We start from the raw sequence: 72,089 nt of genomic DNA, 5'->3' as shown, positions 1-72,089 counted from the left end.
GTGAATACTTTTAGATACATAGCTGGACCCTAAACCCTTTGTTGTACCTTTAAAGTCTTGTTCATACTTACTCTGGATGCATATGTGGCATGCTGACCGCAATATAGCGCCAGACCATCCTCATTGCTGGATGTTCATATATCTTACCTCACTGTCCCTGGTGATCGCAAAATTTTACACCCGACCTGGGGTGGCATTGGGCCTGGAAATCCATTGGGGTTGTTTCATGGCATTCAGCTGCATGGCCAATGAGGGATCGATGAGTGTTTGGTCACCAGGCAGACTGGGCAGGTGATTTCATTTTTTGAGTGGTATGTACCACTGTGCCCACCCGTTTTGTCGGCAGTTACACCATTTTGGTCTTCGAGATTTTGTCCAGTGAGTGTTTTATACAAAGACACTACAGAGCACCACAGGAGGTCATTCCGACCTGTGGCCATCAAACCCTATAACTCCCTCCCTCAATGTGTGACACTATGCTTCATCCGTGCAATACTTAGTATGAAATTATACTGTTCATATGTGTAATAACAATAATAACATAATTATTTTTTTTTATTATGTGTGCAGTAATTCAGAGGTGCAAAAAATTTAACTGCTTTATACAGTATATTCCATACGTATTATCACAGCCACTGCCATTTTACTGTATGTGTAAGAATTTAAATGTGTACATATTGCAAATTTCTCTTATTTGTTTTAAATTATTATTAGATTATTATTAGGGTGTTTTTTAGCGTGCAACTCTAACTGCAATTTTCCTCTGGGATCTGTAAAATATTTCTGATTCTGTTTCTTAAGTTAAAGTTGAAATTTATTTCTGATCTCACAGATCTGCTGAAAAACAATCACTGTCTTGCCTTGTTTTTTTCCATCTTCAGTGTCTTTAGAAATGCTGTTGTAATACTGGTCCCTGCCCTTCCTTGCAACTCACTGGAATTCACAAATTAGTTCCAATAAAAGATCATTATCCTTCAAGATTTTGACCTCTCTTCTTATTCATTACTGCATCATCAGTCAACCAATTACATTTTTTTCTTAGATTTATTAAATCATGCTTTTTGCATATCAAAGTAAATGCCACAATTGCCCAGAGACATCACATTATTAAAGCAGAACTTTAATCCCTTTATGTCTAAAAAAGGTCTTTGAAGACCCTACTGCAAATGATTCAAAACTTGCAGCAAGTCTGCTTAAATACGCTTTATAAAATTACAGAGAACCTGAATGTTATTCTTGACTGTATGCACATCTGTCTGACACTGTGTTTCTGTGTGTGTCAGGAATGTGGGGCTTCCATGACAGAGACCTGGTGCTGAGGAAGAGCCTGTATGCTATGATGAAGAGTGGAACTGAGAGGGAAGCCCTGAAGAGAAGGTGGAGATGGCAGCAGACACAGCAAAACAAAGAGGCAAGTTTGAATATCCCTCAAATTTGTCTTATTTATTGTTAAGTAAAAAAAAAGGTTTTCTACAGAGAACACATTTTATGAGTTTTAATTATTTGGAAACATAAAATATATTTCAGATGTGTCGGGTCATTTTCTGCACTGATGTGACATTAATTTGTTAACAATTCTCACATAAATATTAAAGCTGTTATATTGAGGCGGAGAGTGATTTCTGCGGTTCTTACATACTGTGCCATTGCTGTAAGAGTGTGGATGTATGCAGTAATGTAATGTGAAAGGTGCAAGTGTGTGGTTTGCCTGTGTGTGTGTGTGTGTGTGTAGCTTGTGGGGCTCTGGAGTTTATGTTGCCTATTGTATATTAGCATATGTATGTTACCCCTCTCACTTATTCTCTTTCTCTCTCTCTCTCTCTCTCTCTCTCTCTCTAGTCTGGTTTGGTGTATACAGAGGAAGAGTGGGAGAGAGAGTGGAACGAGCTGTTGAAGTTGGCCTCCAGCGAGCCCCGCACACACTTAAGCAAGAACGGCAACACCAGTGGAGGGTACAGCCCAGCAGCATCCACCTCCACAACACACACACATATATCTACTAAAAAATAAAATATGTAAAAAAAACTTCCACTTATTGAACTATGTGGGATGTGACTAATGTATTACCTCAGCACAGTTATACATACAGCTATACACAGTTTATTCTAATCTCATAATTAATTTTTCCCCTTCCATTCTACCACTGTGTAGCGTGAGTAATATGGAACATCTTGCTTTTACAAAATGAGTGTTCAGCATGAGTTTACTCACTGTTGGCAATAAATGTGGTGATCTTACATATGTAGGTAAGATGCTACACATAAAACATTCATTACTGATATTAGAATCAGAAAAGAAAAAGAGGTATTGTCTACTTTTATTCCTTAGTTTTGATGTCAAAAATAGCATTCCATGTAGTAAAAAAAGTCATAATAAAACGCCTGCACTTCTATATAGTAAATTAAATGTAGCACTGAATGAAAGGTAGAATCCAGTCCTTTGACGGAATTCAGTGCTTAATTCACTGAGTGATAAGTGAGACATACAGCCTTATATTATTATTGTTTACAGCATGGGCGGTTTGTTCATTATCACAGCCCAATTAGCATTAGGTTTTGTACACTCCCACATATGAGTATCACAGTCCACTCAGCATTAGGTTTTGTACCATATAGTCCTGCCATTTCTGAGGTGATTTCAAGATGGTGGAAAATCACGTGACCCCTCTCACAGACTCTCACATTAAGGCTCTTTTTTCAAGCTGCAGAGGTTCCGCAGAGGGCTCTCCCCTATGTGCTTTTATAAATCACTGTTTATTTGTTAATGACCACATTTGATGGTTCAGGCACTGTATTAAAGAAGACCTTTATAATGAACTCCTGGACACAGCTATCCATAAACAATGTACAGTATGTAGATAAAGAGAAATTTTAATGTTTTAAGCTTTATGAATCTAGTGCTTATAATGGTATTTCTACATGAGGTGACCACAGAAATAAAACTCTTCAATGTTAGACAGTGTCAAGTTTCCTGATAAATTTGCACAGTACAACGTGCCAGTTATCTACATGGCCAACTCTTAATTTACCCAATGAACAAGTCAACGTTGCAACCATTGACAGCCCCCACCCCCACCAAGAACTTTTGGCAGGAGCAGCCACTACTTTACATTAATTACGTGGGTTACATGGTGCTCTAATACTGAGGGTGATTGATGGGATTCCCCAGTCTTAAGGGGTATGGGCGGAAAAATGAACTAATTTATTTGAGCCTGGATTCACTACACAACCTCAGTCTCATAAACTTTATTAGTACCAACAATGCATCATATATTCTGAATTATTTTGGTCAAAGGAAGAAACTCAATCAGAACTAGCAGTCTGCTGATTCAGCCATGAAAGAAATGTGCTTTTTGGTGTTAAATTGATTAGACACACTGCCACCTAGTGGCTGTGTATGACAAATACCATTACCTAATGTGTACTTGACTACAAACTATATAAGGTGCCCCTTGATTATCATTTTGTGGCATATTTTGTGAGAGTAGGAGTGTGAGTATGAGTGGGCGAATTTGTGAAGGTTATGTTTTGCGGTATGTCAGTAGAGGCTACCATTTTCCACTGATCCCAGCACATGTCTCTTTAAAACCTTCACTTTTGTCATTCTGCAAGCCACAGCAGAACTGGCCTCAGATCAGCCAAGTCAAGGCAAAGCTAAGGTTACGTGGTAGTCACGTGGTAGCACAGTGGAAAGTGTGTCATGCTTGTGTGTGCCTGTGGTTTCTCTGTTGTTGGGTTGTGAAACCTACTCGCTGAGATGGAAAATAATGATAAGCTTTCTCTTGTATTGTTTTCGTTTTAATGCACTTCACAATAACAAATGGTGAAAGTAATACCTGCCAGCTCTAGTACTGTTGCCCAAGGTACCTTTACACAGCATTGTAAACCTTAAAGCATAGGTTGAGGAAGTACATTTTTAAAAAGGAAACTTAGTTTATTTTGTTATTTGTTTAACCTGTAGTATGTCAGTTAGCAAGGACCCAAAATGTTAGTGATGCAAGGCAGAGTGGCACCCCATTGCGCAGCAATGTGTGTTATTGTGTAAGAAATTGTGCCGCTTGTGTTGCAGTTCCTAACCGTCAATGAGTCAGTAATGTGAGTGATCGACAGAGAGATAAGTCAGTTGATGCTTCGCTTCTAATAACCTAATCTTTTCTGCGTGGCAACAGGGACACCATATTTATTATAAGGGCATTATATTGCAAGTATAATGCTTATTTTCTTCCACAATGGTCACTACAACTTTACTAAAACTGAAAGCTACATCAGTATCATGTTATACAATATGTAAATAATATACTGGCACTACTCCAATCTGAATCAACATTAAAGACAACATCTGCACAAAGGACAATGTTACTGTTTTCTTAGTCTCAGCCACAGAGGGTTCACCCACATGTTGATGGAGAGTCTGACATTTTGAGTGCCTTAACTTAGCCTCACTGTCAGGATTCTGCCAGTGGCATTCTGGTTTGCTTTCTGCCTCCTTCTACATGTCCTGCAAAATTAGCAGACTTGTGATTGGTCCTTTTTGCATGTCAGTCAAATTTCCCTGCAATAGTAGGTGGTTCTTGGCCACGTTTAGTAGCAAAAGGTACCAGACTCTCTCTCTCCTAGAGAGCCTAGCACTGTGAGACTACTGCTTTCTTATCACTGATCGAAGTTCAGATTTCAATTCTGTGTTTAAAGTGACCAATTCACATACATGTTATGGGCAAGCTCTGGAGCTATGCTACAGTTACCTCTTTGAAGGCCCACACATAAATTCATAACATTCATTCATTCCTTGCCCATAACCGCTTATCCAGTTCAGACTTTGGAGGGTCCAAAATCTACCAAGAATTACTGGGCACAAGGCAGCAACACACACTTAAGCAGGTGCCAGTCCATTTCAAGGAAACACACACTCATACATTCACTCACACACTTACCTGTGGACAATTTAGAAGAGCTAATTCATCAATCAATGTGTGTTTTTAGACCATGGGAGGAAACTGGAGCACCCGGAGGAAACCCACACGGATGCTGGGAACCCTGGGAGAACACTCTAAACTCTTCACAGTCACCCAGAGCGGGGTGTGCATGGGTTTCCTCTGGGTGCTTCGGTTTCCTTCCACGGTCCAAAAACACACATTGTCCATAGGTGTGAGTGATGTGTGAGTGTGTGTCACTTTGTGAACAAACCCTCAGGGTGTGTCCCCTCCTTGCACCCAGTGATTCCGGGTAGGCTCCGTACCCACCGCAACCTTGAACTTGATAAGCGGTTACAGACAATGAATTAATTAATGTAAGTCCTAAGATTAACCATATAATCTCAGTGTATTAGATGTTAGATTCTTGCTGCTACAACCTATCATAGCCAAGGATTGATTTAGCCCACCTGAAAGACATCTCACAGCTCACACTTTTACAAAAGACAAAAATGCAACTATAAAAAGCAACACTATTCACTTGTGTATTGTGTCTTTTTTGGCCCATGGCCCAACATGAATACTACATACTACCCTCCTCCCGAGGACAAAAAATTAGGAGCCCCCATAGTCAAGAACTTTGTAAACATGGAAATCAAAAAGGCACTGTTGGTGATGAGGAGATAAACTGTGCAGTGTGATTATGATGATCAGTGCTGTGTTGTGCCACTGAGGGCGATGTGAGTCTAAATTGAATGAGAAAAGGGATTTGTTTATTAAAAGCCCCTTCATTAGAGCTTTAATGAGAGTGGGGGAGTGAGGGCTTAATTCTGCTAAATTCCCATAACAGGGCAACAGAGACCAAGTTGAAACAATCTCTCTCTCTCTCTCTCTCTCTCTCTCTCTCTCATCACTTCCATTCTCCCTCTCTCGTCACTCCCATTCTCTCTCTCTCTCTCTCTCTCTCTCTCTCTCTCTCTCTCCTGTCACTCCCATTCTCCCTCAATTTCTCTGCATGCCCCCTCTCTCTTTCTCCTTATCTAACACACAGGTTATGCAGGTGTTTGCAGCTGATAAGATATAAACTTTTTGCTTGTCATTTAAAATATTTATATACAGTGGCATTAGGTTATTAATATGCAACCTGAACTGGATAAGCAGTGACAGAAAATGAATGAATGAATGAATGACAGTGACAGAATGAATGGACAAACATGAAATAATGTTGTCTCAGAAGAAGATTGGTCTTTCCTCTTGTTGCTTTTCCTCTTGAAAGAAGTCTTTCCTCTTGTTGCTTAAGGTACAGATACCATTGCATAACTGCCTTTAATATAAGATGGTTTAAGGGTTTACAGAAGCACGTTTTTTCTTGTCTTGGTAAGATATAAGTATGAAACTAGGCTATTTATGTTTTCAGTGATTGTTGTCAAACTAATGAAACAGAGTGTGTGTGTGTGTGTGTGTGTGTGTGTGTGTGTGTGTGTGTGTGTGTGTTACGCAGTGTGGATAACTCTGAAGATCCAGTGTATGAGAGTCTGGAGGAGTTCCATGTGTTTGTGTTGGCACATGTGTTAAGACGGCCCATAGTGGTTGTTGCAGACACCATGCTTCGAGACTCTGGAGGAGAAGGTATCAGCACATATATAAACACATGCACAAGGACACATACACACACAGCACACTGACAGAGAACATACAGTATACTGTACATACTGAACATACTGTACAGAAGTCTTAGGCATCTAATGCCTTCTCAGTAAGCGTGGTGGTTGTATAAAGTTATATATAATCACAGTAAATAGATATAGAGTAAATAAGATAATTTATTTTTCTATAAAGTAGTAGGTGTGAGTGAGTTTGAAGAACAATGAAGGCCACGAGGAGAGATTTGGAAAAAGTTAAACCAACACATTCACACACAGAATATCACATTCACTGGAATAAGGTTATTTGGTTTATTCTAATGTTGGACATTATTGATTGTTTATTTTTAGCAAATAATCACTTTAGATAAATTGCTTTTTAAATCTCATAATCTTTGGTGCATATGCTCACAATCAGTGGGTAAAAATATATCTGTCCATCTGCATGCTTGTACCTGAATTCTCCTCCTTATTAATATAATCCTCAGTAAAGTACAGTACTATCAGGAATGACCCTTCATTTGATTTATTTATTTATGTATTTATTTCCAATTAAAAAGGCCTTTAGTTACTAGTCATTCATTTTTTCAGGAGATACTTCAAAGGTAATTATTCTTGTGGAAAGAGTGATGCTTCTTGTAAAGGCAAAAACCTGATGCCCTAAATACTGTAGATTCTGTGGTGCAAAATAAATAATATATTTCTGATGTGAAACATTTCTGACTTTTGCCAAATATAGCTTCAAAATGTCTCCTGAGGATTTGTGGTCCCTCACTTTATTCGGAAATATATATATATATATATATATAAACTTGAGCTTTAGATAGATATTTTCAAGTTGTTTTGTGTCCCTGGTTGAATTTCAGCTTTTGCCCCCATTCCATTTGGTGGTCTTTACCTGCCCCTGGAGGTTCCTCCTAACCGCTGCCACTGCTCACCGCTGGTGCTGGCCTACGACCAGGCTCACTTCTCTGCCCTGGTCTCCATGGAGCAGAGAGACCAACAGAGAGAGCAAGGTAAGCACCTGAGTAACATATCTTTTCTCCCACAACACTGCAAGAAGCCTATTTAGTATATCACCATAGATGTTTAATATTTTTTTTGTTTGTTTTATATTTAATATTTTAAAAAAATATTTCATTTTTTAAAGACACAAGGCCATTCACTGGAGCTTCTCTGTGTACCTTGCTTTAGTGTAGCATGCTACATTTGGTGCTATTTATTCAGCTTACTAGAGTATATAAGGTTAAACTTACTTGTATTTCACTAACTGTCACTAACTTGTATTTTCTAAATGTCTAAATTATTCTTAAGGGGTAATTTTCTCTAATTCTCGCGTTCTATTGCTTTTATACAACAGTTCGGGTAATAATACGTCAAATATACTAACAAAGCTGTGAAAGTGGTTTCAAAAATGTTTATGAAATTAGTAAATCCTTCCGCCAAATTATAGTTCCTCCCTTGTTGCTACGTCACAGTAACGAACTCAACTACATATGGCAAGCATTTAGGGCCAAAATCGTCTTAATTCTAAGACCTGGTCACGTAAAAATATTAGATGTGGGCGTGTTGATGTATTGAGACGTATTTTTTAACGTGTACAGATGGCATGTTTTGCGTCTACAGAGGGTTATTTTTTAGGTGTGCAGACGTAATTGTACAACGTCTTGGCCTTTTTACTAAAGTTGCAACATTCTGCCAGTAGATGGCGATATTTATTTACACATTAAATAAAGTTGCAAAGTAAATGAATGTTTTATTAACCTGCTGCTTTATTTCTTAATAATCTGTAGGTTAATCTGATTACTTTATATTTGATTATTATGATAAGTATAGTATGATGCAAATATAAATTTATAGTATTATAATAAAAGAAAAATACAGTTTAAAATATAAAACAAAACGAAAGCAAAATCAGTACATAGACACAGGTATTAAATGCAATGCTAATAAATCTGTGAACACTCTAAAAGTGATCCAGATCGGTAATTGTTATATTGGTCAATAAGAAGTATTTATAATAATTTAGACATGATTTCTTAGTGTCAAAAGAAGCATAAATATCTGGTTCTCACACTGCCATGGTCATGTGTGTATTACAGTGCCTCTATGTGCATATAATCTTCCACAGCTACAGCAGCAATTATTGTTTCTTTTGCAGTATTCTTCAAATTATACAGTTATATCTGCTGACAACCTGTGAAGATTTTTTATCTGCTTTACGGTGTAAACCTGTCATCACATGTCTTTGTACCTACCAGCGAGCTGTAAATATTGAGACTTTTGAAATGTCAGAAAGAAAATAATAATAATAATAACAGTAGTTATATTTTTAACATTACAACAGATCGTGTTAAGCCTAACAACTGTCAATAACTAAATGGTAAACAACCAGCATTCTGGGCAAATTTCTTAAAATCACGTAAAATGGGAGTTTATTTATTTAGGAAAATTGTTAATAATATTACACATCTGTGAGTGCAAAAAAATGTGAACCGTTAGGTTATCAAATCAAATTTATTTGTATAGCGCTTTATTGTTTTTATTATATAAAACGCAAATCCACTTTTATGGCTCTGTACTCAGATCCACATGTGCCGGAGCATGGCTGAAACTGGCCAGCCTTGTGCTGTCCGCAAATACTTTACTGCAATTAAAAAGAAATATTTGAAGAGCCATTTTGTCAAACAAGTAAACAGACTACATCATGGTCACATGAGCCTACATTTAATTAAGAGTGCATATGAAGTGTGTGCTCTCACGTGCAAAAAACATAACGCTATGATTTTATGTATGTCATGCAATTGTCATGTGTGTAACATGTATATGTGTCTCATAAATATGGGAAGCCAAATGTTGCACATTATCAGCTTTTGTCAGCGTTCAGTTTACATACTGCTACACACTGTGTGCCACGTTTGTAGTGAGGACTGACCAAACAAGATAATGTATGGCTATTGGAATGGTAGTCATAACATACAGAGCACTCAGAATAGTGTTAATAGGCATCACCAATCCCTGTGGAGGATCAAGTGCACTGTAACTAGATGATCAAGCTGTGGAGAATGATCTAGAAAGCCATAAGCAAGCACATTATAGGCCTGAGGGTACTGTACACCTGCAGGGAGGAACATGTGGCCTGAGAACAGCTCATTCATATTAGAGAGCACATCTCAGGGACAGAGAACAAGATCAAGCCCTGTGTCATACCCAGTGAATAATGGGGACCTGAGGTCTAATTACCTGCAATCAATTATTAATGACACAGTCCTTCAGACCTCAGTCAACACAGAGTAGCCATATGTGTGTGTGCGTGCGTGTGTGTGTTGGGGGGAGGTACATAGTGATAGACAAAGAAATGAGGCAGAGAGGGGGCATGGGCAGGTTAAGACATAGGGAGAAACAGAATGACATGGCATGGGAGGGGGAGAGAGAAAGACCACAAAGGAAACAGATTGGAAGCAAGAGAGATAGGGAGAGTAAGTCTGGGAGAGAAAGCAAGATTCTTCTCTTTTCCTGCAGCAGTTAAATAGCTGTAACTCTCTGAAGAAGTCCATGTTGTCTCTGAAATACATAGCCGACTGACTGGCTACATAATCTCTCAATTATTGTTAACATAGCTAAATGGGCCTAAAAAAAAAAACTAAAACACATTCTCTACCCATTATATCATGGTTTACATGATTTAGAAAACTTTCACATAAATTAGATTCTTCAGGCAATACAATTTTAAGGAAATTAAAAATGTTATTATTAAATAGATTTACACACTCATCACATGGTGAAGGAGATTATAAGGATGAAACTGCAGTGAGGGATGGTTCATTCCCATTGATTGAACCAGCCCACAAGAGTTTATCTGTACATCAGTAATGATTTGTATTACACTGTCCATTTTCTCAGGTCCACTGTCCATAGAAAAGCACTTTGTAGTTCTACAATTGTAGGCTGTTGTCCATCTGTTGCTCTGCATACATCATTTGCCCCTTTCCTGCTGTTCAATAGTACATGTGAGATTTGGTTTAGATGATTTTAAGATGGTGATTTCTGTGTTAGCACTCGTGAACTTAGCTTTTTTATACTTAATGTTTATTGTTTTTTAAATGACATTTGTCAGTTATAACACTATGTAACAGTTGCCATAAAATGACAAAAGAGCATTGCACAAAAATGTTTTATAACTTATTTGTACACCTAATATATTGTTACGTAACAGAACCTGGCAGTTCTCTCTCTCCCTCTGTGAGACTCCTCCTCTTGGCATGCTGAGAGGTTTGCTTATCACACGTGGATTCTCCGGATGAGTGTGTAGCACAGAGACAGCGCAGCTGCACAGACACAGCCAGGACATGTGCTAGACACACACCCTCACACCTCCCTGTTGGCACTGACAAATTACAAACATTGCCCAGGGCACATCAGCTTTCATGAAATATTTTCACTCACTGCACATCACAGCTCATCGACAACATTCATATATATGTATACACACACACACACACACACACACACACACACACACAAGAGCAACAAACTGTTAGTAATTAAAAACAATGCAACATTATTCAAATCATTTAAACTCTGTTTTAATGGAACTGGAACATTTTAAATGTTGAAACTAAGAATGTTATTTTGAAATTTTTTTTAGAAATGTAGACCCAGTGTAGATGCCAGTAACACAATTTGTTTTATAATTTTTGAAAAAGACAGAAAGAACAAAAGAAAATGCTACAAAATATAGTTGAGGATAACTGGCAATAGGTGACATGATTAGGTTTAAAAAGAGCATCTCAGGCAGGCTGAGCCTTTCAGAAATAAAGATGGAGGCTATTCACCACCCGGTGTGGGTAAATAGTGAAACAATTCAAGAATAATATTTCGCAACATAAAATAGACAAAATATTAAAATCTTTGGGAAATCATGGATGCCGTATTTTCCTGTCTAAAGAGGAGAGGGACCGTCTGACTTGTTACAAGTAGACAGTTCTAAAACTATGGTACAACAACGGTATAGGGGTGAATTAGTGCATATGGCATCTGTAAAGACATTGTAACAAAAGCTGTGGAAGACCATGTGCTTTTCAGAGATGTCCTTGGTTATTTCAGTAAGACACGGCCATTCCACATTCTGTTTGTATTATAACAGAATTGTCCCATAGTAAGAAGAAATGCTAAACTTGTTCAGACCCATTAAATAACATTTGGCATATTTCAAAATAAATAATATTACAATGGAGGTCTGAGCAGTGGAGGGCAATCACAAGCAAGAATGGGAAAACATTCCACTTTCTGAACTACAGCGACTGGTCTCCTCAGTTCCAAATGTGTACCAATGCTGTTATGAGGAGTGATTCAACACATTGTTAAACTTGCCCGTCCCAACCTTTTTGGAGTGTTGCTGACATGAAATTCCAAATGGGCAAAAAATTTTCACGGAAGTATAGACTTTCTCATTATCAAAGTGTGTCTGTGTGTGTGTGAAAGTTGGAATATTATGAAAAAGCTGGAATATCGTGTACAAAGCGGTTAAATATTTTCATTATAAAAGGAGCATCCATGAAAGGATCCGTTGATACATGCTTACTACTTTATTATTTGATTGACAGTTCAAAAAGATCATTTCAAAATGCAAGAATAATAAGATAAATAGGTAGGTCGTTGTTATTCTTGATTATGACACAAAATGGAACTTGAAGAAAAAGTAAATATTTGTAAATTATAAAAATTCCTTTTTCTTTTTTGCTGAGAACAAAGCTGACACTGTGCTAGTATACGGGCCTGTGTATGTCTTTAAATGCTTTAAATGCAGTGGAAATAGACATGGGCACTCTTTCATAGTGCTTTTATAAATATTTGACATGGCTAGGTCCTCTAGGTCCCAGATATCTTCTTTTTCATTAGAAAAAAAGTTGTGTTCTGCTGCTGTCCAGTAGATGGCGTTATGCCCCCTTTTTTTTTGCTTCACTGCAGCTGTTCACATGTGCCCTCCAAGACCCTGTGCCCTTGTAAGCATTAGGGTGGGTTTAGTAGTGGACTGACAGATTAGATGCCTTCACTATATTACCACTGCTCCACATGAAGAAGACGCCCTTCTCCTTCTCCAGACTTCTGGACCAGTGCCATCTCACAGCACTGTGTTATTGTTGCACCTATACAGATGTGTGCACTTCCAAGCCTATGAGAAACTAATTCATCAGAGAGCCAGGGATCAACATGGTACAGGCCAGAAAAAGTGACAAACTGAAAAGGCAGTCAGGCAAAGAATGTTTGTGTGTCAGGGTTTTTGCCTTTTTGAGGAGAGACCTCTATTCTCTGGGCAGAATGAGGTCATCTGTTGCTGTGCGACTAAAGAGACAGAGCCATGAGGCCTCTCTCTCTTATTCACCACACCCTCCAGCTCTCACACAACCTGGGCTTCACCCTCTGATTCATTTGTCCTGTATTTTTCCTGTTTTTTTATTTTTTTCTTCTCATCCTGTTCTTTACCTTTTCAGTAATTTTCCCAGAGCCTTATTTAGAATGAGTTTTTCTGATGTGTGGTAGTCAATTTTAGTACATATTGTTCACAGTGGGAAAGTAATTTCACTGGCCCAAGATTTTCAGAAATATAATTTATAATTAATATGCAAATACAATGACTTTGAATGAATAAAAGATGTTCATTAAATTGCAAATATTTAAAAAATGAAGTGTGTGCAAAACATTTGGGGGTCACAAGTGGTCATTAAAAGTGGAACGAGTATAACATTTATTTCAGGTATTCTGCAGCTCATGCCACAGAGAGCAGGTCCTTTCTAATTTAAGTATGTGCATTTCTGTTGTAGTCTTTGCTGTGTGTTAGCACGTTTTAATAGGAGATCTGAAGAGCAATGGGGAAGTAACAGAAGGTGATTAATGGGAGGAGGATTAAACTTAGTTAGCAGCTAATGCTAGTTTGCCAGCTCTTGTATGTACTGTAGCTAGCTTATTAATTCATTCTAACCTTCTAAGAATATAAGGCTTTTGCTATTGCTAAGTACAGCAGGTCACAAGATGACCAGTCAGTACAGTGGCCTGCTCTATCCTTGGCTCCTCTGCCACCAAGGTTGCCTGTGGCCTGGACTGGTTCTTTCACTCGCAGTACCACCCCTACCCCCCTCTCCGCACCAAGGTCCTCAGATTCTTCCGCTAGGGTGGGCCAGGCAGCAGCCGTACATCCACTGTGTGTGTTCAGGTGCCAGCAGCTTCCCCAGAACACTGAGACTCTCTTCATCTCTGACCATGTGTGTATGAGAGAGAGACTCTCCCACCTCCCACCCCCAGTCCCCCCACCCCCACACACATTCCATTTACCCGGCTGTGGCTGGACCATCGCAGAGGAATGTTAATCTTACAACTATAATTTTTGCATTTCAAGCCCATTTTTGGTCCCCAGGTCCCTTGAAAATGTACTTTAGGTGTGTATGTAGGAACCCTCAGGTGTATCCGGGTGTGATATAGACATCCTTCCTCCCTCATGCTCTCCCAAACTGGATCTCTGGAGCTGAATGGCTGCCCTGTCCGAGCCCATGCCAGGGTCTCCTTTAATCTCAAGCTGTGGTCAGGCACTGAGGGAGTGGAGTCCACCCACACAAAACCTCTGCTGCTATTTCGAGATGCTCCAGGCCCCTTTTAAAAGACCAGGTTTTCTTTGGCTCTGGATGATCGTCTATTAAAACAGTCCTGCTATAAAGCTGCACATTTGTTTTAATGCCTCCACAGTTTTCAGAGTTTTACAACACTTCCTTTTCAGCACGTCCAGTAATGAAAATGTAAATCACTATAATGTGCCCAATGGCATCAGGATGAGCATGGATTTGATTTACAGTGACTTTGAGAGGCAGGATAAACATTGTCATTGTACAGTGTACAACCAAGTTCAAATTATTTTACATTTTTCTCATTTGTGGCATTGGAGAGACAGAAAGAGAGATGGTTGGAGGTCAGGTACCTTGCTTGTAGGCACTTCGCCCATATGGATGTTATGAGGACACAGCACTCTTTGTTCACTATCCTCGCCCCCTATCCACTACCAGTTATGGGGATCAGCCTTTGGACCTTCCAGTCTCAAGCTTGCTCCGTTAAAGCCATGGCTTCCCCCAAGAAGGACAGGGTGAGTGAGGGTATGAGCGAGATGTAGCATGTGATCATTGGAATACACAGATCCCGGACAAAAACATGTTTATATTCACAACTGCGGATGTAAATTAGGCAGATGCATATTAACTTTTGTAATTCCTCATTTGACTTCAGATTGCAAGACAGAAAGGCCAGACTCCAGTACAGACAAGTGCAATGATTTGTATTATCCTCTAGAGGGAGTATACTCTAAAAATAAAAGGACAAAAACACAATTAGAGGCTCAGGAAATAATGGCTCTGAACATTGAATAGTTTTCAAAAGGGATTATATCACACATACATCATGTGACAGATATGCGCTCCGAAAACACTGCAAACTTTCCGCAGTCTGCGCCACACTGAGCAGTGAGACACACTCATCATGCATCATGCTGCAGCTAAGAGCCACAGGAATGAACTGACTGCATACAGTAGTGTGGCCTGCCAGAGTCCATCAGTAACTTATCTGTCATCAACTCTTGTTTATATTATCCTCCCATTTCTCACCATATGATTTGTGTTCTCATCATATCAGAAGCCCCCTGACATTGGCCTATCATCATTCAGTTAAAGATAGTTATGTATGTCCCATTTATTTTAAATATACTTTTCATTCTGATACTTTTCCTTTTGCCCCTCCCCTTCAGCACATCCTATCATCATTCAGTTAAAGCTAATCACCACATACTATACTATTTTATGCTCTCTCTTCTATATGCTTCCCTTCCAACACAAACAAAACCATCCCTACACACACACACACACACACACACACAATGTATACTTTTTTCCACCCCATTCTCATTCACATTTTGCCATAGTTAAAGAGATTTTTACTAATTTCTCAAATTCTCTCCATAATTAATTGAGTCATTGAGAGGAGAAAAGTTACTTAGACTGTTTTGTAAGCCTCTTTGAATTTATCTGTTCCAATATGAAAAAAGAATCATGCAGATGTTTTTAAAGTTGATGAAAAATTACATTTAAAGCTAACTTTCATTAACTAAATGTCTCTCTCTCTCTCTCTCTCTCTCTCTCTTTCTTTTTTTCTTTCTTTCTGGTCATTGTCTCCCTCCTCACCATGCTACTGAATCAGTAGTGCAGTCACTAATCACAATCCTTTGTCTCGGCATGTGCAGTTAAATTGATGATGTCACAGCCCATATGCGGCTGCTTTGGGTCAGCTGGGGACACTTCCCTCTGACTGCCAGCAGGGAAAGTAAATACAGCACTGGAGTCCCCCACAGCAGAATTGGCAGAAGTTGTGTTTGGTTCTGGAATTAACCCAAAGAGGAACAACGGTACGGGATGAAGAGCAGTGTGTGTATGTGTGTGTGTGTGTGCGCGGATCCAAGGAGGAGTGAGGAGAGCTTCAGGGTGGGAGTTGGGACATGACCCCGTATTGTATACCCGAGTGTCCACTCTGCCCCTTCCTGGTTGGAACTGCCTTGTGTGTGTGTGTGTGTGTGTGTGTGTGTGCTCTTTAGACAAAGTGCCTTTGAAGACAGATGTATGTGTGCCTTTGTTGGATAGCTTGTTTGAGTATTAAATCGCATGCTTGTTTTTGTCTGTACATGTGCAGATGCTTTTGGTGTGTGTGTGTGTGTGTGTGTGTGTGTGTGTGTGTGTGTGTGTGTGTGTGTGTGTATGTGTTATACTGTACAGTGTGTTCTCTGTGTTGGGAGTTCCTCCTTCACACTCTAGAACTCAGTGTCCATTCTCCTTTGGCTCGCTCTCTTGGCCTGGAATACCACCACTTGGAGTGGTCACTGCAGAGCCATGGACAGCAGACATTACCTGAATCAAACAGCCCTTGGGTCTCGGCTTATCAAAAAAAAAATAAAAACATGCCTTGTTATTGAAATATTACCTTACATAATAACAGTTAATAAAGGCCATCTGGTTTTAAAGTGGCCTTTTATTTTTCATTGGTGCTGTTCCACTAGTTAATGATTAGCCGTTATCATTGTTGCTGGAGGGTTTTATTTAATAACCTGAAGTGTTTAGATTTTAAATCTTACAGGTGAAAGCTGTACAAATCTATTATGCAGCTATCTGCAACATTCTAACACACTCCAAGCAGATATGGGTGTTAAATAGCTATGTAATGTGTTCTTAAAAGCAATGGGTACAAATCTGGAAAATGACTGGTGAGTGACTGTTGACATTTGAAATTCACCGCAGCACAAACACACCCCTCTTCCCTGTTCATTAGGAAGCTCTAACTCCCAAATCTGTCAACAAATAAGGCAGAATACAGAATTTTGTGTGAAAGAGCACAAATAAATTAATGTTACACACCTATGGAGCAGGAATGAGCACTGTGATGAGTGGAGTATGTAGATGCTTTCCCCCATGGCTCTAATAGACTATGCCTTAAATTGACTTTTCGTTTGCACAGTGATTTATTTTTCCAAGAACACAGACATGTTTTGGAACTAAACATTCTCTTTTTCATCCTGATACTGAGCATAAGGTGTACTCACAACTGAAGCTCGGAAGTATGCACTTGCTTTTTCAATGAGCTTGCACTCCAAATTTATATCTCCTTGACAATACATGTAGTTCAACTCTCCCCTGCCCCCACCCCAGTCTGTCTGTCCTGTGCACCTGCAAAGGATTCACTGTGTTGTTGATTGGCTGGACTAGCGTTTTGCTGTTCTGTCTTAAACAAGTTGTTTGTTCCCCATTCACAGAACCAGGGCAGTGTACAAATACTGAACTTTTTTCCAGGGCATAAACTAGCAAACAGTAAGGAAACATTCATTAAATTTTACAAAAATTGTTTTGAATTAAAATCATGTACTGCACCTTTAAGTACAATTTTTGCTGGACCGCCTATCAGGCTGACCTAGAAGAGGCATTTTCACGTACTGACTGACTGACTCCTAATGTTGAAACATGCATGCATGAGTAGGAACTGTTAGTTCAGCCATATTTCACAGAGAGAACTTAAGGTGCTGCCACTACACCATCTGTTGTTAGTTCAGCCATATTTCACATTCCAGCTCACATTTGGAAACTTTCAGCACGTTTCCAATGACATAAACTCTTTCAGGAACCAGAAAAATTAGTTCCCAACTGGAACCAAAGAACAGGTTCTTCAGTGTGAACCATGGCTGAACAATAGGAAACAAGACAGGAACATGCTCCGTTTGTGTGTGTTTCTGGGGCTGTGTTTGGTGCAACACCATGCTCGTTAGCCAGAGACTCAGCTCCGCATTGGTTAGTTCACAAGCTCAGCGGGACTGCTCAAAACTCTGCAACATTTACACACGTATAATATCTCACAGAGAGGACGGCTGAATTTGTCTTATGTGACATGAGTGTGCATCTTTCCCTGAAATATCATAAAGGGAAGTGGTGGGGAGACATTTTGTGGCATTAGTGTGTTTATAAAACTCCATATAGCTGCGCACAGCCTCCTTAAACTTCACATTTTATTCTTACCAGTTTCACTGAATAAATAAGAAATTGTAATTCTTAAAACCAACAAAATGTTGTTGTTTTTTTTGTTTTGTTTTTTTTGTTCTTCGGTGCTAGATTATCTAGAATTTATTTTTAAATAAAATGAACAAGAAAAACACTTATGCCAGTGTTATATATTATGAAAACAACTTTGTGCTTCTTTTTTCATTTCTGCATTTATTAGTCCGGCCCTCCATATTCTCTGTACAACACAATCACATAATAAAAACCACATGTAAACAAAGACATTGATATGAGGCACACAAGCTTCTCCAGACCTTCCAATGACAATGATATGTATTTTGGGCTTTCCTGTTTTTGAAATACCAGAGACACCTCTGTGACAATGGCTATATGGTTAATGGAACTCCAGCAAAACTAGGCTTGCCTAGTTAAAATTGTGCAATATTAATGTTATTATATGCTTAATGTGCAATTATTTGTCATTGTATAACGTACAACGAAATGTGTCTTCCACATTTAACCCATCTGTGAACACACACACTAATGCACATGAACACACACCCAGAGTGGTGGGCAGCCATCCCCAGCACCCGGGCAGCATTTGGGGGTTCAGTGCCTTGCTCAAGGGCACTTCGGCCGTGGATGTTCCTGCTGGTGCTGGGGATTGAAACGGCAACATTCCGGTACCAAGCCCTGTCCTCTGACCATTAGACCAAGGCTCCTCCACTGCTTCTTGTGGTGGTTTTGAAGATAGTTTAGTAGTATTTTAATATTTATGTATGTATTTTTGTGTTTAAATGTCTTTGCTCCAGTAACAGCCTATGTACTCTACAGAAAAAACACAGGAACAGTATTGTGGCCATGTATTAATGTTGGATGATTGGTTCTAACACTACAGCCATTCTAGTTTATTCCTAATGTAATATATATTGTTCCATCAGTTTAGAGGATGCAGTTCCACTCCCCCAAAAGCTGGCAGGCTTTTAAAAGTTTGGCATTGAGCACGATGACCTTAGGCATATCCAGATCTGATCCAAAGCATCCTTGAAGACATGCTTAACAATCATTGAAATAAACAAGCAAGAGAAAAATCTTTCCTCAATTACTCCTCAAAATCATCACTACAAATTATAATAATATGTGTGTGTGTGTGTGTGTGAGAGAGAGAGAGAGAGAGAGAGAGCGAGAGAGAGAGAGAGAGAGAGAGAGAGAAATGGAGCAAGTGATGGCCTGAAATGCAATGCTTTTTGGGTACCGTATAGCTCAGTTCATGTAAAAGGCCTCTAGTCTGAAAGCCTTTGTGAGTAGGAAACCTCTCTGCCTGTCTCTCTCTCTCTTTCTCTCTCCTGCACACTTAGTCTGTCTTTCACCCTTCCTTCACCAAGTGGAAGATTACACCCCCTGGTGTCGTTCAGATGAGTCAGAGTGAAGCAGAGCAGCGTGTACTCACTCATGATTGGTACACTTTGAAACCGGCCAAGCACTCACTTGGCAAATGTCAGAGTTACTGTAAGAAGAAGAGAGAGCACGTTCTACCAATATATGTATATGTCTGTGTTTAAAAAGACAGCAGACAGTGGAGTATTCTCTTGTACATATTGTTTTTTTTATTTTAAAAATCAACAAAATATAAAAAAAAAAATATATATATATATATATATATATATATTATTTTCTCTGTACTTACACATTTCTAGTCTAATTTTGACCTCCTTCACAAAGCAGCTGTGTATCTGCTGGGCTTGGAAGTGGAACAGAATAGCCGGGAAAGGGAGTAAATGAAGGAATGAGTGAGCAGGGTGGAGGAAGAGGGGCTAAACTCAGTCATTGCTTAAATGTAGGAAACAGTGCCCTGCCCAAACAAAGTCTGAAAACACTGCTCCAGTCTGGCTTGTGTCATCACTGATGAATGCTGAAATGCTCTTCCTGTCAGAGAGAGGTGGAGGTGGCAGGGAAAAGGCTTATTTCTGCACAAAAGCATTTTTAGGACGGCCTCCATGCATCTCCTTTCCTTTCTCCCAGAGAGGAAGAGAAAAATCCTTCAGTCATGGCTGCAAGAGTGAGAGGATCAGGGCCTTTCAGCTTGCTGAAAGGCTTTTAAGAGATGTTCAGGGATAATGTGCCCATTAATCTGAGCTAGAGATTTTAACAAACACATTCTCCTACACATGGCTTTAGTGGTGGACTTTTAAACAGTCACGCTGCCATTCTATCTGTTTTCTGTCTTTATGAATGTTGCCAGTGACTGTTGGACAGGGTGTGGCTGTGATTCATTACTGTTTTTGTTAAAACTTCTCCTCTCGATTTGTCATTCCAGCCGTCATTCCTCTGACAGACTCAGAGCACAAGCTGCTAGCGTTGCACTTTGCAGTGGATCCGGGCAGAGACTGGGAGTGGGGGAGGGATGACAACGACAACACCAAGCTGGCCAAGTAAGACCACGCCAACTCTATTGCTCTAGCCTACAACCACACAGGGGCTTATAGGCTCTGTTTGCCATCTCTTCAGTCTCCGGTACTCAGAAAGAGTGAAGAGAGGGGGGAGGTTCTAATGAGGGACTCTCTGTCCGTGTTATCCCCCATGTGAGGGATTTAGCTGGACTAAATCTGGGCACCAGAGAGCAGAGTACACACGCCACCATAGTTGAGGTTCCAGCTTTTCTGTTCAAACAGCATCCAGTCAGATGTCCCACACAGTTATATAACCCTGTGGACAAATGCTGAATTTGCCTTCTCTGTGTATAATAGATGTAATGTGGAAGGAGTCTAACTTCTGTGGAAGAAATTAAAGTAGCCACAAGACGGAAGTAGGAAGTACTCAGACATGAAGCAAATGTCACTGCTGAAAGAAAAAATGGAATGTAACTACACTGCTTTTTAGTTATTATGAAAAATACTTACAGAGGGACTGGTAAGGTTGGTATGTTATGCTAGTTTATTAAAAATCATTTTAGGCAAAATGAAGCATTTCTACTCATTGACCAATGTGTTTTTTTGCAAACGTGTGATTGTGTTTTGGAACTTGTTTATTGTTATGTTGTGTAAACCAGCCCAGCACTTGTTGCAATTTATGATCCGTGCTTTAATAGGCTCTAATTGCTGTTCCATCACATCATGATTTGATTTAAGCAGTGATTATGCTTCACTCATGTTGGAGTTTCCCTGTCCATGTTGACTCAGAAGACAAAACAGGAAACAGAGGCCCATATGTCCCAGAAATGCAGACAGTCTTACATCAACAAATTATTCATCAAATGCAACTCATCATGTGTAGAGTGCAAAAATAGTCTGATTTAGAACTGTTAGCACTGCATGTTTTTGTATGTTCATGTTCAGTTTATTACTCATATATATATTTCTTCTTTTTTAGTCTTATCCTCTCATTGGAAGCTAAGCTAAACCTTCTGCACAGTTATATGAATGTAACATGGATTCGAATACCATCAGAGACAAGGGTGAGTATGTGTTTAATCTCCATTGTATATTTTCCTTGAAGACTTGGGACTTCAGGAATATTAATGTGTCAGGGTTGTGCTCTGCTTTGTAGGCTCCTCTTGCTCAGCCGGAATCACCCACTGCTTCAGCAGGTGAAGATGTGCAGTCTCTGGCTGAATCTATGGACTCAGACCGTGAGTCTGTCTGCAGTAACTCCAATGTCAACAACGGCAAGTCCAGCAAAGAAAAAGACAAGGACAAACAGCGCAAGGACAAAGACAAAGTTCGCGCAGACTCTGTGGCCAACAAGCTGGGCAGCTTCAGCAAGACTCTTGGCATCAAGCTGAAGAAAAACATGGGTGGCCTCGGTGGACTGGTGCATGGCAAAATCAGCAAGTCTGGCTCAACAAATGGGCGCACCGTTGAGAATGGTGAACAGAAACCCAAGAAGAAGGACTCCAAAATGCGCAAATCGAGCAAAGAGGAGTCAGGCCAGTCTGCTAGCACTTCTTCCTCAGAGAAAGCAACCAGTCCCTCTCCTACAGACCAAGCTCCCAGCAACTCACCTGGGGAGAGAAATCCAGGTTCGGGCAAAAATCCCGGCGATCGGACACTAGACAACTGGAAGTACAGCACAGATGTCAAACTAAGTCTGAATATCTTGCGTGCAGCCATGCAGGGTGAGCGTAAATTCATCTTCGCTGGCCTTCTCTTGACCAGCCACCGGCACCAGTTTCACGAGGAGATGATCAGCTACTATCTGAGCAGTGCCCAAGAGCGCTTCAGTGCCGAGCAGGAGCAGAAGAGGAAGGCTGAGGCAGAGAAGAAACCCCAGACCAATGGGGTGGCCCTGAAAAAGCCTGAACAAGAGAGTGTCTTCCAGAGAGAATGCTCAGACAGTTCTCCACCTGAGAGCTGCTCACCAGTCTTACATCCCAGCCATATCCCTCAACTAAAGACCCAGGGCAGAAACAGCCCAACCCTCGCTGCCTCCCCCATTCCCATTCCATCCCCTGCCCCTGCTTCAGTGCCAGTAGCCTCCTCCATGTCACCTGTCCCCTTTTCCTCCCCAAGTAATGGTGCTAAAAGGTCTGGGCCTGTCCCAGTGTCAGCCCACTATAGCCATACCCCTCCCATCCAGAGGCACAGTGTCATCCACCTGCGGGACGTTAACGTGCAGTCATCCAGTTACCAGGATGAGCCGTACAAGCCGGCCATAGGCACGCTGAAAACTTGTGCCACGTATCCCCAACAGAACCGCTCGCTGTCCTCCCAAAGCTACAGCCCAGCCCGCATGTCTGGGGTCCGTACCGTCACCGCTGGAGATTCCCTGCCATACAATATGCCCGGCGAGCACAAGTCCCATACCTACACAAATGGCTTTGACGCTGGTGATATCCAGGACTGCCTGGAGTTTGCTGATGAAGAACCGGCCCCTCATGCCTGGTTGGGGCATGAAAAAACTAAGGGTCGGACTGGGACCTGCCCAATGTACTGCTTCCAGCAGAAACGCTGCAAAAGGGAGAATTGCTCCTTCTATGGACGCCCCGAGACCGAGAACTACTGCTCCTACTGCTACAGAGAGGAGCTGAAACGCAGGGAACGGGAGGGCAAAGTGCACCGACCTGGATAGCCCCTGCCACATAAACACACACTTTCACCACTGGTGTGTTCCCAGTGAGGAGCAACAGCGACATCATCACCTACTGCACTCTGCGACTAATACAAAAAACTGGCATAATTGTTTCCTATACTATATAAAGAATGGTCTCCATGCATTCTTGTTACCTTTCTCTCAATAGCAAAAAGACTCTGGGACTCTTACTTTATGAGAAAGGGAAGTACAACAGGAATCAGTTTACAGCTTTGGCCAGAGATTGTGCTGTTGTTTCTTTGTCAGTTTGCATTTTGTCTGGTTGAATTTGAATCTTTTACTTGTTCTAGAGTAAAAGCCCATGTCTGCGCATTTTGCTCAGTCTGTAATATATATAATTCCTTGTACTAGCTGAAAGAGATGTAAAAGCATATGTCAAACTCCTTTCAGCTAACCCAAAGCTGAAGGGAAAATCTGTTCAGTGGTCATTTGAATGCAATATTTCACAGCATAGCCCTTTGAAAGCTCAATATCAAATAACGTCTTTCTGCTGTGCATTGCAAATAATTAAATACGGGAGGGACATGCACTGCTAAGCATGGGAATTTTTTTAAAAGCAATAAGTTTGGTAATGACCGCAAGCCCTCCCTCTTTTTTATCTATGCATCCATAATGTCAGCCATAGTTTATTGTCCTTTGTGTGGAGTGTGATTTGATTTGCCCTGATGTGTGAGGATTGTGGTGAAACATCTCATTTGTGGCAGATCAAAGTGTGCTGAAAAGTATTGTGGAATCACTACTGTACTTTGATTGTGCAGCACATGCTAATAAGGCCTTGGTGTACACAGGTTTGCATTCCATTACATCTGTCTTCTATAGACTGTATCTGATGCAGTTCATTGCCATTTATTGCTAGCTGCATTTTGCAATATACCACATTCATGCTAGCAAGCAGTGAGCATATGTAAAAAAAAAGTCTTACTGTAACAAGATAATGGAATTCAAACCTTTATACACCTGAATAATGGACTAAAAGCAAAAAGCAAATAGATCCCTGTCTGCATTGTTTGTCATTATGGGTTACATATTGGTTACACATTGGTTACTCTGTGGTGTGGTGTATTTGTTAGCTGTTTCCCATCACACATTCTGTAACCCATAAGCACTGCCATATCAGTCTCTCATTGACAGATCCACCCATGTTTGCCCAAAAAAAGATCTGTGCCAAAAATGACCTCCCATATTTTGATATCCTCAGGTACTGTGTTTAACTCGTTGGTGTAAGTCTGACCATTCAAGCTAGTGTTTCTAAGCCCTATTATTTATTTATTTATTTAAAATTCAAATTGCTTAGAACTTTCAAAATGAACCAATTATGAGGGTTGTGAAATTCTGACCGACTCTGATTCTGAATTCGATTTGATTACCGTTCTTTAGGGGGGGGGGGGGAATCAGCACCATGATTTAATTGGATCATAATATTTTTGGTATGATGCTGTATAATAATAATAATAATAATACTATTAATAAAAAATACAATATACAAATATGACTGGAGGTACTATTTAAACAATAGTGGAATATGTACAATAAAAAATATACTTTTTTGGAGCTTTACATTTGAAAATAGCCAGAGTATGATATTTTATTCAAATGATGAGCACATATTATATTGAATACTATTGTTTTTCTTGATTCTAATCTAACATTCCAAAATCAGTGCAGTAGAATTGGCACCTTCAAATGCATTTCTACACCCCTGCTATAAGGATACCTTTACAAGATGTTCCAAGTGTTTGAGATCAAAATTAAAAAAATACATAGCATATAAACTTTGAGAAGACAAATGGCAGCAAAGGTGTACTGTCTGACTGCATATAACAGCCAATGTACTCTCACCACTAGATGTGCCAGTGTTTTTGTAGCTCTGAAGCTTAGCGTGTGTCCTGTGTTTGAAGGCGGGTTGTGGGCTGATCACAGTCAGGATTTGATTCCTGTGCCACTCTTAGCACCACAAGCCTTTTGGGACTGACTGTGTCTTTAGCGCTTTAAACACTGTAAGCCTGGAGGAAGCAAAGTCCTCTCCATGTGCTTCAGTCCTCCAGCAGAGTGACCACAGCCAGGGCACTATTCACTGTTGCTGTAAGTGTGTCGCTAAGACCAGATAACCCTGCACGGTCTCAAGCTGAGTTTGTGTATGTCTCTCCTGGCCAAGGATGTCCTCTGCTTTTCGTGTTTTCTTCCCAAGGTTCTACTGCAGCCACCCACCGTGTCTCCTTCCTCCCTCTGCCCCCTCCTCCTCTTCCTCCTTTCTACGTGACAAGATCATGGACTCGCACTGTCTTAGAATTGTACAATATGATTTTGTATTCATTTGACAGTTTTACACTACTTTAAATTATTAATTTGCACATTAGGTACTGACGTAAAAGTAGGAGGAGAAGAGAAAACGAACAAAACAAGATCAGTTTATTGTTAACATGTGTCTGTGTGTCCTTTCCTTTTGTGAGAGTGTGGTACAGGGAGTGATTTGTTTGAGTAGGCCAGCATGTATTAGAGCTAGTCCGGATGTGTGTTTGTGTGTGTGTTTGCGTGTTTGCATGGAACGTGTGTGTGTATTCCAATATGTGCTCTTGGCCACAGTGTCCTGTAATTTGAGCTGTGCATCAACCTATGTTTTCAATCCATATAAGAGCTCAAATTAGACTCCTTCAGTGTTTGATTTGGGTCTGCCCATATAAGTGATCCTGTGAAATCAAAATAGACTCCAGCGCATATAACAATGTTATGAATATTTCAGACCATAACCCTGCAACATTTCAACTGTCACTCCTGGTCCCCTCAAAACTGACATGCATAAGAAGAAATGCACTAAACAGCCATCTTTCACATCACCTGTCTTACATCTGCCCTGTGGCTCTGCAGCTCACAATGGCCACTATTCTCTGTGTCACCTAGCCTGTTTAAAACTATTCCTTACATATGTGGAAAATATGCCTGACCTGATTTTAAATTTTAAAGACAAAAACAAAGCTATTTAGTACAGTACTGGGTGTTTTGCTGGAGTCAAAATATAATTACTGCAGTGAAGGTGCGAAATGAATGCGAAGAGCTACATATCTCTCAGTGTCCATCTTAGATTAGTATTATAAAAACAAAATCAGGCTAACTGTTGGCTACAAGCTGTGTGTGTGTGTGTGTGTGTGTGTGTGTGTACATACATATATTAGGAATCTGGTGTAGAATGAATGCCCACCACTTTGCTAATAAAATTTTTGTGTAAGGACCAGAACCTGCAGCCCAGACAGAAAATTTGTTCTGGCCCAGGTCTGGCCCACATCCTCCATTTTCATTGGCCCACTTGTCAAATAGAGTAATGGACAACAACCTCTTGCCACAAAGGCCACATAAACACCAAAGTAGGGCCACATGTCAGTAAGATTTCACTGTTTGTGTCACCTTTGGCTCAAATTATGGCTCAGCCATGTCTTTGCCAGAAAAGGGGCAGATCTATTTTGTGACAAATGAGCATCTGAACATGGTGTCACTTAATACATGGGTCACATTTGTTCAGACAGAATTTTCCATCTGAAGAGTGGGCTAGTTATGTCACTTCCTTGTCTGAAATGGCCCATATCAGAGTTCTGTCTGGGAATTCACTGCAACACATACACACACAACATCATATTTTTGTACTTTTACTGCAGCATTCTTAAAAAAAACATTTTTGTTTTCACAGAGCTCAATTTTGGATACATAAAATGCCGACACATTTTCTACATGTAAGAATGTGTTGTGCTGGTTTATATTAGCATATGAGATGAATATGAGTTTGGCAAATACATTACAATTTATATAGACTTGTTCAGAAAATGAACATTAGCACATTTATATTCTAGGTCTGTGGTTTCAGGATAAATTCCAGATATTTAACATCATTCTTCTAAAGGTTTTAGAAGAAAAAGCAAATTACTCACTCATCATTATCATAATCAGCTTAACACTGAGCAACCTAACAATCAGGTTACAAATTAAAGGGTTTGTAAAGGGCTTTAAGTTGATGGTTTTATCTATAAAACCATACATGCGTCTGCACTGTAGTCTAGTGGACACTGTACCTATAAAACTTGTAATATAAAGCAATATTAATACTGATGTAGCCTTGAGTACAGACTGCACTTCTGATGACATCAAATTCCAGAATTGGTCTTAGCAAAGATATTTCCTTCAGACTGGTATTCATAGTTTGTGCCCATAATATAACATCTCAGATTCTGCTTTGCCATTGTTCAAAAGGCTACTGACAGGCACTGACGTGGCAGTTATCTTAATAAATGTCGGACAACAAAAATATTTAATCTGACTGACTTCAATCAAAAAATAATTTATAAGTGCTTACTGGTCCCCAGGCCCATTCATTCCTTATTTAGATTTTAGAAAGTTGGCAACTCTACACATATGGTGTATGCAGGGAGAAGGTGTAGTGAGCGTTCTGACAGTGAGTTTCATTTCAGTACAAAAATATAGGAAAAAAATGTATTCAATGTCTTTTACAGTCTTTAATTAACCAAGCTGAAAGCCACTGACTGATGCGCTAGCTGAAATAACATTATGCTAGCAGAGGAAACCTGATTATTAATGAAGGTAAAGTAAGCCTGCTGAAATGTTAAAATGTTCATGCATTAAACACTTTAGTATTTAGGGCAGACTGAATCTATGTTTATGTTCTTTCCTGACGTTGTGACTGTGTAGTTTACAGATACCTGTATATAATCTCTTAACAGTTGTTCACAACTTGTTTTTCTACCTGTAGATGGATATTCAAAAATGTATTAATATTTATCTAATTTTAATATTATTAGGGTGACCAGACGTCCTCTTTTACCTGGACATGTCCTCTTTTTTAGACTAAAATAAAATGTCAGAGCGGAATTTCACAAATGTCCGGGATTTTGTTTTTGTAGAGTTTACATAGAATTTCGAGAAGCGTTTTGTTCACAAAGTAGTCCCGCCCTCCCCTACTCCGATTATTGGTCAGTCTGCACGTCGGTAGTCCTTGTTTACGTCAGGCAAAGCTCATGTACCATACTTTCTCACAGATGTTTTTGCCTAACTATTGTGTGTTTGAACGCAATTTAACACAACTTCAGTTTGCAAACTTTGGTTAGATCTAACCTTAACAAATGACCTAATGTAAAAACATAAATACATATATACATCAGTCATGTCCAAGTGCATTAAAGTCTACTTATTACATTGAATTTCTGATATAATATGCTTCACTACCAAATAGACTTGCTTATTTTAACTAATTAAAACTAAGAAAGCTGGAAATTGCAGTGACAAATTAGCTACCATACTATCATCACCTCAGTTACATGACAAAGTTACACACAGTCAGTCTAAAAAATGTGGCCTTTCACATACATCCAGAATAAATGAAAACATTGTACTCTAGATCAGCATTCAGTGTTTGAGGATAGATGACCCTTAGCCTTTCATGGTAACAGAAACCCTCAATTCAATTCCATTTCAATTCAATTAATTAACTAAAATATATAAACATATAATAATGTTTATTCCAACAAGCATAAAACTTTGTCTGGGAAAACTGACTAAATTAGCTTTTATTACACTTGGTGAAAATGATCATATTTGTTATAAATTCCTTATGTAGATATTGTATCTACAAATTTATAAATAGTGACCTACAGTAAAGTGTTACCAAATATATTCTGAAGTACTGTTTTGAAAAAAATAAGCAATAACAAGTATTTCAGGATCTTGTCACTTTTCATACTGTGACTCACTACAAAAGCAACATAAATGAGTCTGTTTAAGAGTCATTTTTGGAGTTTACAGATTTGGATTACTGCTTATCCAGTTAAAGATCCGAAGCCTAACCGGAATCACTGGGTGCAAAGTGGGAACACACCTGGAGGGGGAGTGACACACACTTACACATTCACTCACACCTATGGACACTTTTGAGTAGCCAGTTCACCTACCAGTGTGTATTCTTGGAAGAATCCCATGTATCCCATGGAAGGAAACTGGAGCACCAGGAGGAAACCCACACGGACTACATGGAAACTACATGGCTACGTTAACCATCACAACTAAAATGTGTAATATGAATATAGAATTATAAATTATTTTTTGTAAAATTATTTAGAACATTATCTAAGTAGTCACTTTATTTAAAGGCATGGTTTCAAAGAAATACAAACAGTTAAATGGTACATTCATTATTTACAAATGAGTGGTCTTGCATGTTTTTTTTTACGTTTTTTCTTTCAGATTCTGTTTGATCAGCTGTGTTATGGCAGTACAGAAAATTTTGTTTAACATTAGTGCAGGATAAAGTCATGAAACATGAGCAGAGTTTTATAGAAAGGAAATGATTAGGATATGATGGATATATTATGTGTATGTGTGTCTCCTTGTGTACAGTAAGATATCTGAAGAAGATCTGGGATGCGTTGGTGGAGAGAGTGAGTGAGAGTCTGTGTGTGTGTGTGTGTGTGTGTGTGTGCGTGTGTGTGTGTGTGTGTGTGTGTGTGTAAGTGTGGGGGTGGCATGCTAACGTGTGGGATGGGCTGAACGTTACTGCAGGGGTCTCGTGACAAAGCTTCTTCCTTCAATGGGCTGTGCTGGTGTATGCACTGTGCAGCTTGAGCTCCATTGTCCAGCTTCTACTACAACAAAAGAGTTTTCTCTCTCTGAGAAAATGTATATGACACATTTAATTATAGGTTCAGTTTTAAGGAGTTCAGTAAACATCAAATGCACATTTTTAATCCTTGTATGTGATTTTTGAGCCAGTTTTTACATGGCCTGTTGTTTGTGTGCATGTCTCTCTCTCTCTCTCTCTCTCTCTCTCTCTCTCTCTATATATATATATATATATATATATATATATATATATATATATCATATATATATATGAGTGTGTGTGAGTGTGAACCCTATGTTGGCCACTGATATTTGTTAACATCTTGGAAATCTTAGTGTACAATCCTTTTGAGATCTGAATAGCAGTAAACTCAAACTGAAACACAGGAACACTCCAAAGGAGATGGCTCTTTCTCAAGGAGTTGTGCAAGGCATTAGTTAGGTGTCAAAGCCAGAGAGTACAATGTATCCTAAGAAACCCCACTTCTGTAGCCACCATTAGCAGAAGGAGGACACTGGTGCCACTTCAGCCTTGCTCACAGAAAAACTCTTCTACAGAACTTGGAAATAAATGTGAGATGCCATTGACATATGCCATATGTATAAAAGCACACATAAGATGTGCTGTGTGGTGCAAGAAATGCAGCACACACACAAACTCTTTGCCCTTTGTGTTTCACAGCCTGACATAAATAGACTGTGGTCAGGACTAATATGGGTGCTGTACCTGTCCAGTGGGCCTGGTGATTTTAGATGGACATACATTTCTTAAGATAGTTCCCTTTAGATTTGTGCAGATTAAAACTATTCCACTCATATGCTGATATTTTCTTTTTTAATGTTTTATTGCAAATAACAGATAACACTATTATTTAGAAATATGATATAAACTGAGGTAAACATTCATAGCATAGCATAGTGCTGTCTGTATTGCTTGAAACTAGAATAAAGTAAACATCTGGTATTTTTACATAAATTCTTGCTGTTAAATTGATTTAAAAACCCAATAATGTAGTCAACTAGACCCACAAACATTGACAAAGTTAGATTAATATTAAAAAATGTATTTAATATAGTATTAAAATTATAGGGACAGATCTATTTAAGATGATTTAACAAAAACACAGAACCTAAATCAAATATAAAAGTTGGGTTTGCCTCCACATCAGTGGAAATTTCTTGCATACTGCCCCCATAATATCAGAGATGCTGGCTTTTGCTCCTATCGCTGATAACAGTCTGGATGATCCTTTTCATCATTAACATTCATTTTGACATTATGACAATATGACATTCATTTTTATAGAAACAAGTTGAAACATGGACTCCTTTGACCACAGCAGACATTTCTATTCATTTTTTGGATCATAGGAGATGAGCTTGTGCTCAGAGAACTCATTAGCGTTGCCACATAAAACTGATGTATGACATTCTCCTTGTGTACTAGAGTTTCAATTTCAGCTGTATTTCTTGAAGCAGTGATGGACTCTGTTAAGTAACAACAGTTTTTTGAAGTTCTCCCAAGCCTTTGAAGGCTCGAAGGTCTCCCTCACTCAACACTCAAATCTAAGATTACATGAGATTTCCAGATTCATTCATTCATTCATTCATTCTCTGTAAGCGCTTATCCAGTTCAGGGTCGCGGTGGGTCCAGAGCTTACCTGGAATCATTGGGCGCAAGGCAGGAATACACCCTGGAGGGGGCGCCAGCCCTTCACAGGGCAACACAGGCACACACACACACACACACATACCTACAGAAACTTTTGAGTCACCAATCAACCTACCAACGTGTGTTTTTGGACTGTGGGAGGAAACTGGAGCACCCGGAGAAAACCCACGCTGACACAGGAAGAACACACCAACTCCTCACAGACAGTCACCTGGAGCTGTGTGACTGCGACACTACCTGCTGCGCCACCGTGCTGCCGATTTCCAGATTCATTTTACAATATTAACTATGGCATATGGCAAAATATCTCAATTCTTGCAATTTTACATTGTAGAATGTATTTGATGTATTTGAACATTTTCTGTTAAAAAATTTTGCTTTGCTCCTGTCCCACCTTCGCAGGCTTTAAACTCAACATTATTTATATTAACAAAACACAGGGGCAGCAAAAAAAAAATGGAATCTTCTCTTTGCAATTTATTATATAAATAAATGTTTTGATAGCATTTAAAAAAATGTCACATCTCAGAAAATTAGTTTTAAATGTATATACTGATGTTGTGCTGCTGAAATAGTGAGTATTTTTAGTTTAAAGACTAGGAAAAAGCCTTCCCATGATGTTTCTTGAAGGTGAGAGGACATATTAAAAACCTGCAAACACGTTGGTGTAGATCTATAGATAATTGAGGTACCTGTTTTTTATTTTTTATTTTTTGTGTTCCAGGGACCTGGAGGTTGTGGGTTCGAGTCCGGCTCCGGGTGACTGTCTGTGAGGAGTCGTTGTGTTCTCCCCGAGTCCACGTGGGTTTCCTCCGTGTGATCCGATTTCCTCCCAAAAAACACATAGGTGTCCGTAGGTGTGAGTGTGTGTGTGTGTGTGTGTGTGTGTGTGTGTGTGTTTCCCTGTGAAGGACTGGTGCCTCCTCCAGGCTGTGTTCCTGCCTTGCGCCCAATGATTCCGGGAAGGCTCTAGACCCACCACGACCCTGAACTGGGTAAGCGCTTACAGATAATGAATGAATCAGCATGCATCTTATTTATCATGGGGGTTCTCAGTGGTTTTATGACATTGTTGTGCATTTCTGGGTATTGATGTGAGACTAACAAAAGTATATATATATATATATATATAAAGAAAACATGCTTCTCCAATGTGATATGATGATTTCATATAAAAACTTTCTTAACTTTTAATTAGTCAGTTTAAAAAGTCAACTTTTACACAATGTGAAGGACAGCTGCTGTATTCGAACTATGTAGAAAAACTAATAATTGACACAATGGACATATTTTTTGAACAGTGATGATATTAGGCTGGAATGCGTCTTTATACAAAGATGACAGGATAGCCATTTCTGGCAGGTGGCCAGCCGTCTCAGTGGGGGCATCTGTTAGCTAAAGTAATAGAATTGTCGTCAGTTAGTATTCTCCTCTAAGCACACTGAGCCCTCCGGTTTTATTGTATTGTGGCAGATCCAAAATGAGCATGTGCTAGCCTTCCCCCTCCTAGCTAAGTGTAATTATGTAAATGTGGGAGAATTGTCGAAAATGGCTTTGGCTAAATTGGTAAAAATCTTGGTTGTAGAGTAAATGTTAACCTGGTGTACATAATCTTCTAATACTTGTTAGTAGCCCCAGAGTTATTTATAGTTTTTATACAGCTGTATTACAGGTGTTAATACAGATGATCAATGTATAATTGCTATTTTAGGTCTGAAAAAAAAAAAAAAAAAGACGTTCACACTTCTCATATCAGCGTTCATGATCTTTATGAGGTCAAGTGAGAGAGACTGTGAAAAAAAATGTGTGAAACTGATGACGCTGAAGGGGCCACGTGGAAGAGAGAAGAAACGGTGGAAAGGGCTAAAGAGCTTCTGATGGGAGGGTGTTCCTTTTAAAGGAGTGTGTGTGTCTGTGTGTGTGTGTGTGTGTGTCTCTGTGTGTATGTGTGTGTAAGAAAAAGATGGAGACAGAGATAGGGAGAGAGTGGGGGAGTGTGCATTCTCTCTCTTTGTGTTTTTTAGGATTTATGGTAGCCAGTGACATTAGCACAGAGCTCTGGCAGATGCACCCACACAGAGACACACATGCACACATGTGCACACACACACACACACACACACACACACACATTCAAGTTTTTTTGGCAGACACTACAGACGTTTAGTAGGCCTTACAATGAGACATGGCCCCACGGCCCTGTTGCCACTTGTATGGGAGTAATTTACCTACGAGAGTGCTTATCACAAACACTAATTATCATCTCTGCTTTTATGTCAGTCTCAGACACATCTGTCCCTGCTCTCATGTAACAAGATCCCCTCTAACAAAGAGGAATTTAAATACCTCTGATAAATATTGATGTTTATTCAGTGGCCCAGCTTCTCTTAAAAGCTCACAGAATCAAACACAGGGCCTGATTGTCATTTCAAATGGAGCATGGAATTTTCCCAGTCGTATTTCAACATTGTGTCTTTCTTTTCCTTTCTTTCTTTGGAGCTTTTGAAGGCTTATTTTTTGTGTGTCAGTCATGAGAGTGTAATATGAAAATATAATGGCATTATATTTGATGCTTCATAGATGTGTAGTACCAGACAAGATGTTTCTGAAGATCTATTAATAAATGCAACTCATTAAGTTGAATATTTATTATTATAATTTTGTAAGAACATGAAAGATACAGTATGAAACTACGATGAAGAGCCAGAATCCTGATCAATCTCACATTTTAGGGACTTTAATCCCTGTAGAGTGTGTATTAATGAGCTGCTGTGTGATGTACAGAAGCTAGATGATGTGTTGTGCATGTGTTGGGATATGAAGCCGCAGGGCTGTGTGGAGAGCTCATATATCACTGCTGGGCCATGTCTGCCCCTCACAGGCATCTGAGCTCTTACTGTTTTCTCACTGATGGTGACTTTTCTGTATCACTCTTAACTGCTCTCTCTGTCTCTCTCTCTCTCTCTGCACTATTACTGATATCCGACTGATCTCTCACTATTGTATTACTATTTCTAACTGATCTGTCACTGCTCCATTTCTGATATCACACTGTTCTATTACTGAAATCTCAATGATCTTTTATTGATATCCTACTTATTTCTCATTGATCCCTTACAGGTCTACACTTATCTATCAGGGCTTTATTAATGATATCCCACTTATCACTGCTCTGTTATTATTGGAAAGAAAGAAAGAAAGAAAGAAAGAAAGAAAGAAAGAAAGAAAGAAAGAAAGAAAGAAAGAAAAGGAAATAGATTGAATTTTAAGGAGTTCAGAACTTTTAGGAAAGAAAATGATGAATGATAAATGGCAAAAAAGGAACAAAATAAAGAATTAACTTTGATGAGGCTGATAAAGGTTTTCAAATTGCTCTCATTCGCTATCTCTCTCCCACTTGACACTACCAGCATCAGTGTACATGCCAGTGCCAGCCGGTGTCGCCCCCACACAGGCAGAGAGAGAGAGAGAGAGAGAGAGAGAGAGAGAGAGAGAGAGAGAGAGAGAGAGAGAGAGAGTATGTGTGAGAGAGAGAGAGAGAGAGAGAGAGAGAGAGAGAGAGAGGGTGTATGTGGGAGAGAGAGAGAGAGAGAGAGAGAGAGAGAGAGAGAGAGAGTGTATGTGAGAGAGAGAGAGAGTGTATGTGTGTGTGTGTGTGAGAGAGAGAGAGAGAGAGAGAGAGTGAGAGAGAGAGAGCGAGACAGAGAGAGAGAGCGAGACAGAGAGAGAGAGAGAGGGAGAGAGAGAGAGAGAGGGACAAGGACCCTGGAGAGGTCACACCAAAGCAGGACCCACTGAGTGACTCCTACTCACACACACACTCCCACTTGCACACAGTCTGATCTGCCTCTGTCTGTGTGCCTCAAGGAAAGCAGTGGGTACTACCAGCCTACCACCTACCACCTCTCTCTCTCTCTCTCTCTCTCTCTCTCTCTCTCTCTCTCTCTCTCACACACACACACACACACACACACACACACACACACACACACACACACACACAGACACACACACACACACACCCCACCCCCAACACACACACATACCCAATGTCATCCTAATGACATTACAAATGCATAAACAGAATAATACTCTGAAATGAAGAATGAACGAGACATGTAATTATTATCCTCATTTTATCATTTAACACTTGCTCCTCTATCTGGTAAGGCTGTGCAGACACCATGAGATGGTCATTCAAAAGAAATAATGTAAGAAAGCAGGGAAATCTTGTTCTGTACCTCAGACTCTTGCACACACACATACACACAGTCCTCCACCCACTTAGTCGTGCTGAGGAGAGGAACACAGAGTTCTTTTGGTTTGTAAAGCTGTCCTCACATTGCCCCTCCTCCTCCCTCTCTCTCTCTCTCTCTCTCTCCCCCAGCGTGGAGGAGAAAAGGCATGTGTTCACGCCTCTGATTCTGATCTGATCGTTCAGAAACTCCCAGTCTGCAGATTTCAGCCAGTGATTTTCAGGCCAGGAAGTGCAAGGTCAACCGTATGTTGGAATGTAACTCTGAATAGAAACATAAAACAATGGCAGCTCTTGAGCATGTGCTGTGACTCCCAGCACATTATCACATTAAGGACAAGTGTAAATACACTGTTAATGGAACTGAAAATGTTACCATTGCTAACTGCAAAAGGAAATGACAAGTCACTTATTATTATTATCCAGCTCTTATTCAGAGCAACTTAGAATTAGAATTAGGTTACAGAACTTGCACAAGGAAATTAATGGTGAAGCACAGCTCTATCCACTATACTACATTAACTCGTACAATATGAGTCATTCTGTTATTAATATACTACAATAAATTCACATTAAAATAATTCTAATTAGTGCCTAGTAGTAGTTGGTGTATTGTATTGGGAAAATTAATTTCTCTCTGTGTAACTAGGCCTAATCCAGGCCTAAACAATTAAGGGCAAACACTCCTAACACTTCGCCTAGCTCTGTAACGCATAGCCCTTAGGAGTCTTATTTTGGCCATTTTTTGGTCCCTTCCTTCCAGTGATGGTGCTGTTTCCCACAGTTGCTTCTGTTCCTGTTCAATGGGTTATTTGGAAAATGCTGTTTTTGCCTTGGGCAGCATTCAAGCAGTGTCACAGTCACACAGCTCCAGGGACCTAGAGGTTGTGGGTTCGAGTCCTGCTCTGGGTGACTGTCTGTGAGGAGTTTGGTGTGTTCTCCCGGTGTCTGCACGGGTTTCCTCCGAGTGCTCCAGTTTCCTCCCATGGTCCAAAAACCGTAGGTGTGAGTGTGTGAGCGAATTTGTGTGTGTTGCCCTGTGAAGGACTGACGCACCCTCCAGGGTGTATTCCTGCCTTGTGCCCAATGATTCCAGGTAGGCTCTGGACTCACCACAACCCTGAACTGGATAAGGGTTACAGATAATGGATGAATTCATATTTTTGCTTTTTTTTATTTCGTTCCTCTCTAATTAAAAACACTTATGTCCAAAAAGCTAACTTTTCAGGAATAGGAAAAGGTTGTATTTCTCTGATGGTAACAGTCAAAATAAACCACAGATAATGCAATTTATACCCATTACAGCTCAGAAATGTTAAAAATATCTTTATTGGTAAAGATACATGGTATGGACAGGTCTAGCAGCCAATGGAGATACTAGTTAAAGAAACTGGGTGATTTTTCAGGTTTTCATTGGTCATTTTGATATTAGCTGCTATAAACACATAGAGATTAATGCCCACATTTAACACATGTAAAAGATGAAAAACACTCAAAATCATTTTTCATTAATAATATTATTATTAATAATAATTATTATGATAATAATAATAATAATAATAATAATAATAATAATAACCATCATCATCATCATCTTCATAATTACTTACTTGAGAGCAAGATTATTTTAAACATTAAAATTAAGATACCTCAGTTTCTACTTTGTCCATCATCATAAAACAAATATAGAGCACAAAGACTGTACTTTCGACAGATATTGGCAACAAAGCTCAGTATGAATTTGTTTTGTTTTGATCCAGTCACAAAGTTTGATTTTTGAATCCCCTAAATGTAGTCAATGCAAAGAGATGCATTCAAGTCTTATTCTTTCAAATAAGCCTGGTATACAAGTTGTACACAGGAGGCAATACAAAGGTAAGTTTCACTTCCAGATTTTGTTCCTGCTTACCCTTATAGAAGCATGTAAAAGGGGTGTTAGTGGGCCATAATGATGGTTGGTACGGATTTGTCTCTGACCACCTAATACAATTCAAGATTTGGATCCACTTGTGACTCCAAGCTATTCTAGATGTTAGCTTCTAGGATTATACATGTAACCTCGATTAAATTAAAAATGCTGTTGACATGACTGTCTTACAAAAATATTTATGCTAATATATTGTTTATAAGAAGATAATGGGGCGGCACGGTGGTGTAGCAGGTAGTGTTGCAGTCACACAGCTCAAAGGACCTGCAGGTTGTGGGTTCGAGTCCTTCTTCAGGTGATTGTCTGTGAGGAGTTTGGTGTGTTCTCCCCGTGTCCGCATGGGTTTCCTCCCACTGTCCAAAAACACTCCTTGGTAGGTGGATTGGTGTGAATGTGTGAATGTGTGAGTGTGTATGTGCTGCCCTGTGAAGGACCGGTGCCCCCTCCAGGGTGTATTCCCTCTTTGCGCCCAATGGCTCTGGACCCACCGCGACCCTGAACTGGATAAGCAGTTACAGATGGTGAATGGATGGAAGAAAATAATGCACACTTCTAGACTCTAGTGAAAATAGCTTTAAATATATACAAATCATCACTGTCCAAAGAAGAAATAAGTAATTTTCTAAAAGGAAAAAACCTTAACTTTCATTGGAAGTCAATGTAAAAACAAAAGTGGGCAAAAACGAGCTAAATAAAAATCTAAGAATGTCATCTGTACAGCATGTTCTAAAAAGTCATTCCTCATTTCAAATGAATTTTCTTTTTTTTTTTTTTTTTGCTGTTTTTTCCTGATGATGTAACGTGCTTTGAGCACCTTTTCTATAGCAACAGGATGCAGTCTAACCCTAATTATTTTTGAATTTGCAGAGTAATTGTTGGTTGCAGATTGGCAGGATGTCGTTTGTCAGCGAGAAGGGGGGCGAGCAGGCTGATGTTCAGTGTGTACTCATCATAATAACAGTGTCAGAATGGGAAAAAAGACAGTAAAAGAAATTCACAAGCTGTCATCTGAGCTGGGCTTGCCTGCCACCCACAGCTCCTGCTTTGTAATCAGACTTAAGAGTAGGGGATATATTAAATACCCTGGCATAAACACAGACACAGAAACACTCACACACATGGGAGCATATACGCACCTCTCAGCTTTCTGGCAATGGTGGCAGCCTGGACAGTCAGAGAGACAGGAGGTGGGCAGATTGAGTAAGGAACACACCAGCCTTCTTCTAGAATATTTTTAGCACCTTCTTCCTTCCTGTTCAGTTTCAAAGTGATGGAGCCGAGCAGAACAAGGACAGAATGGCTGGTGGGCGTCTGCGTACTCTGATGCCACTTTACTTACATAACTGATGAATAGGGCACCCTTTCAGATATAGGCTACTACTGGCAGAGCCATTTCTTTTTCATCCCATTTGTATGTGTGCTTTCCAATATCAGTTGGCTTTAAACAGTGGAAATGTACACATGTGTGCAGCTGGCAAAAAGCCATTTTCACACATGCTCTCCTAAAACCCACACAGTAAATATGTTGCATTATCAAGTGTTTCTGAACACTGAGTCCTTGTGTGTCACAGTTCTTAATAAGAACACTCAAACGGCATCAGTTACAGTAAACATTTGCATGGGTGCAGTCCCTTAGGAACAAGGTGTACTTCCTGAACACACGCATAGCCCCCACCAGCAGGACACCTTTTTTAAAAGAGCACATACACCACTGGAACCTTTCACTTGTTCCTTTTTCTTTTTTTTTTTTTGTGCCACACTGAAGTACAAAGAAATACATCTACTGTAGCTATTGGCTGTGAAGTGTTGGCATATTTGGCATATTTTGGCTAGTTCATGGTAGATGAGAGTACTCCAAAAAAAGGTTCTGGGAAGTGAATTTGATTACTTAAAAAAATAAAAAGAAAGAAAACACCTGGAAAAGGTGAATATTTGACAGAATGTAGTCATTGCCACATTTGACCCGCTAGCTAGATCTCCCTCAATTACAGTGCTATAAAGCAGGGAGAGTAAAGTCTAGCACATGCTTCCACAAAGGCATGCAAAGCCAAGTCGCACTTCTCTTCAAACTGCTGTTAACACAATATTACTGGTCATATCAATGTGTTTGGAGAACACAAAGGTCTATGTAAGCCAGTAGACATCAGCGCTGGCCAGAATCACGTGCTGACTGGGAAGATGGAGAGCAGGGCCAGGTCTGCCTTTTTGGAGAACCTTTTTTAAAATGCATAGAACCTTCTCATATTGTAAAAGTTTCTCCTACCATGTTGATTGTATTTTATTGTAACAATATAATGTCACATTTTGTAACGAGATTAGTCCTCAAGAAATAACACACACATAGTGCTGCCATAAAAACTGTTTATTTATGAATTTATTTTCAAATGTAAACTTCACTATTTCATGCATACGAGTTAAGACAACATACATTATTTGACAAATTCTTGTTAATTCTCATGTTTGCATAGGACAGAGTCACAATATATTGTCTAACATGTAAAAAATAATGTCATAAAAAGGTACAGCAGAGCAACCATAGACCAGCAACATTAATAGTCTGTATAATTCATGGAACTGTACAACTGTAATACTTCACTGTAGTGATTTTGGTTGACTGACGAAGAAAGAAAGCAAACGAACGACAGAAAAACTGGTGAAATATGGCAGTTTTTGAATGAGGTCATGGAGATGGGAACTGGCCATTGTTGAAGTTCTGAGTGATGTTGTACAAAGAGCATTACAGTGGTGCTCTAGTCACTGGAACAGGCATTGCATGGTAATGTAGAAAATAAAGACTAAAACACATCAGGAAGGCAAGCTGAGTACACACAGAGGAAGCCTATAGAGGACAGCCTGAGTTCTCCATGGCCTCCTCAAAATTCTCTCTCTATACAACATTTATATTTTTGTTCATTTATGATTAGAGGTTTACTGACTGTAAAAACTATGTGCATCATTATTGTGTGAGAGACAGGAGTCATTTAAAAATGAGATTTGGCCACTGATTTTTTTTTATGTCACTAATATCTACGAATTTATAATGTATTCGGCTAAAAGAAGCCTTGAAAGAAGTCATTTAAAGACACTCTGGTCTTTTTTGTCAGTCCATCACAGGTTTCTGGGCCTTGTAGACATCTTCATTGTAAAAAAAAGAAAAAAAAATACTGAGTTCAGTTTATAGCAAAGTAGCAGATGCTGACTCAGTAACAAATTGTATGAAAACATGTAGATTTTTAAACTGTGGAGTCTTCAAAATCGAGTTCTCCCTGGGTTTGGATGGGGGTTGAGCCTTGTATAGTAACCCAGTCACGTATGGTCATCAACACCTGCTGTCAACAAAAGCTGAATGCTTTTAAAAGGGTCAGTGATGTGTTTGAGTCTAACCACACAGATTAAGATTTGACTAAATGGATAGAGTGACCACACGTTTTAAAAGTACTCTTAAGTATCAGCATCAATGACTGAGAAAATGATGACATTTTGAAACCTTCACATACAGTAACAGTCCATACTTCTCCCCCCTCATTTGGATTTTGAGGCATTTATGGTATCCACGTGATACCATCAACAATCTTTTTCATTGGTAGACATCTAAAATTTTATTTGAATAGATAGAAGAAGCTTCTAAACAACCAAGAATGATGCCCAACCCCTCCACCCCCACCCTCCTACCCCAGCCAGACAATTACAGAATGGTATTTACACTACCACCCATGGGTTCTTTGGAGATATAAAAACTAAACTGCACAAGCACAGTGCTATTCCACCTCTTGAGACCTCAACTTTCAGGGATACACTGTTCTGAGGAACCGCAGGCAATGAGGGGCAACAGTCTTTTCATAAGCCTACATACTCACAAATATATCTTACTGGGACTATCAACATATCTGATGAAATTGAACCCTGCCTTTGTTGACTTGGAAAAGTTATAAGGGTCTCTTTTGTTTCCTGAAGACACAACTGAGAATACCTCAACCAGTCAGGCATGTCTGAAGGGTCTACAACGTTCCTGTCAGCTAATGGGCCTAAGTGTGCTTTGTGAACTGGCAGACTATATTCCAGTTAACACAGTATGGACATTCATGTATTCCTCCACTCTAGAAGCCTTTGGTGACATATTCAGACCCAATGAGGCTCCAGTAACTGAAACCAGTGCTGTATTTTAATTAAGTTTACCGCCACTCCACAGCTTAAGCGGCAGGTTATGGCACCACTTTTGCCCTTGAAATGGCATGTTTCTCCTTTTCAGGCTCTACATGCAAAAGCTCCATGGACCTACCACTATTTTGCATGTCTGTCTGACACACTCACATGTTTATTTCACACAAGACTGGCGAGATAATGTACAAACTGGAGCAGTCTTTCAAAAATCCCTTTTCTCAAAAAAGCTCAGGGAGTTCTGTCCAGATGTAGCATGACTGGATCTATTTTGTTTAGCGGGCACCAGCCAACAGAGTAAAAGCGCATAGCATAAATGAATGAAAGCAACTCTACAAAATGGCAAAAAGAAGAAAGGTTAAGAAAAGTACCCAAGTTGAACTAGTTACAAATGTATTTCAGTAAATACATCACAGTCAAAAAGAGAACATAAATTAAATACATACAATAATGAAGCTTCAATGCATTGGTTTGATACAAGCAGCACATTTATAGCAAATGCAATTTGCAATCCTTTGGAATGGTTGTGTATTCACTGATGAATATAACGTCCAATAACATCCAAGAGTTTAGGCTTTCTAACCATATTTGTTCCAAATTGTACAACCAAGACAAATCAAGAATGAAAAAAATACAAACAGAAACCAGTATAATCAAAAGTACATCAAGATCACACCAAAAGAAGAAAAAAATAATAGTTAAACTTAAAAATACTTGTGTATCTAATGTATTTCATTCAATCCTGTACACATACTTGAAAACACATCACTCATAGAAAACTGTACAAGGATATTATTTAATGTTACCTATTATGGTAAATGCTTTTAACAGCTAAGGGTTTGCAGTTTACTGGAATTACAACATTAATGCCTTTGGCACTCGTTATCAAACCTAATGTGCTATAAAATGAAAAACAAGCAAACAATCAAAAAGAACCTAATAAAAACTAAATTTCAAACCAAGCTTTCTAAAGTGATTAGTATAACTTTGTCACCAAATAAGATAATAATTTATGCTCTTTCTAGGAGCAGTCCTGTGGTCAAATTCAACTGTTATTTCATTATTTTAGATCAACATTTTGAGTATGATGCTGACAATTCCAATATTTTCCTCATAGTTGGCCCAGTTTTTCAGATATGCACTTCAACCCTCACACCCACCCACCCAGTATCCCTCCCAAAAAATACTTCATACAGCTTCATTATTACCTTCTCAGTTCTATTTCTTTGCAGAGGTATGGGTTTGGAAAACATGATGAAAAACATGATGGTGATTTTAAGTCTCTAATCACAGAAATAATAATACAACGTAACAATAGTATTAAAAGAACAATAATAATAACATGGGACTACACTACCTACTCACAATGTTGTGGTCTCTATGATGATGCGACATTTGAAAATGAAGCTAATCACATCAGTTGTACGCAATGTTTTGAGAAGAAAGGATTTCCCTTTGTCAACTTCACCCCTTCTTCCACCCTCTCTCCATTGCTCAACCAGTAAAAAAAAAAAAAAAGAGATTATACAGTTATATCCTGCTTATAACAAAGGACGTTCAGTGTCGCTGAATATAGAGGGAACTGCTGGGGTCTACCTGCCTCGATTCCTATAAAACTATAGCATGGCGAAATCTTTGTTGCAGTGGACTGAGACTATAAAACATATAACAATAATTAATGTTTACGTTAGAGACATGAGAATAGTAATAATAATAAAAAAAACAGGAAAAAACATATATTACAAATAAACAAAGCCAAATGAATATATCCATCATCACACATAACTTGTGTGAAAGTTGAGTTGTTAGCTAAGGACAGAGCAAGTACAGTTTTACCCTAGACATCCCATAATCTGTGTTCAATGGTCTCGCTTCTGATTCAAGTAATTTCGGAACAGTGAAAATGAGGAACAAAAAAAAAAAAAGAAAAAAAGCCTGCTTTTACATGTATTTCACACAAACCTTTGACCGCGTACGCGTAAATGTCCATTGACTAAAGCAAAGAAAACACAGATATTCCTTATCACTTATTATACATTATCTCACCAGTGCCTTTAGGCTGAAATTATGCTTTTCCAGGATACCCTTAAAGGACCATTTCAGGACTGATAAGAGCCACTGGTGTCATTTGAACCTGCTACTTGCTTTGAGTACAGCTTGAGGACAGGGAATAAGGCCACTCCTCAGAAGAGGAGGTCCATTGTCCTCTTTAAAGCACTCTACACTGACCAGCAGTGAAGAGCCCACAGAGATGACCTATCCACGGCAATACATGGCTCTGTAGGAGCTTGTGTAATGGTAAGAGTATGTAAGCATATCTGAATTGAAAAGTGCCACAATCTCCTCTTTTGGAAGGACCAGTGGGGGAGTAATGAAACATGCCATTTAGCCAATCAGTACTTCAGTAATGTCGTGTTCCACTATCAGCAAAACCATGGAATACCACGTCACACTGCACTTCTGGAATCAGTTTAAAAGTGAGGGCATGGTCGTTTATCCAAGTATTGAGACAGCTTTACATGTGGTCTCATTGCAGGAATAATGTGTCTGTGATGCTGTTTACTTTCATTAGGGATGTTTTCTTTAGACAGAAAGGAGAGAGAAAGCCTTGATTATGTGCACCAGTTTGAAAGGCTTGGGCAGAGAGGCCCTGGGGGAGAAGGGAAGGGAAGGGAGGGTGGATAGAGGGACAAGGCCCAGTATTCACAGACCCTCCACCTGCTCTGGCTGCTCCAGCACACTGCATCCCCAGCTGGGCTGTTTCCACAGCTCCATGCCCCTACACTAGAAAAAATGACATCCTTGCAAGTGAAGGCATTTTAAATGTAGTAAAATCTCCATTTTAATATTGGGTTAAGGAATGAAATGGTATATTCTACTGGCATGAAGTTCAGCTTGTTTCATGCATCATGTCTTGAAACAAAGAAGATTAAACACTGCTCCATTTAGTATGCTTTCACATTCTGATTTCATTTTAGCTGAGTATGCCACCAACTAACATGGAAGGGTGCTGGCAATTACACCGTGTCTCTTTTCTTTTTTCTTTTCATTTTTTTTTTGCAAACAAATGTGCTTTTCTAGAATTGTTTTTGATGGGAGAAAGGCTTTGTTGCTGGGCATTTTTGTGCAAAAGGGTGACTTGTAATTTATGCACCCTGATGTTTTTTGTGCAGCGTGCTCCAGACAACAAAAGTGGTTAAACAGCCTACATTATGGGCACTTTCTTTTCTGTGCTGACCAATTGTGTGAACAGGAAGGTGGGGCTAATTTCTTTAGTTGCAGAGAACAAATTAAAAAAATTAAATGAAAGCAAGCTAGGTAGCTATGTTACACACCATTAGTTGTTGGACAGGGCTTTCCAAATCTATAGAAACAAAGGCAGTGCAGTGCCCCTCACATTGTTTCAAGCGTTCAGGAAAATAACAACCCCAAAGAAGTGCAGGAGGCTGAATAAGCAGATATTTATCAGGGAGCAGAGGGATGACAGAGCATATAAAAGTGACATTGCTTGACAAGTTGAATGTGTGTGTGTGTAGATGGGTCAACGAGGGTGTGAATCTGTGTGTTTGAGCATGTGTGTGGGGCAGTGCCACAGTAGTTTAGACAGTGGTGCCTCCATTCATAGTAGGTTTTTTTTTTTTTAGAGTGTCTGGCCTGAACTGATGAGGTATAGCGGTGAGGCATGGCTTGTAGCAACATAAGACCAGTTTCTCACGCTGCTACTTCATCCACCCAGGCTACAGCACGCAAAGGACGGCAAATCACTGTTTACTCAAATGATATGTCTGCAGAACTGCATGAATTTTGGTAGCGGCATTCAAAAGAGCCTAAAACAGACACTTTGAAATGAGAATTAAGTTTGAAAGCAGCTGCTATAATGGTATATTGAGGTAATGTTTTAGCGGCAACACTGTGTTTGTCAGTGTGTCCGCAACAGTAAATAAGTGTATGTAGAGGTCTGGTTACATTAAAAACATGTAATAAGTCCATGGTCAGGAGTCTCCTGATTTCACTGCAATAAGAATAATATACTGCGAAGACAAATGCTAATAATAATAATAATAATAATAATTTGCTTGATTCTGATCTGACAGCTTTTTAGAGAAAGAAGGAAAAATGGATCTGAACAGGGCTCACTGTGTCAAAGCTGGAAAACTGTTGTAAAATCAGCACTCTGCTGACTATAAGGGCAAGAACTATGGATAACATCTTGCCAGAAATGCTAAACATTCTCGTTATAAATGATAACATTATCATTCTCATTGTCCATGAGCTTTTACGTCCCCAGTATTTGGCCTTTGCCTTCCTGTATTATAAAACCTAATGACCTGATCTTTTGGATCTCATCCAACTGGAGGAGCCCCACACCCCACCCATTTTCAAGCACAGCGCTACATGGCGGGATGATCTCTCTTCCGTTAGTGGGTGATCAGGAAGTGGGGGGTGGCAGAACAGAGAGGAGGGAAAGGGGGTGTGTTATACTGAGAGAGCCTTTGGGGACAGAGCTGACTGGGTGTCTCTTCCACTGGACTGCTCAGCTTATGATAAAGCCCCCTGTCTTTATCTGGTTCCCCTGGGTTAGGCCCTTTCTTTCCTGCCTCCTGCAGATAGCTCATTTTGTTCCTAACTGGAGGCTTCTCTCAAACTCTCAAACAACTTCAGCTCAAACTCATGATTTTCCGAGTTTATCACTAGTAAGCTGCACCTGATTGGCTGACAAATTGTAAATGCCACTGATAAACTCATCACCCTCTGTGTAAACAAACAGAGCTAGCATTGGACTATCTAAGGAAATATGTCTCCCCCTTTTTGTTGTTTGTGGGGCTTTTGAAACATCATTTGGAAATAGCAACTGTAACTGTACGAAAAATCCATAGTGAATAGAAGTGAGCCAGAGTCATTGTGATAAAATTGTTTTCCAACAACACACTTGAAAGGTAAGTGTTTTTTCCGCTAGAATGTTACCCGTGATTGTGCACTGTTCAGGTGACACATTTATGAGTTGCCAATGACTTTCAAATAAGCACAAGATTGTTTCTCTATCTTTACAATCAAACGAGAACCAAACAAAATGCATAATTACTCCAGTCAGAAAACCTGCAGTGATCCAGCTTTTATTTTAGCCTGCCAGGGCTAGCCTTCCTGCAGCAAAAGTCCCTGGAGACATTCTCCATCACTACCTCCATTTTTTCTTCTCTCTCATTCTCTTTTACTCTGTCTGCTTTTCTCTGTCTCTCACTCTCTCTCATTCTCGCTCTGTGTCTGTCTCTCTCCAGGGGGAGGCAGGCTGAGGATAGCTCTACTGCAGTGGCTCTCCAGTCTCCTCTCCAATGCGCTATGAATAGCCCTGTGTGGGATGTTTCCTAGTGTAGGGCAGGCTGCAGCAGGGCGGGGCAGAGCACAGGGCAGAGGGCCAGGGCGTCTGCCATTACCTGAGATTCTGCCAACCCCCTCCCTCAGCTCACGCCATCACTGGCAGAAAACAAAAAAATCTCTTCCTTTTCTTTCATTCAGACTTCAGTTTTTGGTGGTAACTGCTTGTTTGCTCTTTCATGTTTCCTCTCCAGTGTGAGTCAAAAAGATCCCAACAAAGTAACTTCCTGGGTGTGTTATATACCTGTACTTTTGTGAGAAAACAAACAAACAAAAAAAAAAAACCCTGAAGTTTTGCATGTGCAGTCTTTATGATGCAAAGCAGCTGCTTTGAAACTTTACCCTCCACATTTTTAGGGGGATTTAGTTCAGTCCTATAAAAGAGAGCGGTTGTGCTCTAATGATCCTCACTGGACAGACAGAGCAACATAATGGCGGTTTCATCACCTACATTCATACAATGTAAGGTTTCCCTTTCAAATCAGGACCCAGCCAGAACAAACTCCACAGCTTTGTGGGGGGAAAAAAACATTAAAAGGTTTGAGGAGATGTTGAACACTAAAAGAGTTCTTTATAGTCTCAAAGACGCATTGACTTTCACTCCATTCTAGTTCTCACTAGGTTGTACCACCACTTTCAGACAAATCAAATAATAAATGTTGAGTTTAAATGACTGTTAAACCAGTGCTAGTTTCCCCTGATGTGAAAACCAACAAAAAATGACAAAGGAAGAGTGCAAATTTTTGTTGTTGTTGTTGTTGTTGTTGAGTGTAAGGCTGTTTTTATGTATGTTTTCTCTTCATCGTGTTCATTCTTTCAAGCTAACGAGGCCATCCCTGAGCAGGGCACAAAATTCAACCCCTGTTGAATTTCAGAGTAAAGTGATGCTTTTATTGTGCAGTCAAGGTGAATATTAAAGGAGAAGGAAAAAAAAACTGTCTTGAATCCTGAGGTGTGTGCCCCTCCCCCTCACCCGTCTTTAAATAAAAAGGAGAAAAATAACAATTGTATACCTGTCAATTTTGTCTACTTTTTTGAACAGAGCTCACTTGAACAGAGCTTCTTTAAATGAAAGGAACAAAACCAAAACAAAAACATAATGGAAACCTGGCTGTGACCAGAGGCTATAAAAATACAGACATATGGTTCATAACGTAAATATTGCCATCTGGGAAAGGCATTTTTTCTTTTCTGCATTCAATTTTTCTTCTTTTTCTGGAGTTGCACAAGAGAATTGCACTACAGGAAGCGGCTATGTACAGTAGAGTACACCACAGCAAGCGTAGGGAAGGGTAGACGGCCGCTAACAAATGTGCAACACCACTATTTTTTAACAGAAAAGAAGGAGGAGGATTTTTTTCTCAATCAGCCTGGTTCCCCAGGGGCAGAGGGCAGAAAGTGCGGCCGAGTTTAAGGCGAGTTGGCTGGGCTGAGCGCTGGGCTGAGGGTGGGGCTTAGGGCGGGACTGGATGCGTCTGAGCGGCTGTAGTCGCTGAGGGACCCTGGCCGTGTACTACTTCCTCCAGCCATCCCTCCGCCAGCCCCCTGCTGCCTCTTCAGCATGGCTGGCTGGAAGTCAGAGTGGCGGCGGGCATGCTTCATCAGGTGGTCACTCCGCATGAAGCGCTTGTCACACAGTGGGCAGCCAAACTTCTTCTCGCCTGTGTGGGTGCGGTAGTGGCGGGCCAGCTCATCCGAGCGCGCAAACTTCTTACTGCAGTCGGGCCAGGTGCAGGGGAAAGGCCGTTCTCCTGTGAAACACACACACACACACAAACGAAGCTGTCAGTGTTTACTCAGCATCAACATAAATCTCCAGACAATATCATGTTTTCACAACATTAGTCTTGTAATGTATATACTAGGTAGCACTAACATGTACTTTATGTATTATCATTTAGCCAACAGATTACACTGAGAAGCACATTACAGCGCTAGACATCTCTGCTTGGAATCACTGTTCATATTATTATTGTTATTATTGATTTATTAGGAAAGTAATACAATTTACATTATACATTTTCTTCCCATTATAACAATTAAGCCTAATGCAAAATGTATCATTCACTTTTGGATTACAGCTTGATCATTTCAACAGTAGACAGTACTCATGAGCAGTGAGAGAGTGGGCGAAGTTTGGAATTCCTCGATCATTGTATTTGTAAATTAAGCCACGCTAAGCTTGTTTCATATTAGTCATTTCAGAAAGTTCCTCTTAGCAAGGAAGTGGCTTCTAAGCAAAGCCGGGTGCAATGAAGCAGTTATAATCAAAGTCACTTGGAACCAATTGGCACATTTTCACCAACATAAGCTGGTTCCTGAATCAGAAAAGTTTGTTCCCAGCTTCAACCAAACCACCACTGATCTTTGGTTCTCATTGAAATTGGTGGAAAAGCAGGCTTGTGCCCTGGAAATCAAAAATATTCCAAAATTCCAGTTCTAAAGAGCCAGAGTTCTTCTGCTGAAAAATAGCTATTAATGTTCTCCACCTTGAAAAAGCAAGTCCACTGTTGATTATTGTCTTGTTTTATTCATTGTCTGAGGCCTTTTTAGCTGTTGTGGGATTTTTTACATTTTTATTTTGTTTTGTTTTGTGTTACCCCCCCCCCCCATTTGAATGGTCGCTTTCACCTGAAAACACTCTTTCATGCCACACTGCATCCACAATGCTATGTTTGTGGTCAAATTATTGTCTATGTTGGGGACTGGAAAACAAAATATGAGAAAGGCCAAACGGCTATGAAAGCAAGGAGCCAAAAACACACACAAACCTTTTAGAAGTGTTTGATATATTAATGTTATATTAATACTGCATTAATGTTTAAATGTCAAATGTATCAGCTTCAAATAAACCTGTCCAATTATTCAGTTTAAATAAAGTTTGCTTTGCTTGGTCACTTCTATTCAAAGTCATCTGAGCCAAAGTTGATTCAATTGAATTCAACAGTTTGTTGAGTCTAACCCAAAGGTGTTAAGAAGGCCACAAGTCATCAACACTATGATGCACTGCAGTTTAACAGGGGAGTCTATGCCAACTGATGTGAACCTAGCAGTTTTTCCACCCCTTATGTGCACAAAGGGTTCTTTCACCACAGTCCTGCCATAGCCTTTTGTATTCAGTATTGCCCCTGCTAAGCAACTGCAGCCAGTTTGTTTTAGTAGAACATAGGCAAGATCTACAAAAACTGAGTCTTCTGCTCATTTAAGTTCAAGACCTGTGTCCATACAACCAGATAAAAAAAAATCAACCACAGGAACAGTGATTGAGGTGAGGAGTTGAATAATGAAAAGGATGGCTTATAAGGGTAAACCTACATCCACAAATATTCAGCCAACTTGTAAACATCATCATTTCCTCTGTACAATGAAGCTGCATTGCTGTTTTAGCTTCAACTGAAAGAATCAATAGTAGACCACAGGAAGCATTCACACGCAGGTCACCTGTGGGTTTAACCTGCATTTAGATCACACATGAACGCCCGACATTCAGCCATAACTGCCCTGCAGCTTTTGAGCAAGGCACAGAAGTAAATGCCCTGGCCTTTTCCCATTGGTTCAATAGGTAGACAAGCCTGTGAAAATGTTGTTTTTACAAGCACTAAGCTAGGTGAAAAGCCCTACACATCAAACAGGAATGTAGTGCACTACAAATGAGCCATGTGCGCCAACAGCGTTTCATCACGCTAAATGTAGAATAATAATAAAAAAAGAAACATGGACATTGTGTGAGACATAAACCATACACTGTATGTTGAGTTAAGCAACAAGAGTGTTAAACACACAAACTAACATCAGCTAAAACAATCACAACTACATTTAAGGTTGAATTAAAAACATGATCCATGAGGACTCAAGCAAAGCAGCATTTTTCACGAGACGTGCACACGCTGTGGAGCCAGACACAGTCTAATTAGGCAGGTTTCAGATGCTAAAGATCTTTAAAGTACTACCCTGCTCTTGTTCCAACATGTAACTATTAGTGACTCCACGCATGAGGAAATTATACCCTTCCCCCTCTTCCATCAGGCAATAAAAGTAGGCTTTGACACAAATCTCCTCAAACCCAGATGGGGCTATATATCTTGGTGTGGTTTCCTCGCAGTTCCATGTGGAAATTGTGTATGCGGTCGGTATCCAGCATCACACGCTGAAAAGCAGGGGGGGAAACCATGTCTGATACACCATTCATTTTACTTCCATGTCACTGATTTTCTGCCCTGCAATAGCAGGAGCAGCCGTTCTAATTTTACCAGCTTTAAGCACTGTTCTCCCAGTCTTAGTCTGGTGCCAATGCAAAGCTTGGGACAATTGCTTGTGTATATAGTGCTTTTTGACAATGTATGACCTTTGCGTGTATTTATCTTGTGAGTGTTTATGTTTGAAATGTAAATGATAGCAGAAAAGAAGCAGAAAATTGTGACTACTCAATTCAACTTTTTCCTTTTTTTAAATAAAGTTGCAACTGAATATTCAAACGCAGATTATATATTTCGTCAGTGTCATATTCAAAACGTTTTATCTTCCTTTTTGTGGAAGGCAAATATTTTTTACACAACTTTACATTGTGTGATTTGACCAACATGATCCAACATGTTCCATAGTGAGTTGACCAGCGGAAATAGCTCAGAATTACAGAGTGGAATCTCCCTCAAAGGGATTAAAGTTCAGAAAAGAACATTGACTTGTTTGTATAAGGTTAACATTTTAAAGACACAAGGTCAAAGACATTGGGGTACCCTCACCCACCACATTGAGTTTGGACCAACTGTCTAACTGTCCAAAGTTAACATCCTGACATTACCCTCCTCCAGACATACTCAGTGAAGCACCCTTCTACTCTCAGTTAATGTGTTTCCTCACACAGTGCTATGAATAGAACAAAACAAACAACACAGTTGAAAAACAGAACAGCACATGCACCTAATAAACATCTGCACGCCATATACATTATATTTTTCCATTCTTGTTTATTCACTTGTACAGTACTTACACACAACAAAAGAAAAATGATAGGCTTTACACACCCACATTCTCACGCCAACTAGAAGGCGAGCAAATAAAGACTCAGTGCTCCCATTCCTACGCAAACACGCCATCATCTGATTCTCATTTGCCACACGCACACAAAAACTTCCATGCTCACATAACAACAATATCAATCTCTCCCCTCTGTAACCTTCATCACTCACACAGCCACATGAACTAATCTGAAAGGGTTGCTCATGTTTGACCTCATTTAAACATCCTGGATCTAAATATCATTTTGGAATATAAACATAAATAGACCAAATCTAAGATTAGCCTAGTTCTTAAAGAAACAGCACATTTTTTTTCTTTTTAATGTCATTCGTTTTCAGCAAAGATGTAAGGAACGTATGATTTGTAGATTATTAATTCAAGCCTGTGTGATTAAAAAACACACATAGAGGCTCTACGTGTCCTCAAACAGCTTCAGCGCAAAGGTAGAAGATCCAACAACATTAATATTTCACTGCCTTTAAGAAACATGAGTGGGTCTACAATGACTGCTGTTTCAGCTTGGTGCAACAACCATTGGTAAGGGCTTCTGCAACTGCTGGATCATTCAAGTGCTGTGGAGAGCACAAGAGAAAATGAACCTGAGAGAGTGGGAGTCTAACCAATGTCATAGTATCAAAACTGATTTGAATCCAGATGAAACTGGATAATTCTCACGCAAAAACTAAAGAACTGGAGCCCACTCAAGCCATATTTTGTGCTGCTCCCTCTGACAACTGTCTAGAACGCTCCTGAGGCCAGTGTAATGAGGAACCTTGCACATGTGTAGTGAAGAGAAACCGCCGGACAAAAGTTCCATGCTGTGTCACCACACATTTAAAACAAGAGCAGGCAGCTCAGAATAACTGCTGTGCTCAGGGCTTTCTGCTTGTCTGTCCACCTGTGACCACAAGGACACGAAGCAACACTTCCACAAACACACTAATCATTTATCGGGTAATCCTCTTCATGGCGTTCAATTACAGACTTACAAGAAAGGACAATATGGTTCCTGGCGAGTTGAGAAATCCCTAGGGCAACAGGAATCAAACCCAAGGGAAACACTGAGAACAGCCCTTTTGTTTGGGTGTGAAAATAATAGAACAACCACAAGCATGGAAATGTGCCATACCAGCCCTGTTATAAGCACATGGCCATGACTTGGCAAATTTGCACAAAGCACATTACTCCTGGCCACTCCCTGCACTGCCTTGCTTTTTTCACGCTTGAGGGGGGTGTGCTTGTGGTGTTGGTATCAGCAAGTGTCACTACAGAGCATGTCCTGGGTTGCGGGTATCTGATGTCAGCCGCTGCCAGTAGGCCAACTCAATTCTCTCTCTGTCTCTCTCTCTCTCTGGCATAGTGCCAAAAGGACAGAGTGTGCCCCTGCATTTCTCAAAATAAGGGTTAGTAATTAGGGAAGGGCTTTGCTTCTGAGCTCTGTGCTACTGAACACAGTGACCCAGTTACCCCGGGTGGCAGTTACATCACTGTCACTCATGGACAAATCCAGAACCTCAGTGAACTGAGCAGCAAGTTTCTTTCCCTATGAGGAGATACGATTATGTCACAGGTAGCAGACTTACATAACTGTTCCCTTTCTGTGCCACTGGGTCAGTAAATACATTGCTTGGTTCTTCTCTACTTGCAAATGAATGTGTGACAAGTCGGTGGTTTAATTGCATGAAAGAGAGTCAAGCAGGGGGAGAAGAGTCTAAGTGAATGGGCTCTGAGACGGATGAACAAGAAACTGGAAAGAGGCCTTTTGAGGAAAATCGTCTGCTCCTCAGACATCTGATCACCCATGTATCTAAGCAACGCTAAAGTAGACTGATGTTCCAGGAGACTTAGTGTCAGTCACCTGTTCCAACAAGAGCCACCAGCACCCCCCAAAGAATGAGATAAAATTCCTCAGACTCCTCAGCCGTGAGTCTCATGGCGGGGAGACATGGCCGCCCGTGGGAGGTCTAATGAGTCCTTCCTGACTGTTGAGCACTATAAGCCTCATAAAAGTGCACTTCCCAGTTCACGCTGTGCTAGCTTGAGGGCTATACACACATGATTTTTAAAGATGCCCCTCAAACATGCTCTAAAATGATCTTTTTACACATTATAAACTCTGCTGGCTACCCCTCAGCTATAGTCGCCTAGGAAACAGCTCATACTGGCCCTATTTAGTAAGACAATGAAAAAGAGGCAAGAGTATTCGCTCTCCAGTCCCCCAAGCAGACACTGTGCTAAACCAACCATTATAGCTTTACATCACTCAGTCTCTGGTCACAAGGCTTTGAGATGCATTGACTAGAATTTACATTGGAGAAACAGGCCTGTAACACTGGGCAGAAAGGCTTTAGCTCTTAGTCGAAAAGGGCAATTTGGATGGACTCAAGACAAAAAGTAATAAGTCTATGACTAACATAAACATTCCTAAAATAGAGGCTTGTTTTTATGAGGTCAGCTTGAAGGATCACATGAAGTATTGGTTAGACTTTCTGAATTAGCAACCTAGCACTTACCACATCAAGATCCATAGCTCCAATGAGCATGCCTATTGAGAACAGAGGGAGACCAAGGCGAATGCAAGGCCCAGAATGGCACCACAAATGCAGCAGTAGCAGCCATCAGAAGGATGTAATTTATTCCTGTGTTTATGGCTGTGGCCGAGGGCCAGGAAGAAGTCAGCCAGCCATGCCTCTCCACAGTGGGTTAATGACATGAGTGCGGTGGAGACTACACCTCAGCCATATTCTGCTCAGGACATAAGCTTTTTGTTCTGTGCAAGGACCAGCCTTATCCTGCCCAAAAGTACTTCATTAGCAGAAGATAGCAGATAACAGATAACAGAGCTGTTCTCAGGTCAGGCCATTGGAGGAAACCAGTCTCTGCTCCTTGCTATTACTCCTACAGAGCTAGTGCTATGATCTCACTCACTGCTAAGTCATCAGAGCCAGACATCATGGGAGTGGGCGTGGTCATTGTCCAAAAACCACAGCAGGACAGAGATGTGGGTCCCACCCGTTATCTAATGGAGGGTGCCAAGAAGTGAGCTCAGTGTGGCCACATATACCATTGAGACCAAAACCCACAAACACTGGCCCAAGGACGGCTTGTAATAAAGTCACGACTGTCTTCAATTTATCAAAAGGACACAGTTGACGCCACAGAAATGTCAATGTGAGATGCAAGATACATTTCATAACAATACTGAGCAGAGACTTCTGAGCAGATTGCTGACAATGTGAATAGCTCTTCATGTGGTTTGACCCAGATTAAAAACTCTCAGAACCCAGAGACAGAGTAAAAAAATAGAAGGACATTACACCTTGCGTGCAAGCTGGTGTGTGTGTGCGAATGTAAATGGTTGAGTGGAGGAGGGGTCTGTCTAACCACCGAAAGCCCAATGCGTCATTACAGATTTTCAGTCTGCTCTCTCCATTCACTCGTTTGACTTTGAGAAATTGAGGATTAATGTTACTGTGAGTATGGGTGGAACAAAGATATATGGGTGGGTCAGGTGTAATAATCACAACTGGACTGGGCTTGCTGAGAGACTGGATAGTAATAAAGAGCTATATTCAATGTATTGTCTTATTTGTATATGATACAAAATCAAATATTAATTATAGTGGTGAATTGCAAGTATGAATTATATTTGCATAAATAAACCATTGTAAATTAATTTTTTACAAAACTTAGAATAGTTTATAAATCATTTAAAATCTGTTTATTAGTGGTTATTACATATGTTGTTAATGCATTAAAAGTCATTATTAGCCAGTTATAGCACATAGACTGAATTAGCAACAGTGACCTGCTGTTTGCCACATAGTGAACCCCATCCATCTACATTCTTTAAACCTCAGATCATGCCAGATACTGACCTTACGTTGTCTTCCCTATCAGTTGACATTAAGCCATTCAGCTTTATCACTTATATGTTAATAAGTTTAACCATTTAACCACCAGGTTTAATAAATTAGCCACCAACAGAGTGTCTTTTTATACATTAATAATAATGTGGTTTACCAACATGTGAAATGACTAAATGCACATTCTTGAATTTACTGTTGCCCTGTCACTCTCAGTGTTACAAATGAATATTAATGACTTTTAAGGGTTTTATATCCTAATTAATAACCATGTATTAAACATGATTTCAAGTCATTTATAAATATTTTGTGTTTAAAAAGCAGTATATTTGTTAAAGCTACATCATTTGAACTCAGGGTGAGCAAGACGACCATGTGTATGTAATTTCTGACTGTCATCACAGACATCCAGACAACAAATAAGGTCAAAGGAGAAAGGGAATAAATAATTTTAAAGCTTTACAGTGCTTAAACCACTACCAAAACAACCCCCACATCTATGAATTAAAATGATGTGATCATACGGTACTGTCAGGGAGGGCCTCAACTGTCAGCAAATTCACTCAGACCTATAGTCATGATAACCATAACTCACTCCTCCCACTGTCTGCAACACACACACACAAACACACACACACACACGCACCCACACACCATACAGTGAGGCAGATTCACTCCAATAAGTCTTGCAGTTTTCTCTCTCTCCACCAGAACAGAAGCTTGATTCGTAGAATTGCCCATCTCATCACTTTACTCTCATCAATTAGCTGGAGTGTAGCTTCTCCCTGGCCTTGAGGGCACTTTTAAAATGCCTGGCAGGCTTGTTTTGCTGCCGGGCTGAGGGCTAATCTTTTTAACCCTGGTTAACTAAGGACATGGAGACAGCTGCTGCTATTAGACGCTGTTTATGTCTACAAAAACGCTGGCAAGGGCAGGTGGGCTGCAGAGCCCCTCATGCATGACTCTCCATCATACCTCCACTGGCAGGCACACAGAATCCATACAAAGTGTTTTTTTTTTTCACCTCTATATGTGAAATAGCAGGGCAACCCTCCCCCCCAAGGCCAATGCCCATCGGCTGAATGCGCCTTTTCATCCCTCACATGACCACGCCTCAGAGAGTGCAACGTGCCTGGATCCTCCTTTCAGATTTATAATACAGTAAAGGATCAAATGCTTCACAGATGACAGTTAATGCAAATATGGAAGCATACTGTCTTATCTATGTGCTTGCTCTCTCACCAACTCTGCATCAAAAATATGAGTGGCTGTTGCTCCTACAGCAAAGTGTGAGCAAGTCAGTTTGCCTGGCTGATGCAGCTGCACCCATGACCTACATTGATGGGGCATTGACAACAGATCTGTGTTTCACCCCACTAACCTTTTCTCAATGATCCCACCCTGTGCAGCATATACTAGGAAATGTCGGGGCAAAGCAGAGCTAAACTAGCACTACTCACTTTACAGTTTTCTGAGTTTTGCAGACAGGTAATCACACTGGAGTCCTAAAACCACACCCACCACTTACTTGTATACTATTTACTTATAGGTAGCTATGCTAACTTCACCATACCTCAACTTTTATCCTACAAAAGTGAATTAACTTTGGGTGGCAGTGAAATATTGAGCAAATTACGTTTTTAAACTGATGTAGGAAGCTCATTTCTCATTTAGATTTATAGTCCATAAGAACTTTGTTATACTACTGAATCAAAAAATCTTAAAAAACAGGACCACACCAACCTCAGATCCCCTCTTTCCTTCGCTGGAGAAACCAACACCCTAGGGCTGCAGACAAGAAAATTAAAAAGGGGCAGGCCTTCAGCAAAAGTCCAGTAGAAAAAAGGGGGTTAGAGGGGGTTAGAACAAAGTGGCTTTTATGAGGCTCTGCCAAAGTTAACTAAAGAATACATGAGCTCAGTGCAGTGCTAGGAATGCTGTACTGTTAGCACAATTTAGGACGTGTAGTGACCTGGATGTGCACTTATAAAAAGTATCAGAGCCTTACACCTAACCTATGGAGTGACTTCTTTAGTAAATCTTTATTTATTTAGTTGTTTATTTATTTTAAGCAGTTTTTCTGTAAGCAGAGAGCATTATGGATAGCTGGAAATTAACATTTAAGTGTATGATGAAATACTCATGAATATGAAACCCCTTAGCTCGTCACATTAGAAGGGGGTGAAGAGAGAGAGAGAGAGAGAGAGAGAGAGAGAGAGAGAGAGAGAGAGAGAGAGAGAGAATATTTGGCACTGAACTATATTCACAAATTTGCATATTCACTCAGCTCCACTGACGATACAAGATAATTTTGTAATTCTACAAATTTACAAATTGTTTGCTCTGCATATGTTTTCCCCTTTTCTTCAATGGTCATGACAACCATAGAGCAGGTATCTATTCCATATATTTTGCTGTGTCCGAAAGTGTTTCCTATTCATTAGTGCATTATTTTAGGGTTCCACCATTTTTATAAATAGTGTCTGAAAACATAGTTGATTATTTCATTGCACTCAAACAATCTCACAACTCACCGCAAAAATAGTGTATATTGCTAGCAGATATCAGATACCCATAATATATGGAATAGTTTGGTAAAAAAATAACTTCTGAAATCATTCACTATCCACCTGTATATAGTAATAATAGCGCAGTGTATGATGGGTACAATAAAACAGTGACAATGGAGCCATTTAGGACACAGCATCTGTTTTCCTTTGAGTCCTTATTGTTGGTTCACAGAGGTGTCAATCACTCGTGACCCCCCCTGCCAAGAGCTGTAAGCTGAGCCCGCCTACTCAAAGCCAGCGGGACTCATTGGTTCAAAGCAATCGTGGAATCTAAGAAGGAACGCCCGAAGCTTTGGATTCATGAAGCATTCCACTGCCTGGGTGCAAGGAGAAAAAAAATTGATGTATTTACTGTGGCGGTGGTGAGCAGAGTATGGAGCTTTGTTGATGTTTTGGGAGCTTCATGTAATCTGTGATTTAAAACAGCATATATCCTACTGTAAAATAATTAGGGTCGGATAGTACAAGATATCACGTGGCTTTAAAAAAACATGACTGTATTTGCAAATTGCCATTTTGTCAAATTACTTTTCAGGGTATAATAAAATCTTTAGTATTCAAAACAGAGCATACAAACAAATTTGCAACCCATCACTCAATGAATACAAAACTATCAGTCTAGCATGTTAAATGTTAGCGTTATATAGGACAGCAGCATGGTACGAGCTAAGCTAGCCAGCTTGGTGTGAGACCCTAAATAGAAGTCTAGGTTATCTATAAACACAATGACATTGTTGTGTTCCCACACCTGTAATTTAAGTCAGCACTAACATAATGACTAACCAAAGACCTTGTGTGCACTAGAAAACTGGTAGGTCAGCAGAAGTATACCCATGGGCACAACTACTGCTATATTCTGCAAGTGGGACTCCACAGGTGTGGAATGGAAACTGGGCTTAGTCACAGAGGGCAGTGAGGGCAGAGCATTCCTTGCATGATGCTGTCCTCAAAAGCTGTGCCCAGCACTGCCATGAGCTTGGCTTTGCTCCCAGCTTAGCGGGTGGAAACCAGAGTAGGGCCAGAATACCCAGCTCACACCCACTTATTAGTCTGTTAAGCTGAACCTGCTTCAGGTCATGCTACACAGGATATAAATGTCCCTACATGATGGCCCACAGGAAAGGAAAAAGGCCTGACACATCACTGAAACCTCACGCATGTTCCATTACTTTAATTAGTTTTAATGTCTTGTCTGCATGAATGCCCTAAAGTACATATTGTGGGAGGCAGCTTATGTGTCCATGTACTGTATTTTTGTCCCTGCTATTATTAAATATAATGTGGACACATTATTACTTACACATTTGCTCTGTCTACATTGTGTTCTAAAACCCCAGGTGGTATCCAGGGTGCCTCTGAAGCACAATGCCATGAGGAGCCTCCAGGAGCACTGGGGTTAAGGGAGCAAAGAAAAAGACAAACCGACTGTGAAATATGTCATTATGTCCTCTGGTTGGGGTTCGCTGCTGGTGATTAGATGTGAAGCTTGTCCCAAGCTAATGCCATGACAATGTGGTGTATTTATGAGGCCCGTGGCCAAGCTGGAAACATAAGGGATAGAGGTGCCCCACACAACAGACATGACTGAGACATGAGCTCATCACTGACTTCTCTGGTCTATGCTAACCTCGCATTTTCCTCTACATAACATGTTATTCAATTTCAGTGTGCCAAAGTGGAACTTTATCCTATTAGGCTATATAGATATTGCTATGAGATTACTGGAACATTCAATGCTTACTCAACTCATCACAAAATAGGCAGCATGTGGCTTAGTGGGGTAAGTGACAGGATCTTACCATTTCAAAAACAGCTATGTCCATTTTTTGTTGACTTGATATGCTTTGCAAAATCCAGCCCCTTAAGCTGCTTTAGCCCATCTTATATGAATGTATGGCATTACCAGACCATTTTACATAGCTCAGGCCAAGAAGCTTTGGTGAAGTGAAACCCCACCTCATTGATGCAGTAGGTCATACAATAGCTGTCTCATATCCTAAGACCCTGAACCAGCGGAACCCCACCCAAACTGCAGAGCATAACGTGGATTCTGGATGTGCCATCTATACACTTTTTTAACGTTAATGTTACACTTCAGTGCAGATAATAGGAGTATAAAAGACACTCACAAGCTCAGTGAGAATTAAGGGTTCAGCCTCATAAGTAAAGCATGCTGCTACATTGTTTGAGATATTCTCACAAACACTTGGGCCGCTGATGTACGTCATGAAAAGGTGCAGAAAATATGCACAGAGGACATTACAGAGTTGTACAGAGAGCAGACTGGATTATGTTGGAAGAGATTATCCTGGAACACATGCACCATTTCCAATCACAAGGTTCCCTCCTTTTGCCACTCAAACACATTTATAAAAGCCAAAAAGATTCTAAAGGCCTGACATTAAAAGTTGCAGATTAGATTACTAGATTTTTTAGATGATGGGTATGTATGTGCATGTGTGTGTGAGTCAAATCAGGATGGGGAGTTATATCTAAAAATGTACGTCTTATACTTTAGTTATTTATTTCCGTTAACATAAATAACCATATATGTAATAGTTTTTGCATCTACATAAAATAAAACCCTGCGTAAAGCATTTGGTCTGTTTACTAGGTTGTATTTTTCCATTTTAACACATGCTTATGCTGAAAAACGGTTTCATTGTTCGAAGGTCTCAAATTTCAAATAAAGTAAAACTCCACAGAAAGAGAAGCAGCAGGGTTGTGGTTTTGAGAAACATATAGAGCAGACATTTTGAGGCAAGAAATTTTGCTGGAGAGAAAAGGGAAGTCATGGTAAAGAGAAAACAAATGTAGTATCAGTATAGCATTAAACTGCCCACAAACACAACAGTCTCTGCTTTGCCAATCTCTTCAAGTACGTCACATCCTCTCATTTCACAGAAACCCTCAAGTTTCGTGAGTGTTTCTCAGACCCCCACCCATCTGATTTCACACTACAGCAACAGCAGATGATAATTTCCCTTCCTTATCACAAGTGAAATTTCTACAAGTGCAAGTATGTTACGCACCAACTACCATTATACAAAGTCCAAAATTAATAAGTATTCAAACCACCTGGAAGTGCAGTTAGGCTCTCTTTCTCTCTCTGCTCAAGGTCAGAAAGGGCATCTCATTTTTTTTTTAAGACAATGGAGAGAAATCCAAACATTCTAAAGCATGAACCAAGATGCAGATATTACTCTATTCCTGCTCTTTTTGTGGGTAATATTTATTTAGTTATTTATTTATGCTATTTCTAATTAATTAAGGTGGAAATGTCTCCAAATTCAGGAAAGTGCTACAAAACTAACAACCTAAGTAACAAATGGTTTTCTGTTGTAATTCAAACAGGGATTAACAACTTACATACATTTTAAACTCCAGTAGACAAGCAGAAGAGTTATGCTGCTTGTGTGGTTAGGACATTATGCTGTATTTCATGTCAGAATTTGGAAAGTTCCTATTAAGAAATTTTAACTAGAATGCCCCCGCAATTCAGATTTACCTCTTGGAGGGGGAGCCTCAGCAACCCAGAGTACTGATGCCAGTATGTCTGCCTGTATACCAACAGTGAAAGTAAAAGCAGTAGTATCATAGAGTATCACTGTACTGTACTGTCCAACTGATATATGTGGATGTGTTTCCATGGCCTGGTATCACAAACAATGCTAACAGGGAAGAGGGAAAACAAGCTAACAGTGAACACATAGATCTATAAAGATACTACACATACTAGCTGTTCAGCGCTACTTAATTTTTCTCTAGTTTTAGCCCCCTCTCTGTTTATAAAACATGCTGTTAACTGACAGTGCCATATACTGGGAAAAGATCCATGATTTTGTGTTTGTCAAGATTTCTTGAAGCAAATCCACTATCCTCCACGGGCCACTGTGAGAAATGTCTCCTGCAGACAGAGTCTTGGTATATATTTTAAGTTGAATACAGTGAATCCAAAATGTATGAATGAAGATTTCTCACCCACTTTTTATCATTTGATTTCTTTAGTTTACATATGGTCATCTGTTAAACTGTTGTCAATTTAATAAAAGTAGTTTTTGTTTGGAGTTAAATTATTTCATTTTATAGAACACTGGTGACCTGTTATTAACAACCCTAAGGGGGTGGTCTACACCTTTTATTTGGTGTTTGCTGGTGTACCATAAACATGCTGAGGAAGGTCTAAGTGCCAAAACATTAGTGATTTATCTGTGTGTCAAATAAACACACTGGATATTATGGGTACTGTCTGCTTATTTAGGAGGGAAGCCAGTTCTTTTTTTTTTTTTAACTCAGAACAACCCATGCAGTGCTAGTCATGCATCCCTGTTTATCAGATGTGTGCAGACAAGTATGATTTCTGATTTCTAAAATGTTTAAGATTTCCATCTACATCTTGTCTAATTCATATATGGTTCTAATCATACTTATTCTTGCTCTGTGAGACTTTTGCAGAAGTTGATATCACAGATTGTTGGCACTTTTCTGGCTGTATCAAAACAAACATGATTTCTCTGAACACTAAAAATGATTGGAGGTAAATATATTCCAAAATCTTGAGCACTTGACCTGATCTGAATTTGTCGAATACAATTTTTTATTTGTAGTTACATAGAAACTACTCTTTGGATTTTACAAAGTGCATACTGTGAGTGCATGTGCGCAGATACACATCTACTGTGGAAGGAATTCTGGAGAACAAAGCAGCGTTCTTCAGAACAAAGTACAGCCTTTTACCAGAAAAGACAGTTTTACGTGCCCTGTTCCAAAGCCAATCCCAGGTTAAATCTGGCTAAGCTGCAGCACAGGTCACCCCAAGGTCATTCCAATAACCTTATCTCAATCAGGAACATTCTGTAACCTCAAGTCACCACAGAATAACAGGAAAAGGCAGAGTGAACATCAGACACATGGTTCAACTGTACAAACCTGCCCTCCAAGCACCATAACTCACCTAAAATGACAAATAATAAAATTATGCTCATACATACAGCTGATTTGACGTGGTAATATGTTCCACTCATTAATAAAAAATAAATGGACTCTTTGGGGGATATTTTATATTCATTCCTTAGCACTGTTTTTTCTATATTTGCATTTCAATGCATACAGTACTGCAGTTTCCTTCAAAGCACTAAGTCAAGTCCTCTTTTGATCACAACAGTACATCTGCTCATGCTCCACCATAAACCCATAAACCTCCTCTTCTCACAGCAAGCTAGCACATGATGGCTGCCTATATATATATATATATATATATATATATATATATATATATATATTCAATCAAAGGGGTGTATTGTTTGTATCTACTGTAACTACATGATTAATTGTTTAATTGTGAACCAGTTACCAGTTAGCATATGGATACACAAGTCTTAAGGAGCAGAGACAAAGACACTGATGAAATTTTGGGAACCTTTGTTGTTTGTCTTCCAAGGATAAAATATCAGATGGAAAAAACAATTCAGAATTCCATTATGCTCATACATCAAAAGCATCAGCACAAAGTCATCTAAAAAGCCAAGTACATTTTATTATTGAAAGAAGTAGACCTCCATGCCCAGTCTCTGATTCAGGAAGACAAATGTTCCAAAGCAGAGTTCAGACCAGAGTCGGCAAAGAGTTCAGGGCGTTACTAAAGTCAAATGAGGACTCTTGGCTCCCCTTTTTGTTTTTATAACGCTGTGTTCCCCCTTCAATTAGACAGTGGTGTTTAGCTGGGAGAGGGATCCATTTTCTCTTTGCTCTATTGGTTGAGACTGGGGGAAAATCTGCTGAGTGCTTAGGAAAAGGCGCCCAGCACATCACAGGCTGGCTGAGCCTGGACCGCTGAACTCAGATGACCCACATTCTCTGATTACCAAAACAAATGAGGTGGAACACACATTATTCAACCAGAACACAACCCAATCACAAGGCAGCAAGTGAGGCAAGGCCCAATCAAAAGTGAGAATGACAAAGAATAACCCAGTCAGTAGAGAAAGCATCAGGATAAGGCTTAAGCATAGACCTAAAAAAAAAAGTAGGACTGGCTGCAGGCCACAAATTGTGGCGTCAAGCTACATCACTTGATTTCAGTGAGCTGTGAACATGTTAGCAAGATTACAGAGGTGTAACCAGAAACTAATGAGAACACTGTTGGCACGAAGTCTGAGATGGAATGTACATTCCATGTCACACATTATGGCCATCCTCCTTTCGTAATAGTTATGTTGTTTAAGGAAGTGAGAATTTTTTGTTAAATGGTAAGATATTAATATTTATGAATGGCAAGTATTGTTTTATGAAGAACGCAACAAAAAAATACACATTAGATCATAAAACACCTTAATTATCTACAAAACACTCACAAAGATTTAGTATCAGAAAACTTAATTGACCAGATTTCATACTGAACAACATCTTGTGCTTACAGAGTATTTGGCATCCTCCTTGCAGTCACTGTAGCGTATGAAAACTGTGAACCTTGTCTCAGCCATGTCAAAGCAAAAAAAAAAAAAAAAAACATTGGGTGGGGTGATTTCTACTTTTTGACATTATGTGCTGAATTTCATGTTGTCTGTCTTTGCTGAGGAACATCCTGTTCTAGGGGAAGCTAAAGGCTACTAATAACATTATGATATACCATTAATGGGGGATTTTCAACAAATTATTAGCCAACATTATCCTTGGATTTAGCATATATTCTGGTGTTTTTAATTGCAAACTGCATTGAGCTGTGCTTACAGCATGGATCCAGGAATATGCAAAGGTTGAACAATTAAAAAAATATATATATTGAATTCAAACCTATAGCACTAACAAAAGACATCTATACATTACTTTTGAAACAATATTAATAGATATAGTCGTAGACTTATAATATCAGTGTTATTAAACAATACGTTTGGTGTCTATAAGTGGCCAAAGTGATATAATGAAAATCACTATTTTAGAGGCTGTATTACAGTTATGGAAATTTGGCTCATGATAGTTTAACAAGGGCGGTGCTGTGTGGACACTATCTCTCTCTCTCTCCCTCCCTCTCCCGCTCGGAGCTCGTCTAGCTGAGTCTGTTGCTGGCCAGATCAGCTGGCAGTCTGGCCGACGGGGGTGTGGCACATCACAACAAAGAGCTTAAGAAGCAGACAAGCATCTGCAGAACTCCGAGCACCCCCCTCCTTTCTCTTTCTTTATTCATTTTCCGTCTCTCTACCTGACCTCCGAGGATCGCCAGCACACGGACAGAGAAATGAGGCGTGTGTTCGCTGCAGTATCTGTTTTTTTTTATTATTTATATGTCTGTTCTGCACAGAACTAGTGCTGCCAGTCGCGACAACACCTCTGCTAAAACAGGCTCAGTGAGGAGCTTCGCAGGAACTGTGTTAGACTCTCCTTGGGCGTGTGGATGATTCATGCTAATTATCAGGAAGATGAGGCTGATGAAGTGGCGCTTAGACTGGGGCTGCAGCTCTCGTTGTTTAGACTGAACAGAACGCTCTGTACTTCAGCCGAGTGACTAACACTAAAGCTTAGGACACCGCTACTGTAGCTGTAAAATGCAACTGAAAGCCTCTGTAGCCTCCTGACAAAGCACTTTAGAGCGAGAGAAAGTGATGAGGTCCGCCCAGTGTGTTTGAGAGCGGGGGACTGCACGGGGAACTGTTGCTGTTGACTAGAGGTTTCTCGAAGTGGGCGTGGCCTTATTTACGATGCCGCTTCCCTCAGTTAAATAACACAAACTCCTGCTGCCGTTTGAAAGAAGTGTACAAGTTTCCTTTTGTTCGCTTTTAACAGGACTTTAATGATGACTTTTTTATGATTTCCCCGACCACAGTGAACAGCAACAGGGTTTCATGCTTGTCACCGTCGGGTAACTGTACAGTCGCAGTGTACAAGAAATAGTCGATCCTCGAGTAAAATCCACGACATTTTAGTGTGTTTATCCCAACCGCTTTCAAAGCTTTGCGCTTGAACTGAAAACAAGGTAAACGTGTCAAAAACACCACACTTGCTGCTGCATTGTAAACTGACCTGTATGTGTCCTTAGGTGAGCTTTGAGGTGGGACGATTTGCCATAAACTTTTTCGCAACCTGAATAGTGGCATTTGTGCTTTTTCTGTGGAGACTCCTGCTCAACGCGAGCCCTCGGTCGCTTGCCTCTTTGTTTGAGGGCGGCGGAGTCAGCGGGGATGGCGGTAGGTGTGGCACCAGAGTTTCCATCCTCTCTGCTCAGCACTGCTGCTTCTGCTGTTGCCGGCGAGCTCTCCTCCTTTATTCTCGCCTGCTCGGGGAAATGGCAGGGGCTCTGCTGGTTGAAATCCGCCAGGATTCTTGCCACCACGAACAGAGAGGAGTTGTCCCTCACCAGAGCCTCCTTAGTCTCCTCTCCGCTCCGGGGAGCGACCGCAGTTTCGGGTCTGATATCTCGGTTCCCTTTAGGACCATGAACGATTGCACGGCTGGACATTGACATAAGGCACTCTGCTGCAAAGTGTTCCATTTCGGGAAGAAACTAGACCAAACAAGCCAAAACAAAACTGAAACACAAAAGAAAACAAAAAGGGGCCCCCTTTTTTTAGGGCATTCAGACCCCAGTGCCTCTCAGCGGAATCCCTTCCTTTCTTCCTTTGTGTGGTGCTGATGTGGAGGTAGCTGCTCGCGTGAAGCGAACTCTCTCTCACTCTCTCTCACTCTCTCTCTCTCTCTCTCTCTCTCTCTCTCTCTCTCTCTCACACACACACACACACACACTCAGTTACCGCGCTTCTTTCTCAGCAACACTTAAATCCTGCGTTAGAACCGCGCCAAAATAAACCGTTCACGTGCCGCGTCCTCCTCTACACGCGCTCGTCGGTGGGGGAGGCGGGTAAAAGCTCGCGCTCCGCGGCCGTGTACAGTGTCATTGTGCCTCGTGCCGGTGCCGTGAGTGTACAGTGACAGGCGGTGAGTCGCGCGCACCGCTCCGTGCCGATTGTATCCATGCTGGGGGCGTGTCTGCGGTCCTAGCGTCACAGCGCAAGTGGGCTGTCATTGGTCGACCCGCTGAACTTCACAAAGTACCCAAGAAACTTCAGCAGGTTGCGCGCGCAGTTACACGCGGCAACTATATTGTGTAGAGCTACACCGATCAGCTGCAGACAAAATTGACCTCCGTGTTGTTACACTCATTGTTAGTTTAATCAGCTCCTCTTACTTTAAGGGGCACCTTGCACTACTACATTTACAGAGTCAAGCCCATCTGTTGCCCTGCACATTTGTTATTCCCGTTTCTCCCTGTTCTTGCGTAGTAAGGACCACTCAGAGCAGATATTATTTGGGTGGTGGCTCATTCTTAGCATTGCTTAGACGTGGTGGTGTGTTAGTATGTGTTGTTCTGCTACGTATGGGTCAGACACAGCAGTGCTGATGGAGTTTTTAAACATTTTGTCCACTTTGACACACCTACCGCGGTGTTGTGTCCTCTAGTCCTTCATCAGTGGACACAGCACGTTGTTAGCTGGATATTTGGTGGGCTATTGAGGGATTTAATAAACCAGCAACACTGCTTTGTCTGACCTGCTCATATCAACTCACAGTAAGACACCACCGCCACGTCAGTGTCACTGCAGTGCTGACAATGATCCACAACGCAAATAGCTCCTCTGAGGAGGGCCTGACTCTTGGAAGTATAGGGTGAGCGCTAAAGATTGACAACAGGCTGTGACTGTAAAACTATAAAGTGTTCCAACATGGTCGGTGTAGCTGATAAAAAGGACAGGGAGTGTGGAAACAAGGAGGTGGCTTTAATTAAAAGTGGCCAGTGTGTATATAAATGTGTGACTCAGGTGTTTGGTAGGAATCCTTTTTCAATTTTTGAGTACTTACAATACAATCAATTTAAACTAAAACTCATGCATTCCAAAAAGTAACGTAATGAAGCACAGGAATGCTTACCTATCCATGGGTGCCATATTTGGAACCTATTCAAACACACAACGCAAATAAAAACTGATGCTTAAACTGTTTTATTGTTTCTTTCAACACGTTTAGTCCTTATTTAAACATTAATATAAAAGAAATATATGGATGGATCCCTGATTCATTTCTCTATGCCATATTTGTAATCTGTCAGTCTATAATGAGGCGCTTGGGCTGTGATCAAAACAGCACTCCAAATTTCATACTCCTTATATAGTGCACGTCACAGATAATAAAAATTAAAATACTGAACCCAGACAGTAATTAGACACTAATTGGTAAGAAAACATTAAACATATAACTAACTAAATAATTTCAACATACAATCCACTAAGTGAGTGCAGAAATTGTTATTTTGTGACCTACACTGTGTCCTATAGAGGGTGTAGGGAGACATTTGGGATTCGGCCCTCATCTATGCTAGAAATATTTCTCACTGATCACTCCCAGTTTCAGAAAGGGAGAGCTACTTTATTACATTTTAAGCTAAGCCAGAAGAATACCTTAGGCCAGGAGTTGGGATAAAATATCCTCCAAAAATCTTTTCAACTCTCAGAGCGCAGGGACAGCGGGATCAGATTATTTACCTGTAAAGAGTGGGAAAAGAATGAGACAAAAGAATTCCTGGCCTGTTTCTGTAGTCTCTTACATAACAACACATCAGTAAAATAACACTATCACTGAAGTCTGTATATGATCTGCCTATGACTAACTCAAATACTCGTTCACAACAGCAGAGAAATGCATTGTGGTCTGATGTGCTAAAGTTTTTCCATAAGATCTAATGATGAAAATGCTAAGGTGGCTAACAGAAGCTAACAGTCTTTTTCTCTCCAATAGGCTATTTATGTCCCTGGCACAAAGAAGTGGTGGGCTTCTGAGTGTTGTAAGATTCTCTAGAGTAGACTCTACATCTTTCCCATCTGTTTACATTAGTTCTGTGCTCTGAAACCAGACAATCGCTCCCCAACATGGCACAGATGCCAAAAAAGAAAAAAACATGTGACTTCAACCTGTCTCAGTCTTATTAATTACCATCAAGTGCTGTTAGCTTTTAGAGCCTTTAAATGTTACTTAACCAGTGTTAGTGAAATAAGAGCTGCGCTTCCACAGAAAAAAAAAAACAACCTAAAATCTTCCTTTTAAACAAAACTCTGGAATTAAAGAGAAGTGATTAAAGCTCATAGGTCACATTGATTAACATTATTTATGATTAAAATGACATGGTCACATCATCACTTTTAAAACAGGTTCATGTCTACAGTGGAATATTTTTAGCAGCTGGCGGTTCACATAGTTGTGTGAAGGCATAATATATTATGTCACTGGGCTTTATTGAAATGCCCCTTAAGTAACAATATTTTAACTGAGTTGTTATCTGAGCTTTTGACAGTGACATTGTTTCAAGAAAAAAAAAACTAATGATCTGTTAGATGGCAAAGAGCTGGTAGTCAGTAGTGCCAGAAAATCCATAATAAAGTCACTTTGTAGACCCACAACAAATGGAGATACAGTTTAATTTAAGATTCCTGTTACATATCTAACATTACACAAATCTGCTTTCGAGGTTTTAGCATAAGAGGAATTGTGAGGCCAGTGGCATTGTATGGAAATTCGATTTTACACTTTTTGCAGTCATAAAGCTTTTTTCAAGTAGTAGAGGTAGCATTACTGTGGACGCCAAAACAGAAAACCTCATAAGCAAAATTAATTTAGAGGGTAACAGAAATGAGAGAAGACCACGAAAGGCCTGAGCGGACCCTTTAACAGCAGCAGTGCTCTTCCTCTCCTGTGGGAAAGCGTGTAGTCTTTCAGCTCTGTGAACAAAAGGCCTCTCTGGAAAGTTCCTGGTGTTCAGTGAGAACAAGGCTACACTGCATTCAGACGGCCATCTGGCTGTATTACTTTACATATTCTTTCACCACAAGGACTGAGTGTTCTTGCGTTTCATGTGGTGCTTCGGAGGCACACTTCATGACAGCACAACAACAAGGGGCATGTCCTCTTTCACAAGATGGCTGCCACAACAGGAAGATAAATGCATGTTGCTCTACTTTCAACAGTAGCATTTTTTTATCTTCTTAATAAAAACATGGACAGCCCTTCCTCAAATTTGAAATGTTCCCTTTCTACTGTTTGTGTTGTATAAGGTGAATACATCTCAGTGAGTAAAATGCTTCAGCTGTAGCGTTACGACACTGCAGACTATTACAACAATTCTTGAGAGCTTATGAAAATTTTTACCCTTCATCTGTAAGTAATTGTGCAATCTGTGAGAAATTCTGAACAACTCTCACTTCACCCACACACCGAAAACCCACTCTCTGGCTTTTTACTTAGGATCTGAGCTGTTCATGACAGTAATATCCAAAAATGATTTGGATGGTGGGTAGAATTTCTCCTACTGTAAGGTCACCCATGTGCAGTGAGTCACTTTACTATATATATTTTTTTCACCAACCCTGTTTGTGATGTTTTAAGTCAAAATGTAAATTTTCTAAGACGATTCATGCATGAATGAACAGAATTAGGATTATTGTATATGGCATATTTAGCACTTTACAATGATCTTAGTGCTGTGACCCCTCTGAGAAACACAAGTTAATATCTGTCTTGATTGGCCTGCAATGACATTATTAAGAGGAATATCTTTGTGCTAGTGCAGCAAAGCTTCTCCTTGTGTACCACCTGGTAGAATGGTCCATTCAAGCCTGTACTGTCCAAGAACATGTGACCCTGGTTCTTCAGATCAGTATCTATTTGACACCTGGCTGCACACTATCACTGGAATTTGGGAAGAAAACTAAGGAGGGGTAAACATTTTGAACAAAACTACTTGAGCTAGATACTCTTTTCCAGAGACATTTTGCCATGATAGACTGGGTAATTCTTGTAGTTTATTATTCCAATTGACCACAGTTACAAGAATATCATCGACTTGATTCAGTTCTCAGTGTTCCATAACAGGCAACCATTCAGTAACAACAACATGGTACTCCAGTGAATATTAACAGTTTTTACACTATATTTATTTGATATATTTTCTAACAACTCTGATACCAAGAAAGCTCATTCATACAGAAATAATAATTTGGGGTCATATGGCCATTGCAAATAACACCATTAATAGTAACTTGCACCATTTGTGTATCTAGCAGTTGATCACTGCTGAGATTTCCAGTGACCAATTGTTATATTTGTGTAATGCATGATCTGTATTGTAGTGATAACCAGTGACGGAAGACAAAAAAATGTGGGTTCTGTCAAACCACTAGTTCTGATGCAGTGGTGAACTGCAAGAAAATAAAATATAACAACATCTTACATTTTAAAAGCTGTTTAATTATTAAAGGCTATTATGCCACATTGGCATGTAAAACTAGACTTGCATGAAGATAAAAGCCATTAAAATAATTTGGCTTCCTAAAGCAGTATATCATCACACTCTGACAAGGATATAGTGGGTATTATAGAAACATCAT

The 72,089-nt window shown here is 40.0% G+C and overlaps 2 protein-coding genes across 2 annotated transcripts in view; one reads left to right on the top strand and one right to left on the bottom strand.

The window, feature by feature from the left end:
• The window catches only part of otud7a (OTU deubiquitinase 7A), a 99,867-nt gene extending 74,254 nt beyond the window's left edge, over positions 1-25,613 (top strand). Inside the window, exons 7-13 of the mRNA XM_066668113.1 lie at positions 1,284-1,411; positions 1,840-1,952; positions 6,411-6,538; positions 7,419-7,568; positions 20,440-20,554; positions 21,492-21,576; positions 21,669-25,613. Coding sequence (XP_066524210.1) covers positions 1,284-1,411; positions 1,840-1,952; positions 6,411-6,538; positions 7,419-7,568; positions 20,440-20,554; positions 21,492-21,576; positions 21,669-23,189 — 2,240 coding nt within the window. The 3' untranslated portion in view covers positions 23,190-25,613. The remainder of the gene's footprint in view (positions 1-1,283; positions 1,412-1,839; positions 1,953-6,410; positions 6,539-7,418; positions 7,569-20,439; positions 20,555-21,491; positions 21,577-21,668) is intronic.
• Positions 25,614-41,961: 16,348 nt separating this feature from the next.
• klf13 (Kruppel like factor 13) lies at positions 41,962-67,579 on the bottom strand. The gene is made up of 2 exons (XM_066666929.1): positions 66,682-67,579; positions 41,962-48,961 (listed from the first exon to the last, which is right to left on the bottom strand). The coding sequence occupies exons 1-2, from the start codon at positions 67,148-67,150 to the stop codon at positions 48,621-48,623; spliced, it is 810 nt and encodes a 269-aa protein (XP_066523026.1). The 5' UTR covers positions 67,151-67,579; the 3' UTR covers positions 41,962-48,620.
• Between the last annotated feature and the right edge of the window lie 4,510 nt (positions 67,580-72,089).

This window comes from Hoplias malabaricus, chromosome 4, assembly GCF_029633855.1.
Source record: "Hoplias malabaricus isolate fHopMal1 chromosome 4, fHopMal1.hap1, whole genome shotgun sequence".
NCBI classification, from domain to species: Eukaryota; Metazoa; Chordata; class Actinopteri; order Characiformes; family Erythrinidae; genus Hoplias; species Hoplias malabaricus.
This window is presented reverse-complemented; position numbering and strand designations above follow the sequence as displayed.

What these genes read in the sequence shown, in the direction of transcription:
- klf13 (XM_066666929.1), bottom strand. Translation starts at nt 67,150, where the DNA reads ATGGAACACTTTGCAGCAGAGTGCCTTATGTCAATGTCCAGCCGTGCA. An exon ending in TCACCTAAGGACACATACAG is followed by an intron (nt 48,962 to 66,681) that starts GTCAGTTTACAA and finishes TGTGTTTCACAG; the next exon opens with GAGAACGGCCTTTCCCCTGC.